The sequence below is a fragment of the Bos indicus x Bos taurus genome, chromosome 7 (assembly GCF_003369695.1).
Source record: "Bos indicus x Bos taurus breed Angus x Brahman F1 hybrid chromosome 7, Bos_hybrid_MaternalHap_v2.0, whole genome shotgun sequence".
NCBI lineage: Eukaryota > Metazoa > Chordata > Mammalia > Artiodactyla > Bovidae > Bos > Bos indicus x Bos taurus.
The window spans coordinates 51,068,669-51,140,757 of NC_040082.1; the positions used below are offsets into that span (position 1 = coordinate 51,068,669).

Consider the following 72,089-nt stretch of genomic DNA (forward strand, 5'->3'; position numbering starts at 1 on the left):
CCAAAGAATAGCAAGGAGAGAAAAGAAAGCCTTCCTCAGTGATCAATGCAAAGAAATAGAGGAAAACAATAGAATGGGAAACACTAGAGATCTCTTGAAGAAAATTAAAGATACCAAGGGAACATTTCATGCAAAGATGGGCACAATAAAGGACAGAAATGGTATGAACCTAAGAGAAGCAGAAGATATTAAGAAGAGGTGGCACAATACACAGAAAAACTATACAAAAAAGATCTTCATGACCCAGATGACCACAATGGTATGATCACTCACCTAGAGCCAGACATCCTGGAGTCCCAAAGTCAAATGGGCCTTAGGAAGCATCTCTATGAACAAAGCTAGTGGAGGCGATGGAATTCCAGCTGACTATTTCAAATCCTAAAAAATGATGCTCTGAAAGTGCTGCAGTCAATATGCCAGCAAATTTGGAAAACTTGGCAGTGGCCACAGGACTGGAAAAGGTCAATTTTCAGTTGCCTTTCAGAAAGGCAATGCCAAAGAGTGCTCAAACTACTGCACAATTGCACTCACCTCTCACGCTAGCAAAGTAATGCTCAAAATTCTCCTATTGAGGCTTCAACCAGTATGTGAACTGAGAATTTCCAGATGTTCAAACTGGATTTCGAAAAGGCAGAGGAATCAGAGATCAAACTGCCAGCATCTATTGGATCATCAAAAAAACAAGAGAGTTCCAGAAAAACATCTCAGTTCAGTCACTCAGGTGTGTCCGACTCTTTGTGACCCCATGAATTGCAGCACGCCAGGCCTCCCTGTCCATCACCAAATCCTGGAGTTCACACAAACTCATGTCCATTGAGTCGGTGATGCCATCCAACCATTTCATCCTCTGTCGTCCCCTTCTCCTCCTGCCCCCAATCCCTCCCAGCAAAAGAGTCTTTTCCAATGAGTCAACTCTTCGCACGAGGTGGCTAAAGTATTGGAGTTTCAGCATCTACTTCCGCTTTATTGACTATACCAAGGCCTTTGACTGTATGGATCACAACAAACTCTGAAAAATTTAAAGAGATGGGAATACCAGACCACCTTACCTGCCTCCTGAGAAATCTGTATGCAGGTCAAGAAACAACAGTTAGAACTGGACATGGAATAATGCACTGGTTCCAAATCAGGAAAAGAGTACATCAAGGCTGTATTTTGTCACCCTGTTTACTTAACTTCTGGCAACCCACTCCAGTATTCTTGCCTGAGAAATCCTGTGTATAGAGTAGCCTAGGGCTACATTCCATGAGGTCACAAAGAGTCAGACTGAGCGACTAACGAGTGAGCGGCTAACAGTACCCTGGTTTTCAAGTATGTTAACTCATAACTATATCTGCTTGTTTTAGCTTGATAGTCATATAGGTTCAGACACATTCTAAAAGATCTGCATTTTTTTCTCCCATCTTCACATTACGATTTTGATGTTCTATTTTACATGTTCTTGTTTATCCTTTTGCTATTGATTATAGTTTTATAATTTAAAATTGCTTTTATAAAATTTTTGATGGTTTCCTAATCTACTGGCTTATGTAATAATCTTCAATCCTTTCATATATTTGCCTCTCCTGTTGTATTTTTTCCTTTCCTATAATTTTTTGTTTCTTCTCCATTTAGAGAAGACCTTTAAATACTTGCTGTTAGGTTTAGTACTGTTGTATTCTTTTAGTTTTTGCTTCTCTAAGAAATTTTTTATCTCTCTTTTGTTATAAATGATAATTTTACTGAATAGAGTATTCTAGGTTACAGATTTTTCCCTTTCAGCACTTCAATTGGTCATACGTCTCCCTTCTGGCCTACATATTTTCTGCAGAGAAATCAGCTGATAACCTTATGAAGCTTCCCTTGTAACTTACTCTTTGTTTCCCTCTTGGTGCCTTTAGAATTATCTCTCTAAGTTTTCCCACTTCAATTATGTTTTGGTGTGGGTCTGTTCATCTTGTTTGGGACCCTCTGATTCTTGTACCTGGATATCTGTTTTCTTTTAGGTTTGGAAAGTTTTCAACCATAATTTCTCCAAATATATTTTTGATACTCTCTTCTCCTTCTTCTGGAATCTTAATTTTACATAGGTTCACACACCTTTATATTATCCCATACATCTCATATGTTGCTTTTATTTTCTTTTTATTTGTTTTTCTGTCTGGTGCTCTGATGAAGTATTTCCATTATTCTGTCTTCCAGATCACTTATTTATTCTTCTATGTTAGTCTGATATTCATTCCTTTTATTTTGGTTTTTATCTTTGCAACTGACTTGTGTAATTATGATTGGTTCCTTTATAGTTTCTAGTTCCTTGTTACACTGATCTGCATTGTTATTGATAATCTTTCTTATTTTTTCATCATTTTTACTACCTCCTTTTTGAACTTGGGGTCTGGTAGACTTGAGAGGTCTGTTTAACCATTTGTTCTTTCAAGGGATTTCTCTATTCTTTTAATTGGAAATAGTTTCTCTACTTTTTCATGTTATTTAACATTCGTTGTCTCCTTGAGTTTATGGGAAACAGTTATCTACTGTGGTCTTCAAGGGATGTTTTAATGTGGGACTATCCCTGTGTAGACTGTGTGAGTCTGGTGTTTTCAGTGCCAGGGCTGTTTTGGTATGGATGCCACCCCCTTCTTTCTTCAGCATGTGCTGGTTTTTATCTCCTTTATAAAAGGTGTGATGGTACAGTAACCAGAACCTGAACTGGATAATGGAAGGGGTCTCCTCTTTGCTCCATGGCTGTCACAGCCCTGTTGATGGTGATATCTCCTCCCCAGTTTTTAGATTAGAAGCCCTGAGGGTCAGGTTCACTAAGGATCTGTTGCCTTTGTGTGTTCTGTCGCCAAGGAGGTGAACACTGAAGCGAGTGAGGCCCACGTGGTCAAAGTGAACTTATGGACTGCATTTGTGGTTCTGTCCAGATGCAACCAAAGTTTGTGTCCCTTTCTCCATTGTGTTTGTCCCAGACTACTGCTCGGCATTGTAGCTCCAGGAATGAAGATGGTTTTGCTTCTTCTTCGGACCTGGCATGCCTTTGTTTAGAGCTCCCCCAGGATCTCTTCACCCTAGATCTGGCTCCAAAATGTGGTATTAGTTGGGTGGAACTTGAGTGCTCCTGCCTAGAAAGGGACCTCTGAGTACTCCTTCCCAGGTGCTGGACACTGGGACCCACCCCTGATGTGCACATACATGATGTTGATTTGCCTCATCACTAACAATGCTAACTTTAATCACTTGAGTAAGCTGGTAATAACTTCCAGGTTATCCACTACTAAGTTACTCTTTTTAGTTTAAAAATTAATAAATATTTTGTAGTGATATTCCTTGAGATTATGCAAATATCATTTTTATTGCGGTTTTGCTCATGCTATTGTTCTAAGTGAGGCCATGTTCAAATGGAGCAAACTATATAAGTAAATGTGTGCAATCTTACATGTTTAAACTACACATTCTCCTTTTCTCTTCCTAGTATCAATTTCTAATGAACAGAAATGTTACCATTTCTCAAACCAAGAAAAATACATGAGCATTTACTGGTCATGAGTATTTAACATGGCAAGCGTATTCCAAAAGAATGTAGTATATATTTTTATGCCTTTGTAAGTGATGGAGAAGAATGGGGATACACATTATAATCATCCATTTTCACTTCTATAAGACTTTATAATTTACAAAACACGTTCACATGCATATCTCATCTGATTCTCACAATATGTGTTAAACAGTAAAGGAAAAGATACTGCACACCTGGAGTACCTACTCACAGCTACACACCTGGTAAAAGTTCACGTTGGGGTAAACACACAGTCTTCTGTTTAAAGTTTCCTTGTGTTCTCCTGAGTTGCTTGGTGGAGTTTTATAATGAAGACAGTGATGATGAGGATGATAAAGACCTCAGTGATGCAAATGTTGACAAGTACAGAGAAGCGAGTAAAACTAAATAAAATCATGTCTTTGCCAAGGCCTAAACTTGGAAATTTTAAATTTTTTAAATAAATTTAAAATAGGAAAAGCAGTATGTCAAGGCTGTATATTGTCACCCTGCTTACTTAACTTATATGCAGACTACATCATGAGAAATGCTGGGCTGGAGGAAGCACAAGCTGGAATCAAGATTGCCGGGAGAAATATCAAGAACCTCAGATATGCAGATGACACCACCCTTATGGCAGAAAGTGAAGAAGAACTAAAGAGCCTCTTGATGAACGTGAAAGAGGAGAGTGAAAAAGTTGGTTTAAAGTTCAACATTCAGAAAGCTAAGATCATGGTATCTGGTCCCATCACTTCATGGCAAATAGATGGGGAAACAATGGAAACAGTGACAAAGTTTATTTTGGGGGGCTGCAAAATCACTGTAGATGTTGATTGCAGCCATGAAATTAAAAGACGCTTATTCCTTGGAAGGACAGTTATGACCAACCTAGACAGCATATTAAAAAGCAGAGACATTACTTTGTCCGCAAAGGTTCGTCTAGGCAAGGCTGTGGTTTTTCCACTGGTCATGTATGGATGTGAGAGTTGGACTATAAAGAAAGCTGAGCACTGAAGAATTGATCCTTTTGAACTGTGGTGTTGGAGAAGACTCTTGAGAGTCCCTTGGACTGCAAGGAGATCTAACCAGTTCATCCTAAAGTAGATCAATCCTGGGTGTTCATTGGAAGGACTGACGCTAAAGCTGAAACTGCAATAATTTGGCCACCTGATGCAAGAGCTGACTCATTTTAAAAGACCCTGATGCTGGGAGGGATTGAGGGCAGGAGGGGAAGGGGATGACAGAGGATGAGATGGTTGGATGGCATCACCAACTCAATGGACATGGGTTTGGGTAGACTCTGGCAGTTGGTGATGGACAGGGAGGCCTGGCGTGCTGCGGTTCATGGGGTCACAGAGTCGGGCACGACTGAGTGACTGAACTGAACTGATTTGACATTTACATTTATGATTGGATGTCTGGCTTTCCTGAACCAGAGATAATCCAGAGCCCCAAGTATGGGGGCAAGACTGATCCATTCTTCCACAAAGTTTCCAAAGAACAAAGAGGTCCAGGTCATTGGCTTAAGGAAGTCAAGTGCATCGTGTCTTCACTGGTACAGGCAGAATAACTGTGGAACATGAAGAACCCATTCGCTTACCCCACCTCTCAGGCAACTCTGTGAGACTGCTTGTAGACATGGTAGGAAACAAATAAGATTGTTAGAAAGGATACTACTGTCAGCTTTATAGCCACAAACTAATAACCAGAAGGAGATCCAGACTGAGACATGCAGTGAGTTGCTGCTGCTGCTAAGTTGCTTCAGTTGTGTCCAACTCTGTGCTGTCCCATAGACAGCAGCCCATCAGACTCCCCCATCCCTGGGATTCTTCAGGCAAGAACACTGGAGTGGGTTGCCATTTCCTTCTCCAGTGCATGAAAGTGAAAAGTGAAAGTGAAGTCACTCAGTCATGTCTGACTAGTAGTGACCCCTTGGACTACATCCCACGAAGCTCCTCTGTCTATGGGATTTTCCAGGCAAGAGTACTGGAGTGGGGTGCCATTGGGCAAACTCAATTAAGCCTCAATAGAAGCAGCTTGTCACAGAGGCACAGAACTGGTTTGAAATCATTTAACTCAAAGCAACTGGATCAAAACAACAGTTCAGGCTGAAAAATTATTTTGTTATAAATGATTATGACAAAACATTTATAACAAGTGTTATAAATTCCTTAGCCATGTTTTATTTTTTCTGTTAGTTTGTGGTTTAGCTTTTTACTTTAATTCAGTTTTAGCCTTTCATTACTTGGGGAAACCAACAACAGGAACTGATTTGTCATAGTGTAAATAGTCAACAATAAGATACTAAATGAAACAATCTACATGTTTATTAACTGAAAATGAGTTAACTCACTATATTTTTGTACATATTGACTTTCAAACACAGTTCTTAAGGTCAGGTTACTGGGGCCACCAGTCATGACCTGGTCATCTATAAAGAGAGTCACATGTGAACATACACCTATGTAGTTACTAGCATACAGTGAGATTGTAGTTTCCCATGACGTAATCACACATACGCAGAGTGCAACATGCATATAAACATAGGCATTTCAGTTCAATCAATGAATAGAAATAAGACCCAGAGACAGCAAAACATTAGGATTACAGTTTTTAAAGTTTAGGACTGAGTTCGGTGTTGGTTCTCAGATTCATTTATATGAAATGAATTGCATGAAGATTAATGTTAAAGATTTGTTTTGAATTTTGATTTAAATGATAGAATAAAGAGTTGGCCTTTGAAGGGAGTGGTTAAGCCTTATGCTATAGAGCAGTTGTGAAAGGTAAAAATTGGGATTTAGATGTAAGGTGAATTTTGGGTTTATATGAAATTAGAATTTATTTTTAAATGTTGAGGTGTAAGCTATCAATTAAGCTATAAGCCTAGATAAGGATTTGACTGTAGAATAATATACGTGGTAGACATTTTGGAAGTGAGTCCCCAGGTCTCTTCATTTTGAGACAAATGTCTAATAACTTAAAATTTCCCCAAGTGTTTATACGGGCATATGTGCTTATCTGACGATTGCTACAAAGGGATGTACAGTCAGACCTTGAGATATGGAGGCTGGAAGGCTTTGAATAAATAAAAGATGCTTATAGAAACTATAGAAAGTGAGGAAAAGGTAATGAATTTAAGGAAAAGTTAGGAAAAGTTTGCAATAAGAGATAACAGGGAAGGACTATATAGAAAAAGAAAAAAATAGTATAGAGAAAAGGAAAACTATTTGAGAGAGAGGAAAAGGGAAATGAAAAGAAAGGAGAAACGATGAGGTTTTGTTTTTATTCACTACTCAGCATTTCTGGACCAGGGTTTCTTCTCTTTTGTGCATTTAGACACTGGTTCTTCATGTTTACAATTTGGTTGAGAAGGTGTGTCACGAAGATCAAAGACTGAGAAATATTAGATTTGAATTAAGCACTATGAACTATCTAGGATTATGGATAAATTAGGCATTTAACATTAGAATTAGGGGATTGAGAATCTAAAATCATGGGTCAGGATTTATTCATATGGAATAGCTGATGTTTGTGGCACAATTAGATTGATAATTAAAATGATAAAGATGGTTCAGAGCTGTGTTAAATTTGAAGTAGGATTTGCAACTGTTCCTTCCTCCCTGAGTAGAATCACACAGCATCCTTGTTAAAACAGACTGGTATGTCAAGTAAAGAAGACTCAATTAGGAATTAGAGTTTCATTAGAACAATTAGGAAATTAATTGCCCAAATAGGGTCCCTATTGCAAATTAAAAATTTTTGTCAATTTATTTTAAACATATACTTTTTAAAAACCTTAGGAATAAGTTAGATTGTTTAAGCTATGTCAGAGAGTTCAGTGGTTTATTTTGATAATTTTTGCTATAAAATGTGTTTATGAAATAAATTTGTAGTTGTGAAGCCATGTCATTCCTGAAAATATTTATGACTGTGCTATAGGCATTACAAAGGGCTTCCTTGGTGGCTCAGTGGTAAAGAATCCACCTGCCAGTGCAAGAGATGTGAGGTTGATCCCTGGTCTGGGAAGATCTCCTGGAGAAGGAAATGGCAGCCCACTCCAGTATTCTCGCCTGGGGAACCCCATGGGCAGAGAAGACTGGTGGGGTGTAGTCCATGGGGACACAAAGATTCGGACTTGACTCAGTGACTGAACAACCACAGTAGGCATTGCACATATTTTGCTCCTTATGTTCCATTTAAAGTAGGTTTTTATCTTTTGATCTATTGAAGTTACTAGGTAGATAGTAGTTCTGCAAAGTTTTTAATAAGTGTAATTATTTTGATGCTTAGAACTCAACAATGAGCTGTTACAATTTCGTTGTACTTTTTAGTTTATTTTGACATGTATTTGTCAGTCAGTGAGACAGAAGTCTGAAGGAGAGCACAACTTTCCCCACCCAACAAAGATGACTCTGGGTCTGTCTCTGCCCCCTCCCTACCAGTTCCCCCCTCCTGGAACCAGGAATGATGATGATGGCAATGATGATATCCTTGCTCTGTATCCACGTCTGTAGGGAAGTTAACATACTCCTTCATGAAGAAACTGAACTTTTCCATAACTCTTCCTATGGGAAGACACAATTAAGAGGATCATTAACACAGGAGGAAAATTTACATTATCTTAGAGCTGAAAGGAACTACAGAGATTGCAGCCATAGCCTAATTTTACACATGAGGAAAATGAGTCCTTAAAAAGGAGTGTCCTTGCTACAGGCAGTTTCTGACAGAGCGAGTAGCAGAATGTCCCTAGTCCAGTGATATTTTCATCCCACCTGCTCCCTCTACCGATCCTAGAGCCCAGACTAATCACCCAGTGTCTTAAACCAGCAAAGAAGGAGAACCTCTGACAAGGGAAGTTGGGGTGGCCGGCCCCTCGGGCTTTCCTGGTCCGCAGGGCCCGTGGTGAGGCTGGGCCCTGCACTAGTAAGGGGAACGTCCACCACGCGTCCTCTTCAGTGTCCTTGGATGCAAGCTGTTTTCTAGGTTGAGGGCCCAGTGTCTGTGCACATTAGAGAATCTTCCCTTCTGTGAAATAAAAGCCCCTGAGTAGGAATCAGTGTGTAGACATATCATTCTGGGCTCAGACCCTAATGTGATATTTTAACTTGTTAAGATAATCACAAAGATGGGAAAAAAAAAAAAGAAAAACAGAAAAACACAAGAGCTAAGTGGCCAAAACCCAGGGGTCTAAAAGAGAGTTAACAGTGAGCAAAGGGAACTGGTTGTTACCACTCCTGAGTTGCCTATTTTGCATGAAAGAAGTGTCTTCTGCCTGATTATATTGCCTTCCAAAACATTGAGTAAGCCAAACAAAATAGTTAAAGCATGTCCATGAGGATTCTAGCCCAAGTCCTGACAGCTTGGACTTTATTGTATTCCTTATTTCAGATTGAAGAAAAAAAAATCTTTGTGGTAGCCTTATCCTCCCTACTGCCTCAGGCTACAGATATTTACAGCCACCAGGAAATTGAGGAGGATAAAGACCTTCTGGTCACAGTTTATCTAAGAATAATCTATTGGCCATTAAGTCTCTGAGAAGTAGGATAAGAGGCTTCTATTCTACATGATAGGATAGTAGTTTTGAATTATTTTTTAGTGTGGGATTCAGAAACATTTCTTCCAATAAGAAATTATGTGGAGCTCCACTACTTAAAAGAGTCCAAAGCTGGTTCGAACTGGAGACCTCCCCAAATGAACTCTGTAACCTCTTGGGTGACTCCTAACTTCCCTCTACAGAACCTCTGGGCTCTAGAGACAGTAATTTGAAGGCTTCTGGTCTTGTTAGACTTTCAGCTGACAGATGGGAATTAAAGGCTCTGTCATGGAGGGACCAGTCCAAGCTGGCAGAGCAGGTGGCTCATCCTTAATCCGACTGTGAGGCAGCAAGTTTTCTCTCTCCCAGACACTCTTGGTGCGTAAGTACAGTTTTTAGAGAGCTGAGCATTCTAGTGGAAAGAGGAGAAGATTGCAGTGAAGGACGGTGCCCTAGCTTTTTTTCCTTCCCATGAGATACTCACAAATTCTCAATACACAAGTGGCATTCATTCCCATAGGTGATGTAGTCAGAACCACAAACAGGCAGGTATGTGATGGGGCAGGGGATGGCCACCACTGGGTACTTCTTGTAAATGCTGCAGTTCACCTGCAACATACGCAAGAGAATGTCCTGCTTTTCTCCTCATCCTTAAGCTAGGCTACCCTGGCCTCTATCTGACAGGAAGCACAGTACCATCCGGAAGTTCCAGCTCTTATACTCTGAAACTGGTGTGCTACTTCTATTGATAATATTGTGACCACACTGACAAAAGCTAGTACCACCAGTATCACTTCTATTACTACTAGTACACACAGTTAACAGCTCCTGCGTATTTCCTTGCCAGGCATTAAACTTAAATCTTACATGGATTTTTTGTTTGTTTGTTTAATCTTCAGAAAACTGAAGTGGATAGGTTCTACTATTACCCCTATTTATAGATGAGAGAGATCTGGGCTTAAAAAAAGAGGGAATTTGTATAATATAAAAGCTAGCTAGTGGTAGGGCTGGGATTTGAATCCAGAATCTGTGCTGTTAACCAAGGTAACTGTCTTTTGCCTCTCACATGTTGCCTTTTCCATGGAGACATCACCAGCTTCTCAGCTAGAAGTACCCTCTCTCTTTTTTTAAATTCTGGAACATTTTCTTTACACTTAGATTATTTGCTTATATGTATATCACATTTCTACAGCTGCCTTCTGAAAAGTAGAGGCAACTTACCTACAGCTGCCTTGCCTTTCACCTGTCCACTCACCCCACCACAGGCATACTGAATTAACCTTTCATATGTATTTCTCAAGTGTTTGTTGAGTAAATACAGTAAATATAAAATTAAACTAAGTAGGAAATTAAACAAATTAAATTGTGGTTCAGTATACTCACTGTTTTCAAAGGCAGGCTAGCAGCTTCTGAAAGAGAGATTCAGTTGGAAATGTTAAAAATAAAGCAGAGTTGTGAGGTCTCATTAATTAATGTAAAGTCAGTCTGTCGAATAAGACTCTGTGGTTCCTCTGGTAATTAGTTTCAGCACCTACCCTGTCCCTTCACAAAACCCAACTGTATTCTGAAGAAGCCAGATGGCCACTGTGTTAGGTAATCCTTGGTTCAAGTAAGAGAATTATCCAAATTTCCTCCCTTTATATACCACAGGATGTTTTCTGGAGCTCATTGTGTCTCTGATAATGTTTTAAATCAGATAGCAATAAAAGTATTGCACTCACTGTTTCTAAGAGCCTGAAGCACCATCTTTGATAGTCTTCCCCTCCTAATTGATATGAAGAAAAGTAGTAGAATATCTCTAAGGTATTATAATTTTATTTAAGTAATTTTTCACTATATAAAAGTTTAATTGTTGACTCCTGGGTTTTGGATAATTTTTTTTCCTATTTTCCTGGATTAATTTGGAGAGAGATTCAAGTTTTTCTGCATCTTTGTGATGAGAAGTAGTATCTCATAACACCGGCAGTTTCCAGGTCCTAATAAAATGGGCTTCCCCAGTGGCTCACATGGTAAAGAATCTGCCTGCAATGCAGGAGACTCAGGTTCAATCCCTGGGTTGTGAAGATCCCCTGAAGAAGGGAATGGCAACCCACTCCAGTATTCTTGCCTGGAGAATTACATGGTCAGAGGAATGTGGTGGGATACAGTCCACAGGGTCACAAAGAGTCAGATATGACTAAGCGACTAACACACACAATAAGATGGTAGACTTATGAAAAAAGTAATGAGTGTGTGTTTTTGGTTTTGGTCCCATGAATGGAAATAAAAATCCTTGAAAGGGAATGTTCTAGATTCAAACCCTTCAACTCCAAGTGGGACTTAAGATTCTCCCTTTCCAGGCCAGGGCTGTTTCTATTACAAACTGCTGCTGCTGCTGCTGCTAAATCGCTTCAGTCATGTCCGACTCTGTGCGACCCCATAGACAGCAGCCCACCAGGCTCTGCCATCCTTGGGATTCTCCAGGCAAGAACACTGGAGTGGGTTGCCATTGCCTTCTCCATTGTGTGAAAGTGAAAAGTGAAAGTGAAGTCGCTCAGTCGCGACCGACTCGTAGCCACCCAATGGACTGCAGCCCACCAGGCTCCTCCATCCATGGGATTTTCTAGGCAAGAGTACTGGAGTGGCTTGCCATTGCCTTCTCCGCTATTACAAACTAGTATCCTTTAAATCCACATGACCAGACATTTCTCTGAGATGTTCATATCCTAGGAGGGGCTATGTCAGAGAACAAGCTTATGGCTATTAAGGGCACTATCTACCCTTAACTCACCTGAGCAAGAGCAGAGATGGGCCACTACACAGAGCAGAAGGAGACCCCCAGTAGTCTTCATGATGGAGACTGCTGTGATGCAGAGGTTACTCAGGATGGTCACAACAACTGCATCAGCCATACTCTAGGAAAGGGTCATGTTTATAAGGCAATGTTTGATTTCTCCGCCTTTCCTGTGAGGTCATGCAAAGTCAGGGTTGGCTCTGAGAGGCTCTCAAAGCACAATGTCACACCCTGGGTGGTGTTACAGTCCTTGCCACTTAATTGCTACTTCCTGTTTGATCAACAAATTGATTATTCAAGGTGAGAAGTATTTTTCTGCCTGCTCTAGGGGTGGGGAATGTTGTTCCTTTAAATTCTAAAATTCAGAGTAGAAGAGATTAAATATAGGCTACTTGACACAGTTATAGAATAAATGAAAATATCAAACTTTCTGTATTTCACCAAAATAGAGACTATTACCCTCAGATCAGTCAGATTACACTTTGTACTTGTGCTGTGTTGCTCAGTCATGTCCAACTCTTTGCAACCCCATGGGCTGTAGCACGCCAGGCTCCTCTGTCCATGGGGATTCACCAGGCAAGAATACTGGAGTGGGTTGCCATGCTCTTCTACAGGGGATCTTCCCAACCTGGGGATCAAACCCAGGTCTCCTGCATTGCAGGTGGAATCTTTACCATTTGAGCCACCAAGGAAGCCCAAGAATACTGGAGTGGGTAGCCTGTCCCTTCTGCAGGGGATCTTCCTGACCTAGTAATCAACAGGTTACACTTAGGTTTATATTTTGGCTCCTGGGAAAATGTTGTTTTACTTTCGAGGCAACAAGTCCATGAATCAAAGAAAAATAATAGTGAAAGGAATAGTGACCTTAGCCCTTTTGAGGCTTGGAGAAAGGCATTGACGTTTTCTGACAGAATGTGGTCCACTGGAGAAGGGAATGGCAAACCACTTCAGTTTTTTTGCCTTGAGAACCCCATGAACAGTATGCAAAGGCAAAATGATAGGATACTGAAAGAGGAACTCCCCAAGTCAGTAGGTGCCCAATATGCTACTGGAGATCACTGGAGAAGTAACTCCAGAAAGAATGAAGGGATGGAGCCAAAGCAAAAACAATACCCAGCTGTGGATGTGACTGGTGATAGAAGCAAGGTCTGATGCTGTAAAGAGCAATACTACATAGGAACCTGGAATGTCAGGTCCATGAATGAAGGCAAATTGGAAGTGGTCAAACAGGAGATGGCAAAAGTGAATGTCAACATTCTAGGAATCAGCGAACTCAAATGGACTGGAATGGGTGAAATTAACTCAGATGACCATTATATCTACTACTGCAGACAGGAATCCCTCAGAAGGAATGGAGTAGCCATCATAGTCAACAAAAGAGTCCATAATGCAGTACTTGGATGCAATCTCAAAAACGACAGAATGATCTTTGTTCATTTCCAACGCAAACCATTCAATATCACAGTAATCCAAGTCTATGCCCCAACCAGTAATGCTGAAGAAGCTGAAGTTGAATGGTTCTATGAAGACCTACAAGACCTTTTAGAACTAACACCCAAAAAAGATGTCCTTTTCATTTTAGGGGACTGGAATGCAAAAGTAGGAAGTCAAGAAACACCTGGAGTAACAGGCAGATTTGGCCTTGGAATATGAAATGAAGCAGTGCAAAGACTAATAGAGTTTTCCCAAGAAAATGCACTGGTCATAACAAACACCTCTTCCAACAACACAAGAGAAGACTCTACACATGGACATCACCAGGTGGTCAACACTGAAATCAGATTGATTATGTTCTTTGCAGCCAAAGATGGAGAAGCTCTATACAGTCAACAAAAACAAGACCAGGAGCTGAGTGTGGCTTAGATCATGAACTCCTTATTGCCAAATTCAGACTGAAATTGAAAAAGTAGGGAAAACCACTAGACCATTCAGGTATGACCTAAATCAAACCCCTTATGATTATACAGTGGAAGTGAAAAATAGATTTAAGAGCCTAGATCTGATAGATAGAGTACCTGATGACTATGGACTGAGGTTTGTGACATTGTACAGGAGACAGGGATCAAGACCATCCTCATGGAAAAGAAACACAAAAAAGCAAAATGGCTGTCTGGGGAGGCCTTACAAATAGCTGTGAAAAGAAGAGAAGCGAAAAGCAAAGGAGAAAAGGAAAGATATAAGCATCTGAATGCAGAGTTCCAAAGAATAGCAAGAAGAGATAAGAAAGCCTTCCTCAGTGATCAATGCAAAGAAACAGAGAAAACAACAGAATGGGAAAGACTAGAGATCTCTTCAAGAAAATTAGAGATACCAAGGGGACATTTCATGCAAAGATAGGCTTGATAAAGGACACAAATGGTATGGACCTAACAGAAGCAGAAGATATTAAGAAGAGATGGCAAGAATACACAGAAGAACTGTACAAAAAAGATCTTAATGACCAAGATAATCACGATGATGTGATCACTGACCTAGAGCCAGACATCCTGGAATGTGAAGTCAAGTGGGCCTTAGAAAGCATCACTATGAACAAAGCTAACGGAGGTGATGGAATTCCAGTTGAGCTATTTCAAATTCTGAAAGATGATGCTGTGAAAGTGTTGCACTCAACATGCCAGCAAATTTGGAAAACTCAGTCCACTCAGCAGTGGAAGAGGTCAGTTTTCATTCCAATCCCAAAGAAAGGCAATGCCAAAGAGTGCTCAAGCTACCGCACCATTGCACTCATCTCACACGCTAGTAAAGTAATACTCAAAATTCTCCAAGCCGGGCTTCAGCAATACGTGAACCGTGAACTTCCAGATGTTCAAGCTGGTTTTAGAAAAGGCAGAGGAACCAGAGACCAAATTGCTGGCATCTACTGGATCATCGAAAAAACAAGAGAGTTCCAGAAAAGCATCTATTTCTGCTTTATTGACTATGCTAAAGCCTTTGACTGTGTGGATCACAATAAACTGTGGAAAATTCTTCAAGAGATTGGAATACCAGAACACCTGACCTGCCTCTTGAGAAATTTGTATGCAGGTCAGGAAGCAACAGTTAGAACTGGACATGGAACAACAGACTTGTTCCAAATAGGAAAAGAGTATGTGAAGGCTGTATATTGTCACCCTGCTTATTTAACTTCTATGCAGAGTACATCATGAGAAACGCTGGACTGGAAGAAGCACCAGCTGGAATCAGGATTGCTGGGAGAAATATCAATACCCTCAGATATGCAAATGACACCACCCTTATGGCAGAAAGTGAAGAGGAACTCAAAAGCCTCTTGATGAAAGTGAAAGAGGAGAGTGAAAAAGTTGGCTTAACGCTCAACATTCAGAAAACGAAGATCATGGCATCCGGTCCCATCACTTCATGGGAAATAGATGGGGAAACAGTGGAAACAGTGTCAGACTTTATTTTTCTGGGCTCCAAAATCACTGCAGATGTTGACTGCAGCCATGAAATTAAAAGACGCTTACTCCTTGGAATAAAAGTTATGACCAACCTAGATAGCATATTCAAAAACAGAGACATTACTTTGCCAACAAAGGTCTGTCTAGTCAAGGCTATGGTTTTTCCAGTCGTCATGTATGGATGTGAGAGTTGGTTGAGCACCGAAGAATTGATGCTTTTGAACTGTGGTGTTGGAGAAGACTCTTGAGAGTCTCTTGGACTGCAAGGAGATCCAACCAGTCCATTCTGAAGGAGATCAGCCCTGGGATTTCTTTGGAAGGAATGATGCTAAAGCTGAAACTCCAGTACTTTGGCCACCTCATGCGAAGAGTTGACTCATTGGAAAAATTCTGATGCTGGGAGGGATTGGGGGCAGGAGGAGAAGGGATGACAGAGGATGAGATGGCTGGATGGCGTCACTGACTTGTTGGACGTGAGTCTGAGTGAACTCCGGGAGTTGGTGATGGACAGGGACGCCTGGCGTGCTGAGATTCATGGGGTCGCGAAGAGTCGGACACGACTGAGTGATTGAACTGACTAACTGACTGACTGAACATACAACCCCAACATTTCTGTGACTTAAAGCAATACATGTTTATTTTTATTAATACATACAAGCTATACATGAATGGTGGTCAGCTGATGGTGCACCATTGCTTCAGTGGGTTCTAAGTATACAGGATAGTCACCATTTGGAATGTTGTTAACTGTCAAGGTGAAGTGAAGTAAAGATGTATTGCTAAGGATTTGCATTTACAGCAATTGAATATTCCAGCTCAGAATTGGCACCTATGTCACTTTGCCTCGCCATCGTTTACCCGTGTGCAACCATAGGCCTGGCGTGCTGCGATTCATGGGTCGCAAAGTGTCGGACACGACTGAGCGACTGATCTGATCTGAACCATAGAGATTACGGAATACAGTGTTACCTTGTCTATTGAAAACCAGAATGGGGAGAACTAGAAATAATTGGCAAATGATGCAGACCCCCACCCTCCCCGAGCATTAGTTTCATGTCAAGTGGGACCTGTTACTAGCCCCAGTAGAGTTCACATAATTGAAGTCTTTTACATGAAAGTCTGTTCTAAAGTGCAGTGCATGTAATTGTTGCTATGAGTCTTATTATTATTGACAGGCCAAGAGAATCTGCTAGGGTTGCTGATGTTAGATTGTAAACCGTATTGTCCAAGTACAGTTGTCCAAATGACCATTGTTTTTGTCTTTTGGGCCTGGGGACATAGGTATGAAAACCCTGGGGGAAGGCAGTAGACTGTTCCACCAGTGCTTTGCTTTCAGATTTATTGTAGTCCATTCCAAAGCATAGCACTTACAAAAGATAATAATAAATGACATTGCATGCCTCTCCAAATATTGACTCATATTTGTTTGGGAAGCAATATAATCTTAGTTAAGAATATGTGCTTTGGGACTTCCCTGGTGGTCTAGTGGCTAAGGCTCCATACTCCCATTACATGGGACATGGGTTTGATCCCTGGTCAAGGGACTAAGATCCCACATACTGCACAGTGCAGCCTAAAAAAATTTTTCTTTAAATTTTAATACAGAACGTATGCATTGAGTCCCATGGATCTTTTGTTTCTAATAAATATTGGTTGTGTGACTTTGAGTGAGTAGATTAAGTTCTGGATATTTAGTTTCCTCATCTGTAACATAGAAACAATATTTACCTCAGAGTGGTTTTGAGTGTGAAATGCAATTATACATATATATATATATATATGCATACATATAGTATATATATATATATATATATATATATATATATATACATGTAAAATCTCTGGTGTGTGTGTGTGTGTGTGTATGTATCAGATATCAGTATCATAATTAGAACTTGATATATAGTAACTAATTATAGGGAATATGATATTAATCACAACTCATTGAGGGAGGAATTTTTATTACCCTAATTTTATCAGTGAGTAAGTCGAGGCTCAGAGGATTTAAATGATCTTCCCAAGATTATAATGCCAATTAATTTAGGAAACTATTAAGTTCAGTCATGGAAAAAAGGGGGAGTGAATGTTCTAATAGAGTTAATTATAAGCTTTATTGTTTGCTATGAAAGTTTGAAGAGAATGAATACTAAGAAAAAGCCATTATATTTCAAGAAAGTGTTTTGTTGCAGTTTAAAATGCAATATTAGCTAAAAGGATTGGGAATGGAATCAAAGAGTGATTAGGATGAAGTGGAAAGATAGGGTTATTTTTTTAGATGTTTGATGGTCAAAGGAGGAGAATGGAAGAAGCGAAGGCAGCAAAGTCTCAGATGGACTAAGCATGTTTTAAAGTGAAAAGGAAGATGAAGAAATTTAAGATTACCTGATGAAAAGGGGCTAATTAGAGGAGTCTAGAAAAATAAGAAATAAGACTAAGAGCACAGGTGTAACACCATTCCCTGTGACAGGAAGGCAGAGGAAAGCAGATGAGTGGAAAGACAGATGTTGTGAAAAGAGAGAAAAAAAGATGAAGGGGAACCTATTGTAAGGTTGACTCTGACTGTTATGTTCTGGGATTGCCTTTTGCAGTGGAAGAATCAAGTTTGTCTGAAAGCTGGAGTAGAATGAAGAAGGCTTGGCATAGAAATTGATGGGAGCAAGTCAGAGAATCAACAAAGGATATGAAATTGGTGGCCACTAGACAAAATTAGTACTATTTTTTAGCAGACCCAATCAGTACCATGCTTAATATTTCTCCCAAAATATGACACTGAATCACTGGAAAAAAATGATGTTATGGATAGGGAGTGTGTACATCAGAGACTTGAGGGTGGCCATAAAGACTATAGTAGATTTGCAAGGGAGTCAACTATTTCACAAGGTATTGATGAACTATGCAAGGTATGAGCAGTGTAGGTTTAGAGGTCAAGGTTCAGGCAAAGTTTGCACTCAGTAGGTGTGGCGAATAGGAACAATTGTTTATGGAAGCTGTAGCTGATAAGCAAAGTGTCCTATTTAATTGCTCAGGGCTGGGGCTGAGATAATGACCTTCAAGCTGTGTACAAAGATAAAGTAGATGAAGATCGGGTGGAGGTAAATGTCTGTAGATTCAAAAAGGTCAGGAAAAAGTAAGTTCAGGGGATCAGTGTAGGGTTGCTTTGACTTTTGGTAACTGTATACATGGAGAAGAAAATTTCAAGCTGCACAGTGAGCCACAGATTATGGAGACTTCTTTGGGGGTGAAAGATGAAGGCTCTGAAGGTTAAAAAAAAAAAAAAAAAAAGTAGTCAGTGCATTTTAGGCTGAAGGCAGTTTGCTTATTCATCCCCATAGTCCTGGGAGGAGTGGAAACTTGAAGTCTCACAGAGGATCATGATACCCATCCTTCCATTCTAGGGAAGGCAGGATAGAATTAGTGAAGAAAAATATAAAAATGAAATGAGAGAAAAGATTGAGTATCAGGATTCCTTCCCTAGTGGATTTTAGATGTCATAGGGAGGGGAAAGGCAACCTATTAGTAATTTAGAGAAGGGTGAGAGGATTAAATTGGAACTGGGCCTGAGTGAAGAGTTCCTGGGACAGTTGTTGCTGTCACTAGGTCGTCTGACTCTTCGTGACTCATGCACTATAGTGTGCCAGGCTCCTAGTCCTCCACTATCTCCTCGAGTTTGTTCAGATTCATGTCAACTGAATCGCTGATGCTATCTAACCATCTCATCCTCTGTCTCCTCTTTCTTCTTTTGCCTTCAATCTTGCCCAGCATCAGGGGCTTTTCCAATGAGTTGGCTCTTCGGATCACATGGCCAAAGTACTGGAGCTTCAGCTTCAGCATCAGTCCTTCCAATACATATTCAGGGTTGATTTCCTTTAGAACTGACCGGTTTGATCTCCTTGTAGTCCAAGGGACTCTCAAGAGTCTTCTCCAACACCACAGTTCAAAAACACTCAGCCTTCCTAATGGTCCAACTCTCACATCCATATATGACTACTGGAAAAACCGTAGCTTTGACTATATAGACCTTTGTCAGCACAATGATGTCTCGGCTTTTGAATATGCTGTCTAGGTTTGTCATAGCTTTTCTTCCAAGGAGCAAGTGTCTCTTAATTTAATGGCTGCAGTCACTGTCTGCAGTGATTTTGGAGCCCAAGAAAACAAAATCTGTCTCTGTTTCCAGTTTTTCTCCATCTATTTGCCATGAAGAGATGGGACTGGATGTCATGGTCTTAGTTTTTTGAATGTTGAGTTTTAAGCCAGCTTTTTCACTCTCCTCTTTCACCCTCATCAAGAGGTTCTTTGGTTCCTCTTTACTTTCTGCCATTAGCATGGTGTTATCTGCATATCTGAGGTTGTTGATATTTCTCCTGACAATCTTGATTCCAGCTTGTGATTCATATAGCCTGGCATTTTGCATGATGTACTCTGCCTAGAAGTTAATGAGCAGGGTGACAATATACAGCCTTGATGTACTCCTTTCCCAATTTTGAACCAATCATTTGTTCCATGTCTGATTCTAACTGTTGCTTCTTGTCCTGCATACAGGTTTCTCAGGCAACAGGTAAGCTGGTCTGGTACTCCCATCTCTTTAAGAATTTTCCATAGTTTGCTGTGATCCAGTCAAAGGCTTTAACATAGTCAATGAAGCAGAAGTAGAATTTTTTATGGAATTCATTTGCTTTTACTATGATCCAAGGGATGTTAGTAATTTGATCTCTTGTTCCTCTGCCTTTTTGAAATCCAGCTTGTACATTTGGAAGTTTTCAGTTCATATACTGTTGAAGCCTAGCTTGAAGGATTTGGAGGATAACCTTACTAGCATGTGAAATGAGTACAATTGCATGGTAGTTTGAACATTCTTTGGCATTGACTTTCTTTGGGATTGGAATGAAAACTGAACTTTTCCAGTCCTGTGGCCACTGCTGAGTTTTCCAAATTTGCTGGCATGTTGAGTGCAGCATTTTAATAGCATCATCTTTAAGGATTTGAAGCAGCTCAGCTGAAATTCCATCACCTCCACTAGCTTTGTCTGTAGTAATGCTTATTAAGGCCCACTTGACATCCCACTCCAGGATGTATGGCTCTAGGTGAGTGATCACACCATCATGGTTATCTGGGTCATTAAGACCTTTTGTATAGTTCTTTTGTGTATTTTTTTTTCCCCACCTCTTCTTAATCTCTTTTACTTCTATTAGGTCCTTGCCATTTTTTTTTTTTTTTCCATGCCCATCCTTCCATGAACTGTTCCCTTGGTATCTCTAATTTTCTTGAAGAGATTTCTAGTCTTTCCCATTCTGTTGTTTTCCTCTACTTCTTTGCATTGTTCGTTTAAGAAGGTCTTCCTACCTCTTCTTGCTATTTACGGGAATTCTGCATTCAGTTGGGTATATGTTTCCCTTTCTCCCTTGCCGTTTGCTTTTCTTCTTTCCTCAGCTATTTGTAAAGCCTCCTCAGACAACCATTTTGCCTTCTTGCATTTCTCTTTCTTTGGGATGGTTTTGTTCAGTTAGCTGGAGGGAAAGAGGGAAGCCAGTATCTCAGCTGGGCAGTAATTAGGTGTGGAAGATTGGCTGTAGGAAGGGAACCTTAAAATAAGAAAACCCACCAAACACTAAGCACTTACTTGTGCTGGAACTGTGCTATACCTTCTGTGTGCTTGAAATAGTTTAAGACCATCTCATGAGATGGGTGTTGCTATTTGCCCTGTTACTTAGCTGAGGCAACAGGGACTTAGAGAAGTGAGTTTATGGTTAAGGTTAAGAGTCCATGTTTTTAATCACTGGTATATTGCCTTTAAATCTAAGAGGTAGCCTTGAAGACATGTTGGAAATTGGAGTAATAGGAGTAAAACTGGCCAAATCAGACTAGTCAGGAGGGATAGCTGATGTCTCAAGTGAGCAGGCAGAGGGGGCTGAGCACCAGGTCATGGTGCATGGCATTTTCATGTGTGAGGATCATCTGGAAAGGAAGAGGATTCCAGTGGGAGAGGGGATGATTGAGAACCAGGGGACAAAGCCTCCTTCTCTGTCCCCCACCTTCATCTGTCAAACATGCAATGCTGTGACAGTCCTTTCACCATTTGGTACTTTCTGCTTCGGCCACAACTAGAGAGATTAGACTGGTGCTTCAAGTTTTCAGGTTAAAACCCCTCCAAGGAACCCTAATGTTTTCAAGTGATAAATAAGGCTGTGGATTGGGAGTGGCTGGGAAGAAGTCAGAAGTCTACTACTTGATTCTATTTTTCTCTCCTAATTACTTCACCAGCTCGCCCTCAACGCCCAGTGCCTTTCTTACTGGCATCCGTCACTTTCAAGGCCTTCTTGTGGAGTTTGCAATCAGTGACCTAGATCTGGCTGAACTAACTGTAACCTTTCATCTGTCCTCTTTTCCCTTCCCTATGTGGCCCCTGCATGCTTCAGCTTTTGTTGTTGTTGTTGTGGCATGTGGGATCCTAGCTCCCTGACTGGGGGATCAAACCTGCATCCCCTACATGGAAGCATGGAATCCTAACCACTGGACTGACTGGGTATTCTGCTCCAACTCTTTTTCCTTTCCCTTCCTTTTTTCCATTGTGATCATGCCTCCATGCACTGGGCACAGTGACCCAGAGATCTGAATATTTGCATTTTGATCTTGCCTCTGATGGGACCTTATACCCTACTTTTCATGGGAACAGGAAGTTAGTATATCTAGTAATTCTATACTTTGGTTCTATTCAGTTTAATTGCATCACCAAGGCTTAATAGTTTCAATCATGGGACAAGATGATGTTAATTAACAGTAAGGACTATTTTGTCTTGTTGGTTCATGTTTCTTCTAAGTAAGCTGACACTATCTGGATCTAGATTATATACACACACATGCACCTCCTGGCTCCTGTTAGTAAAATCACGTCTACTGTGCTCAGTGCTGAAGGGAATATCTGTAACCCCAGAATTAGCCAACATTAGAGAATGTGTTAGTCTGCTAGAGCTGCCATAACAAAATACCAAAGACTGGATGATTTAAACAACAGGAATTCATTTCTCACAGTTTCGGCGACTAGAACAATATCAATGAGCCAGCATGGCTGGTTTCTCCTGAGGCCTTTCTCTTTGGCTTGTAGACAGCCACCTTTGCACTGTGTCTTCACAGGGACTTCACTCCGGGTATATGAGCCCTGGTGACTCTTACTCTTCTAATAAAGGTACAAGTCCTATTAACTAGGGCCACACCTTTATTATACCAGTCATACCTCAATTACTTCTTTGAAAGCACTTTTCCAAATACAGTTACATTAGGGGTTGGGACTTTATCACATGGATTTTGGAAAGGACACCAATCAATCCATAACATTTACCCCTCTGTACCCCCAGCCCCACCAATTCATGCCCTTCTTCGGTAAAGAGAACCATAGACCTTTGATCTTTAAGACACTGGTATCCCATGAAATGTTATCTAGTATTTCTTGAAAAAGGAGCTCTCTGGTCACTTAGATTTGGGAAACCCGAGATACTATTTCATTTGGAGAGATGGAGAGAGTCATAATGCACTTTATTTTATTAAAGGCTCTATTAAATTTTATACAGTACAGATTTTTTTTTTTACTTTAACTTAATTTCCCCCCAAATTAATTTGCCACAGTCTAACTTATTATGTTATAGAATACTTAATAACATTGGAGAAGGCAATGGCAACCCACTCCAGTACTCTTGCCTGGAAAATCCCATGGATGGAGGGGCCTGGTGGGCTGCAGTCCATGGGGTTGCTAGGAGTCGGACACAACTGAGCGACTTCACTTTCACTTTTCACTTGCATGCATTGGAGAAGGAAACGGCAACCCACTCCAGTGTTCTTGCCTGGAGAATCCCAGGGACGGGGGAGCCTGGTGGGCTGCCGTCTATGGGGTCACACAGAGTTGGACATGACTGAAACGACTTAGCAGCAGCAGCAGCAGCAGTGAGATGTTGGTGTTTTCCTGGACATTAAGAAATAAGGATTTACTCCAATTTCACATAAAGTCATAATGATCAGTATCTGGACTAGTTACCAAGGAAGGTCACTGGATTTCTGGTCTGTTTGGACTGCTCAGAAGTTCTTTACCATATTCAATAGAACTGCACCTCTATCTGGCTTTCATACATTCTGGTTCTTTACAGTGGAGATCAAGAGAATGTGTCTGCTCTCTCATTCCAAATGTGCAAAGGCAGCTAGCTCTAAAGTGCCTAGTCAAGGTCTTTTTTCTCCAGATGATACAGATCAGCTTCTTTAATACTTATTGCAGCATATAATCCTGTAAGTCCTCCCTACCCTGACATATCAACATCACTTTACTATTAAAACACAGGTAATAATCAACCTCACCATTTCCTTTATCTGTCCCAGGTAGTGTTATTGTCACAGAGATAAATAAGACAGATGAGGGCTTTACTTCTTGGACTTTACTTTCTTGTAGAAAAAGAATTGATCAAAAATAACATAATATTGAGATGATTTCAGGTTCTGACAAGTATTTAAAAATATATATATCATGGTATTGGGATAGAGAATAACATGGATGTGGGGGCCAGATTTGACTGTTTGATCAAGTTTTATAATGGAGACTCTAAAGGAAGAAGATGAAAAGTGTTAGCATTGTAAAGAGACCCAATCTGGAAGAGCACTGAGGATGAGAGGAGGTTTAGCAGGGGCTAGGAGTGATCAGTAGCCAAAATTTGAGAAGCTATTGGTTTAGAAGGAAAGAGCTAGAAGATAAAAATTAGAAAGTATCAAGTTATGAAGAGGGAAAGTAGAAGGGATACCACTTATTTTTTCTAAGTGACAGTAACTTGAACAGTGAAAGAATTTAAAAGTTTTTTTTTAGTGTAACCCCTATCAAATTACCCATGGCATTTTTCACAGAATTAGAACAAATAATCCTAAAATTTTTAAGGAACCATAAAAGATTCAGAATTACCAAAGAAATCCTGAAGAAAAAGAACAAAGTAATCAAAACAGCATGGTATTGGCACAAAAACAGAAAATACATCAACAAAACTGAATAGAGGGTACAGAAATAAAACCACACACTTAGAGTTAATTAATCTTCAACAAAGGAGGCAAGAATATACAATGGAGAAAAGATGATCTCTTTGGCAAATGGTGTTGGGCAAGCTGGATAGCCACATGGAAATCAGTGAAGTTAGAACACTCCTTTAAACCACACAAAAATAAACTCAAAATGACTTAAAGACTTAAATATAAGATAGGACACCATAAAATTCCTAGAAGAGAACATGGGCAGAACGTTCTCTGACACAAATTGTAGCACTAGTTTCTTGGGCAGTCTCCCAAGGGAATAGAAATGAAAGCAAATATAAACAAATGGGATCTAATCAAACTTAAAAGCTTTTGCACAGCAAAGGAAACAAAAAGACAATGTGAGAACTGGGAGAAAATATTTGCAAATTATGAAACCCACAACAGGTTAATTTCCAAAATATTCAAACATTTCATCAGCTTAATATCAAAAAAAAAAAAAAAAACAACCCAATCAGAAAATGGACAGAACTAAATAGACATTTCTCCAAAGAAGACATACAGATGGCCAACAGGTGCACAAAAAGATGCTCCACATTGTCAATTATTAGATAAATGCAAGTCAAAACTACAGTGAAGTTATCACCTCATACCAGTCAGAGTGCCCATCATTAAAAAAAATCTACGAGAAATAAATACTGGAGAGAGCATGGAGAAAAGGAGCCCTTCTACACCATTGGTGGGACTGTAAATTGGTGCAGCCACTGTGGAGAACACTTAAGGAGGTTCCTTAAAAAACTGAAAATAGAGTTACCATATGATCCTGTAATCCTGCTCTTGGGCATATATCTGAAGGAAACCATAATTTGAAAGATACATGTACCCCAGTGTTCACTGCAGCACTATATACAATAGCCAAGACAGGGAAGCAACCTAAATGTCCATTGACAAATGAATGGATAAAGAAGATATATATATATATAATTATATATAATATATAAATATTAAGATATAAATATATAAAACATAGAATTGTATATATATCTTCCCTGGTGGCTCAAATGGTAAAAAATCTGCCCACAATGTGGGAAACCCAGGTTTGATCCCTGGGTCAGGACGATCCCCTGGAGAAGGAAATGGCAACCCACTCCAGTATTCTTGCCTGGAAAGTCCCATGAACAGAGGAGCCTGGAGGGCTACAGTCCATGGGGTCACAGAGAATTGGACACGACTGAGTAACTAGCACTTCCACTTTTCATACATATATATGTATATATACATATGTATATTCATATATATATGCATGAAATGGAATATTACTCATAAAAACAAATGAAATTATGCCATTTGCAGCAACATGGATAGACCTAGAGATTATCATGTAAGTGAAGTAAGTCAAAGAAAAACAGGTATCATATGATATCACTTACATGTGGAATCTATGGATCTATGATACAAATATACTTATTTACAAAATAGGAACATACATAAAAAAAGACCTGTGGTTATGAAAGGGGAAATGGTTGAGTGGAAGAATAGATTGGTAGCTTGGGATTAGCAAATACAAGCTACTATATATAAAAAAATAGACAAACAGCAAGATTTGACTGTATAGCATAGGCAGATATATTCAATATCTTATAATGACCTGTAGTGAATAAGAATATGAAAGAGTAATTCTAAAATATGAAAAATTCTGATCTACACAAAATTCTGAAACATTACATTGTCAACAGATGTGATCTTAAACTAAGGTTTTGCCTAGTTGTATTTTCTGATACTAAACCTCTAATGCAGAGAAGGCAATGGCACCCCACTCCAATGCTCCTACCTGGAAAATCCCATGGATGGAGGAGCCTGGTAGGCTGTAGTCCATGGAGTCGCTAAGAGTCGGACATGACTGAGCGACTTCACTTTCACTTTTCACTTTCATGCATTGGAGAAGGAAATGGCAACCCACTCCAGTGTTCTTGCCTGGAGAATCCCAGGGACGGGGGAACCTGGTGCGCTTCCATCTATGGGGTCGCACAGAGTCGGACACGACTGAAGTGACTTAGCAGCAGCAGCAGCAGCAGCAGCAGCAAACCTCTAATGACAAGAAAGCATGCTTAATGATTCTATAGATTAAAGAGGTTGAACTAGAATATAAATCGCTCTACCCTTTATGGAGAAAGTTTCACTATGAAAAATACTCTTAGTAGTTGAACTAAATATTCTTAATGACATCGTAAGAAATGTGAATTATATATGGCTAATGCACTACCACTTGGATATTATTGTCTTTTTTTATATGATAATACGGATGTTGATCTTAACCATGGTTGTTCTCTGTGGTTGTCAGAAAGAAATGATCTGTTGAATATTTTACCACAGAATATACTCCCACTGTTTCTGCAAGACCTGAAACCAGTTTGATCTCAAATTTTAAAGATATGAATAAGCCAGACTTATTTGTCTGATATGTTGAGTATTTTTAATGATTTTAATATATCAATTCAAAGAAGGAGTGTAAATTTTTTTTTTTTAATGAGCAAATGTGAAAAACAAAAGTTAGATGTTTGGATGAAAAGAGTATCTACAAATTATTATGACATATATGATGATTTAACAATTATCAATAGCTAGTAAGGTTGGAGAAAGCAATGGCACCCCACTCTGGTACTCTTGCCTGGAAAATCCCATGGATGGAGGAGCCTGGTGGGCTGCAGTCCATGGGGTCGCTAAGAGTCGGACACGACTGAGCGACTTCACTTTCACTTTTCACTTGCATACATTGGAGAAGGAAATGGCAACCCACTCCAGTGTTCTTGCCTGGAGAATCCCAGGGATGGGGGAGCCTGGTGGGCTGCCGTCTATGGGGTCACGAAGAGTCAGACACGACTGAAGTGACTTAGCAGCAGCAGCAGCAGTAAGGTAGGCTGCAGTCCATGGGGTTGCTAAGAGTCAGGCACGACAGAGCGACTTCACTTTCACTTTTCACTTTCATGCATTGGAGAAGGAAATGGCAACCCACTCCAGTGCTCTTGCCTGGAGAATCCCAGGGACAGGGGAGCCTGGTGGGCTGCCATCTATGGGATCGCACAGAGTCAGACATGACTGAAGCGACTTAGCAGCAGCAGCAGTGATAAATTTGGTGTTGAATGTCTGTGAAAAGTTAACACCAAAATCTTACATATTTGTATCTAATTTAACTTTTCCTTCAAAAGAATATTCATGCATAGGAAATTTTTAAATTAATTTATTTTAATTGGAGGCTAATTATTTTACAGTATTGTAGTGGGTTTTGCCATACATTGACATGAATCAGTCATAGGTGTATATGCGTCCCCCATCCTGAACCCCCATCACCCTCCCTTCCCATCTCATCCCTCAGGATTGTCCCAGTGCATCAGCTTTGAGTGCTCTGTTTCATGCATCAGACTTGGACTGGTGATCTATTTCACATATGGTAATATACATATTTCAATGCTATTCTCTCAAATCATCCTACCCTTGTCTTCTCCCACAGAGTCCAAAAGTCTGTTCTTTATATCTATGACTCTTTCACTGTCTTGCATAAAGGGTCATTATTACCATCTTTCTAAATTCCATATATATGTGCTAGTATACTGTATTGGTGTTTTTCTTTCTGACTTACTTCACTCTGTATAATAGGCTCCAGTTTCATCCACCTCATTAGAACTGATTCAAATGGGTTATTTTTAATAGCTGAGTAGTATTCCATTGTGTATATTTACCACAGCATTCTTATCCATTTATCTACTGATGGACATCTAGGTTGCTTCCATGTCCTAGCTATGGTAAACTGTGCTGTGATGAACACAGCACAGTACATGTGTCTCTTTAAATTCTGATTTCCTTGGTGTATATGCCCAGCACCAGTAATTGCCCAATTACTTCTTTTACCTTACATTTCTATTAACTCCTCTAATGATATACAGACAAATGAATTAGAAAATACAGATCAAAAACAATCCTTATGGACATCATTGGTATCTGAATATACCTGACCAAATATAAATATCAAAATTAATGGTAAAAGATTTTCTGGTCTCCTAGATACTGGATCTGATATCACTATTATTTCCAAACACTTGTGGCCCAAATCTTGGACTATACAAAAAATTTCTTGCCAAATTACAGGAGTTTCTCAAACCAAAATACAAGAAGCCTATCAAAGTATTCAAATTTATCCTTGTGAGAGACCAAAAGGCCAGCCTACAACATTAGAACCTTATGTGATAGATGTACCCCTTAATCTAATAGGAAGGGATTTACTTATGCAATGGTAAACTCAGATATACATTCCACATTTTTCTTAGAGGCCACTGCTCATTTAACAAACAATGCAATTATTAAAATAACTTGGAAAAATGACGAGCCTATTTGGACAGAGCAGTGGCCCCTTACAAAAGAAAAATTACAAACTGCTAAAGAACTTATAGATACACAATTGAAATGAAAACATATTGAGAAATCTTATTCCCTTTGGAACTCTCCCATTTTTGTTATAAAAAAGAAATCTGGCAAATGGCATCCTTCAGTTCAGTTCAGTCGCTCAGTCATGTCCGACTCTTTGCGACCCCATGAATCGCAGCACACCAGGCCTCCCTGTCCATCACCAACTCCCGGAGTTCACTCAAACTCACGTCCATTGAGTCGGTGATGCCATCCAGCCATCTCATCCTCTGTCGTCCCCTTCTCCTCCTGCCCCCAATCCCTCCCAGCATCAGAGTCTTTTCCAATGAGTCAGCTCTTCGCATGAGGTGGCCACAGTACTGGAGTTTCAGCTTTAGCATCATTGCTTCCAAAGAACACCCAGGACTAATCTCTTTTAGAAGGGACTGGTTGGATCTCCTTGCAGTCCAAGAGACTCTCAAGAGTCTTCTCCATCTCTTACCAGACCTTAAAAAAGTTAATGCATCTATAATACCTATGGGTACATTACAGCCAGAAATCCCATCACCTACCATTATTCCTCAAAACTGGCATATTATTATTATAGATTTACAAGATTGTTTTTTAAATATACCTTTGCACCCTCTAGACCGAGAGAGATTTGCTTTCTCTCTTCTTTATCCTAATCACACCGGGCCTCATAAACGGTACCAATAGACTGTACTACCTCAAAAAATGATAAATTCTCCCACCATGTGCCAATACTATATAGCCAAAGCCCTTAAACCTGTAAGAATACAATTTCTTGACTTTCTTGTTATTCATTACATGGATGATATATTGTTTTCAGCTCCATCTGTTTTAGAAACTCAATACATGTTTAATATAGCTCAACAATGCTTGAAAGACTGGATTAATCATTGCCCCTGAAAATATTCAAACCTCTACACCTTACCATTACTTAAGATTTGTTGTTAATAGACAACATATTACTAACACAGATTCGTACTGATAAATTATCAACCTTAAATGATTTTCAATTTTAGATGATATAAATTGGGTTAGATCTTCTTTAGACATTGCTAATTATCAACTGACTAATCTATTTAATACTTTGAAAGGAGATCTCAATTTAAATAGCTCTCGTTTACTTTCACAAGAAACACGAGAAAAACTCTATTTAATACAAAATAAATTGCAAAAGTGATTTCTTACACATATTAGACTTAATTTACCTCTAAAATTATTTATACTCCCCTCTCTTCATTCTCCCACAGGACTTCTTGTCCAACAAAAACACCCAATAAAATGGATCTATACCCATTTTAGAGGGATAAAATCACTTACATCCTATCTTAATTTAATCATTCTAATCATTATCAATAAAAGAAATAAAACTAAAACTTTAATTGGCTCCAATCCTTATAAAATTGTAATACCTATTAATAAATCTTGAGGACACATTACAAACTTCTACTGATTTCCAAATAACTTTTCTGGAATATTTTGGAGAAATTTCGTTTCATTATCCTTCTAACAAGCTCTGGAATTTCTTCAAAAATACTGAGTTTATTATCTCCCACATCGTCAACTCACAGCCTATACCTCAAGCTGATGTTTTCTATATAGATGAGAGTAAAAACGCCAAAGCATCATTCTGGTCTCTCAAAAAATATGAAGTCTTTTATACTAAATTTCATTCTGCTCAACAAAACAAATTATATGGTCTTATTCAAGTTATTCGCCTACATCCTTAATCTATTAATATAGTCTCTGACTCCTTATATTGTTTTTGTATTATAAAATATAGAAACTTCCACTATAAACTCCAATCAACCTATTATTCAATAACTTTTTTTCAAACTACAATCTATTATTAGAAACCACACTCTTTCCATTTATATTACCCATATTTGAACACATTCCTGCCTTCCTGGCCCTATGACTCATGGAATAAACAAGCTGATAAACTTTTTACTTTTTACTTTTGCTACTCCCAAGAAACAATATGCTTTATTACACAATAGTCCTGGGTCCTTACACCAAATTTGAAAAATTCCATACTGCCATACCAAAAAAAAAAAAAATCATTAAAAATTTCTCTACTTGTAGGCCCCTACATCTTTAACCCATTACACAAGGTATCAATCCTTGAGGACTACAACCCAATGAACTATGACAGATGAATGTAACTCACTGCCCTGAACTTTCTCCCTCTTCCTTCCTACATGTCTCAATTGATACAAATTCTTCTTTTATATGGGCCACACCTCTCCGAGGTGAAACTACACAACATATTATAACCCACCTGTTAACTTGCTTTACAGTAATGAAAACTCCTAGTTCTATAAAAACAGACAATGGCCCTGCCTGTATTTCTAGACACTTCAAACAATTTTTACACTCATTTTCTATTAAACATGTTACAGGTATTCCTTATAATCCACAGACACAAAACATAGTCAAACGGACACATCACACACTGAAACTAAAAATAATAATCAAAATTTAAAAAGGGGGAATACACAGGAACACTACTATCTTCCTTATCTAAAGCAGACTTTACTAGATTCCAACATAAGTTATTTTCTAAAGCTATAACTATTGTTAATACAGCTTTATTTGTTTTAAATTTTTTAAACTTACCACAAGGAGATATTTTGACAACAGCAGAAAAACATTTTGAGACATTGAAAGATACCTCCCTTCCTCTGCCCATTTGGTATCAAGATGGGTTGACTAAACAATGGAAATCTGAAAAATTAATATTACAGAGAAAAAGATATGCTTATATTTCTCCAGATGGATCCAACGAAGTCAGTTGGCTCCTTCTTCGAAAGATCTGCCCCCAGGGAACTACCGGCATTCAAGATAGGAAAAGGCAAAATCCCCAGAAAGAAGAGGTTCCAATACAAGCCATAGTGGCTTTAGAGATTTCCAAAAAACACCGCACTCAGCGTCATCTACCTCATGATCTCCCTGCTTGGAAACAGATTAAAAACCCTTGCTAATCAAGCTGAAAATCTGGTTTCTCAACAGGAAATGCCTCAGAATCCAGAAAATATTTTTGTCGCTATGCTTGCTTTGCTTGCTTTTGCTCCCCCTGCTCAAGCTGAATTAATTAATCATACTTATTGGGCTTATATACCCAACCCCTTTACTGCAGGTTGTAAAATGAAGACAGAAAGAAGGATGCAGGGGACCCAAGTCTCTAGTGGAACAAGGGTATTTCATTAGCAGAAATGCATGCTTATATATCTTCAGTAAAATAATTATTCAGCCATTACAAAGAATGAAATTCCACCAGTTGCAACAAAATCTAATAAACACAAGGTCGCTGAAGAGAGTCACTGAAGGGAGTGACTAAAAGGAATCCAAGCAGGTGCCCTTTCCCATGGTCTCAGTCCTGAGAACTGCATGCAGCTCTACTCGTTCCTGTATTCCAGGAACTGCTAAGGAACACAGAGTCCTTGAGAAATGGCACACAAAGGACAATGCAACATATTGGATCCCTTAAAGTTGAATGTCCCCTGACAGTATGGCAGTTCTATTTCCAGTTTTTAAAGGAATCTCCACACTGTTCTCCATAGTGGCTATACTAGTTTGCATTCTCACCAATGGTGTAAGAGGGTTCCCTTTTTTTCCACACTCTCTCCAGCATTTATTGTTAGTAGACTTTTTGATAGCAGCCATTCTGACTGGCATGAGATAGTACCTCATTGTGGTTTTGATTTTCATTTCTCTGATAATGAGTGATGTTGAGCATCTTTTCATGTGTTTGTTAGCCATTTATATGTCTTCTTTGGAGAAATGTCTGTTTGATTGGGTCACTTATTTTTCTGGTATTGAGCTGCATGGGCTGCTTGTATACTTTTGAGATAAATCTTTGTCAGTTGCTTTGTTTGCTGTTATTTTCTCCCATTCTGAACTCTGTCTTTTCACCTTGCTTATAGTTCCCTTCATTGTGCAAAAGCTTTTAAATTTAATTAGGTCTGTTTATTTTTGCTTTTATAACTACTCTGGGAGGTGGGTCATAGAGGATCCTGATATGATTTTTGTCAGAGAGTGTTTTTCCTATTTTTCCTCAAAGAGTTTTATAGTTTCTGGTCTTACATTTAGATCTTTAATCCGTTTTGAGTTTATTTTTGTGAATGGTGTTAGAAAGTGTTCTAGTTTCATTCTTTTACAGGTGGTTGACCAGTTATCTAAGCACCACTTGTTAAAGAGATTGTCTTTATTCCATTGTATATTCTTGCCTCCTTTGTCAAAGATAAGGTGTCCATAGGTGCATGGATTTATCTCTGGGCTTTCTATTTTGTTCCATTGATCTATATTTCTGTCTTTGTGCCGGTACCATACTGTCTCGATGACTGTAGCTTTGTTAGTAAAGTCTGAAGTCAGGCAGGTTGATTCCTCCAGTTCCACTCTACTTTCTCAAGATTGCTTTGGCTGTTTGAGGGTTTTTGTATTTCCATACAAATTGTGAAATTATTTTTTCTAGTTCTGTGAAAAATACTGTTGGAAGCTTGATAGGACTTGCATTGAATCTATAGATCGCTTTGGGTAGTATACTCATTTTCACTATATTGATTCTTCTGACCCACGAACAGAGTATATTTCTCCATCTATTTGTGCCATCTTTGATTTATTTCATCAATGTTTTCTAGTTTTCTATATATAGGTCTTTTGTTTCCTTAGGTAGATTTATTCCTAAGTATTTTATTCTTTTCCTTGCAATGGTGAATGAAATTGTTTCCTTAATTTCTCTTTCTGTTTTCTCATTGTTAGTGTATAGGAATGCAAGGGATTTCTGTGTGTTAATTTTATATCCTGCAACTTTACTATATTCATTGATTAACTCTAGTATTTTTCTAGTGGTACCTTTAGGGTTTTATATGCAGAGGATCATATCATCTGCAAACAGTGAGAGTTTTACTTCTTCTTTTCCAATCTGGATTTCTCTTATTTCTTTTTCTTCTCTTATTGCTGTGGCTAAAACTTCCAAAACTATGTTGAATAGTAGTGGTGAGAGTGGGCACCCTTGTCTTGTTCCTGAATTTAGGGGAAATGCTTTCAGTTTTTTTCCATTGAGAATAATGTTTGCTGTTTATCATATATGGCTTTTATTATATTGAGGTATGTTCCTTCTTTGCTTGCTTTCTGGAGGGTTTTTATTATAAATAGCTGTTGAATTTTGTCAAAGGCTTTCTCTGCATCTATTGAGATAATTGTATGGTTTTTAATCTTTCAATTTGTTAATGTGGTATATCACATTGATTGATTTGCAAATATTGAAGAATCCTTGCATCCCTGGGATAAAGCCCACTTGGTCATGATGTATGATGATGTATGATCTTTTTAATATGTTGTTGGATTCTGTTTCATGCATAGAATGGATCCAGATCTATTTCTTTCGTGCATAGGAAACTTATGCATGAAATGGATCCAGATCTGTTTCTTTCATCAGATCTAATTTCAATTTAACTGTAATTTTACACAACTCATTTTAGAACTGGTTACTGATGAAAAATTAAATGTCAGTTTTAAAAATACAACATCACTTTCTTTATATCCTATAAAAGTTAAGAGTGAATATCCTGAGCTTTGTTGAAATTGCTTTAAATAGCTTCTTAAGAAACTTAAGTAAATATTGTTTGGGTTGTTTTTTATTTAAATAAAACAACAGAAAAAGTTTTAAACATACATTATCCTCTGAGGCAGCTTTATCCTCTGGAGACAAGATTAGATGAGTTAACCAGCAAGGGGCATATTAAAACCTATAAAACTACAGGAACACAATTCTTTCAAAATAATCAGGTAGGTGTTTCTTACTGGGAATTGTTATTTTACTCAATTATAATTGCAAAAACAATACCTTGTGAGTGAAAAAATAACAATTAACTATATTAATCACCTATTTGCTCAATTTCAATAAACAAGTACAGTTTTCTAATTTTTTCTTTTTTATGTTGTATTTGCATTTACTTAATTTATTAAAATTAATTTTATGAGAAATTTTTATCATTTAATTTTCTAGTAATGCATTTTTCATTTTATAAAATTATTGATCTTTGAAGGGTTGAACATTAAAAAAATAATTGGTCTTTAGATAAAAGTGGTTAAAGAACTCCACTTGAGAGTTTGGTGACTTTATGGCTAAAGGTGGAGTCACTAGGGAGATAAAGGAAGAATAGCATTGTTGAGCCTCATAACAAAATAAATCTCCTTGGACTAAAACTGGGCCATCGGGAAGAGGAGTTGGCTTGTGTGGAGAGGTGCTTGGTTGAATTTGGACCTTTCGATTGTAAGATGATAGAAAATTCAGATACAGGGTCTAGCAGGAGATTGGAGAGAAGGGACTGAAGCTCAGGTCATGGAAAAGCACAAGAAATCATTTGCACAGATGTTGTAGTTGGGTCATGAAAATGACAAGACATTTAAAAGAACGAATATCCTATGAAAACTGAGCATGCAGATTTTATCACAGAGTGACTTTCAATAAAATTGGTTCACACTTTTCACAAATGTTGTTATTTTCCAAACTGATTTAAAGTTTTCTAAAGAGCTGGGCTTAGAAAAGAAAGGAACTAGAGGTCAAAATGCCAACATTCATTGGATCATAGAGAAAGTAAGGAAATTCCAGAAAAACATCTACTTCTGCTTCATTGACTATGCTAAAGTCTTTGACTATGTGGATCACAACAAACTGGAAAATTCTTAAAGATGGAAGTACCAGAATATCTTACTTGTCTCCTAAGAAACCTGTAGGCAGGTAAAGAAGCAACAGTTAGAATTGGACATGGAACAATGGACTGGTTCAAAATTGAGAAAGGAGTCTGACAAGGCTGTATATTGTCACCCTGCTTATTTAATTTCTATGAAGAGTACATCATGTGAAATGTGGGGCTAAATGAACCACAAGCTGGAATCAAGATTGCCAGGAAAAATATCAGCAACCTTAGATATGCAGATGATACTACTCTAATGGCAGAAAGTAGAGAGAAACTTAAGAGCCTCTTGCTGGAGCTGAAAGAAGAGAGTGAAAAACCTGGCTTGAAACTCAGCATGAAAAAAATGAAGATCATGGCATCCAGTCCCATCATTTCATGGCATATAGAAGGGGGAAAAGTTGAAGCAGTGATAGATTTCATTTTCTTAGTCTCCAAAATCACTATGAACAGTGAGTGCAGTCGTTAAAGTAAAAGACACTTGCTCCTTGGAAGGAAAACTATGAAAAACTTCGACAGTGTATTAAAAAGAAGAGACATCACTTTGCTGCCAAAGATCTGTATAGTCAAAGCTATGGTTTTTCCAGTAGTCACGTATGGATGTGAGAGTTGGACCATAAAGAAGTGCTAAGCACTAAAGAATTGATGTTTTTGGATGGTGGTTCTGAAGTCTCCTGAGAGTCCCTTGGACTGCAAGATCAAATCAGTTGATCCTAAGGAAAATAGCCCTGAATATTTATTGGAAGGACTGATGCTGAAGCTGAAGCTCCAATACTTTGGCCACCTGATGCAAAGAGCTGACTCATTGGAAAAGACCCTGATAATGGGAAAGATTGAAAGTGAAAGGAGGAGGGGGTGGCAGAGGATGAGATGGTTAGATAGCATCACCAGCTCATTGGACATGAATTTGCCCAAACTCCAGGAGATAGCGAAGGACAGGGAAGCCTGGCATGCTGCAGTTCATGGATTCACAAAGAGACATGACTGAGCAACTGAACGACTATTCTCCCTCCAGCTCTGTACTCCTGCACAAGGCCATCTGAATGTGAACTCCTTGAGAATAGAGGCTTTATCTGCCTAGTACCTGGAACGGTGTCTGGCATAGTATGCTGCTGCTATGTCGCTTCGTGTCCGACTCTGTGCGACCCCATAGACGGCAGCCAACCAGGCTTCCCATCCCTGGGATTCTCCAGGCAAGAACACCGGAGTGGGTTGCCATTTCCTTCTCCAATGCATGAAAGTGAAAAGTGAAAGTGAAGTCGCTCAGTCGTGTCCGACTCTAGCAACCCCATGGACTGCAGCCTATCAGGCTCCTCTGCCCATGGGATTTTCTAGGCAAAAGTACAGGAGTGGGGTGCCATTGCCTTCTCCTCTGGCATAGTATAGGCACCCAATAAATGTTTGTTATACAAATCAATAGGTTTTATTTGCCTGTGCTCTGAAAAAAAAAAATCTTACTGTTTTATAGACAATAAGTAGATCTGGAGATCAGAAAACAGAGGATTGCCAGATTATATCTAAAAGGTTGATACAAAGTGAGTATCAGCTAATTTAAACATCTGAAAAAATAAGCAGGAAAATTGGCTCCCATTTGAGGAATCGTTTTCTAATTTTGCAAATAAAATTTTATTTTGATACATTATTTGTCCATGAATGCTTCTAGGCTCTGTTATTTCTAGTCCCTTCTGGGTTTGTAGACAACATAAGGTTGTGGTTAGGAGCAGGGTCATTGAGTCTAAATTGCAACCCTCCTTTGTAAACTACAAGGTTGCATAGTTTACCTTGTCTAAGTTTAATTACCTCATTTGTAAAATGGTGATGACAATGGTAGCAGGCTCATAGGACTGTGGAGAGGATTCACTGAGACTAAATAAAACACAGTACTTGGCATGGAGCATGTCCTCACTGAACACGGGCTAGTTATTGTCAGTACTTACCTCTGCTTATAAGACTGGGCCAAGGTGTAAGTGTTCCCCTTCCTTTTCTGGAATACTTGTATTCTCATCTAAAGCTTCAGATGGGTATTTCCATTCTCAGTTTACTTTTCATATGAGCTTAGGTACCATGTGTTTTTCATGTCCTAGTCAGCCCAGCATTTTCATACTACAGAGAAGCTACTTATAAGTCAGAGATTTCTAACTATTCCTATTTATTTCCCTACTAAACTAGAATAATTGTGGACTCTCTCTTTTTTGAAGAGGGGGAAAATTAAAGAATTTTTCTGGTTCTCTCTTTTTTATTCTATAGCAGCACAAGTTGTACCTTTCACCTCCTTTTTGGGGAAAAGATTCTGCTTTTGTTATTTTTTGTGAGGTAGAGATGGAAAGATGAAATAATGCAGTAGTCTTCAACTATAAAAGATGATAAAAATTAATAAGAGAAGGTCAGTATTTTAAGAGCCTCTTTACTTTGAGGGGCCCAAGAGAGCTGAAACTTTATCACCCCAGCTCCAGAGAGCCACCCAGATGGACCCTACTGACCAGGGCACTGGAGACAGGAGGGAGAAGGGTATAAGAGGATAAAGGTCTCGCCTATTAGCAGAGACGGACTGTGTATATACTGAAACGGTGATGAAGAGACTTGTGTGCTCTTTTCTGAACTTTGCTGACTCAGTTCCTCAGAGTGAGTTAGAACAGTGAGGCTGGCATCTAGTGGAAGCAACAGGTACTAGGAACAGAGCACAAAAGTCTAAGAAGAGAGCTCCTCATTTTTCATTTCTCCAGATTCAATATAGTGATTTCATCTCTCTGTATTAGTTGAGATCTTTCAGCCATAAGTGAGAGATTATAGACCAGGTTAAGTAAAAAAAGAAAAGAGAATTTATTGACCAGTGTAATATGAATGATGGGATGGAGTGAGAATTAGGCATGCCTGAGTTGAGGGTCAAATGATAAGCACTCTTTCCCTTTCTCTCAAAAACATGCTTGTTCCCCAAAGCTCTTAACTCTTTTTCTTTCCTTCTATTAATATTCCCTTCTTTTCTACACTACTGAAGGTGGGCTTCATTCATGAATTTGAGGTAGAAATTCTTAAACAATTGTATTCAAGTGTAGGGGGAATATTTTCTGTTTTGTTCATGTCTTTAAGTGAGATTAGCAGGACAGGGACTGACCTTGCAGATAAACCAGCAATTTTGGATAAATTGACTCAAGGGAGTGTTCATAAACATATTTGATAACAGACCCAAGCAAAATGAAAGGTGACTTGAAACAATCAGTACCCAGAGTTGAATACCTCCCTTTTCAGTATTGTGTTTATTTGTAATAAATGTGATACTCAGTTCTCCATTAGTTTTCTTTTGTTTCCAATTTTGTTCCAAATTTGGATGAAGCATAGAGTTCTGTTACTTAATTAATATACATCTTCAAATTTCAAAAGAAATAATTTTCAGAAGTCATGAAAAGAATAAGCAAGTATAACATTCGGTTATCCATTAATCACATTTTCCATACTTTTCAAATTTAATATGAGGACCAAATTCCCTAAAGGAAAGAGAAAAAAATAGAGATTAGTATCATAAAGAAAGAGGGCTTTGCTTCACATTCCTTTCTCTTCCAAATGAAGTCCTGAGAAGGAAAGCTGCTTCTATAATTCCCTTTACCCCATCTCTTTTCCATTTCTGTTCATGATCACCACAGTTGGCACATTCCCCACCCATGTCTTAATTATTCAAAAAATGTTCTGAAGTTGACGGAGGAGTAGGTGGATGTGGAGTACATCTCTCCCCACAAATACATCAGCAATGCACCTTCAGACACAGAAGTGTATGCAGAACACAAGCTGAGAGTGGACAGGAGTACCTGACCAGTGGAAACAAATATATAGAACCACGCAAAACTCAAGATCAAGCCCTGAGCTTTTGGAATGAGACCACTGACTCAAAGACCCTAGACTACCAGAGAACTAACCCTAGGGAGGATCAAATAGTGAGAACTCACACAAAGGAAACCACTTGAATAAAAGACCCAGCATCACCCAACCACCAGTAGCACCCTGTGCATAATGCCTCATCTAAACAACAAACAAAACAAAAATACAAATCCAGTCATCAGCAGGCAGGATTACCACCTCCCTCAGCCTTGCCCATCAGAGGAAAAACAAACAAACAAACAAACAAAAACTAGTACAAATCTCACCCTATATGAAGCTTACACAAACCATTGGACCAACCTTAGGAGGGCAGAAACCAAAAGGAAGAAAGACTTCTACCTTGAATCCTGGGAAAAGGAGACCTCAAACACAATCACTTAAAAAAAGTGAAAAGGCAGAGAAATACTACACAAATGAAGGAACAAACTAGAAACACAGAAGTCCAAATAAACGAAGAGGAAATAGGTAAACTACCTGAAAAAGAATTCAGAATAATGATAGTAAAGATGATCAAAAACCTTGAAAACAGAATGGAGAAAATGAGAGAATTAATCAACAAAGACCTAGAAGAATTAAAGAATAAACATACAGAGACAAACAACACAATTACTGGAATTAAAAATACTCTGCTGCTGCTGCTGCTAAGTCGCTTCAGTCATGTCCAACGCTATGCGACCCCATAGATGGCAGCCCATCAGGCTCCCCCATCCCTGGGATTCTCCAGGCAAGAACACTGGAGTGGGTTGCCATTTCCTTCTCCAATGCATGAAAGTGAAAAGTGAAAGTGAAGTCGCTCAGTCGTGTCTGACTCTTAGCAACCCCATGGACTGCAGCCTACCAGGCTCCTCCATCCATGGGATTTTCCAGGCAAGAGTACTCTAGAAGGAGTCAAAAGCAGAATATCTGAAGCAGAAGAACAAATCAGTGAGCTGGAAGATAAAATGGTGGAAATAACTTCTGAAGAGCAGAATAAAGTAAAAAGAATGAAAAGAACTGAGGATAGTCTCAGAGACCTCTGGGACAATATCAAATGCACCAACATTCGAATTATAGGGGTTCCAGAAGAAGGGGAGAAAAAGAAAGGGTATGAGAAAAATTTTGAAGAGGTTATAATTGAAAATTTCCCCAACATGGAAAAAGGAATGGTCAATCAAGTCCAAGAGGTGCAGAGAGTCCCATACAGGGTAAACCAAAGGAGAAGCACACCAAGACACCTACTAATCAAAGTAACAATGACTAAACACAAATAAAGAATATTAAAAGCAGCAAGGGAAAAGCAACAAGTAACATACAAGGGAAACCCCATATGTTTAACAGCTGATCTTTCAGCAGAAACTCTGCAGGCCAGAAGGGAATGGCAGGATATATTTAAAATACTGAAAGGGAAAAATCTACAACCAAGATTACTGTACCTGGCAAGGATCTCATTCAAAATTGATGGAGGAATAGAAAGCTTTTCAGACAAGCAAAAGTTAAGAGAAGTCAGTACCACCAAACCAGCTTTACAGCAAATGTTAAAGGGACTTAAATATTCAAGAAATACAAGAGAAGAAAAAGATCTACAAAATCAACCCCAAACAATTAAGAAAATGACAATAGGAACATATATATCAATAATTACTCTAAATATAAGTGGATTAAATGCCCAACAGAAAGACATAGACTGGCTGAATGGATACAAAAAGAAGACCCATATATATGCTATCTACAGGAAACCCACTACAGACCTAAAGACACATATAGACTGAAAGTGAGAGGATGGAAAAATATATCCCATGCAAATGGGAAGCAAAAGAAAGCTGGAGTAACAATCCTCATATCAGACAAAATAGATCTTAAAGTAAAGATTACAAGAGATAAGGAAGAATACTACATAATGATCAAGGAATCAGTCCAAGAGGAAAACATAACAATTGTATATATCTATTCACCCAATATAGGAGCACCTTAATACATAAGGGAAACATTAACAGACATAAAAGGAGAAATTGACAATAACACAATAATAGTAGGAGATTTTAACACCCCACTCACACCAATGGACAGATCATCAAAACAGAATATTAATAAGGAAACACAAGTCTTAAATGATACATTAGATGAAACACAAGTCTTAAATGATACATTAGATGAGATGGATCTCATTGATATCTTCAAAACATTCCATCCAAATGCAGAAGAATACACCTTCTTCTCAAGTTCACATGGAACATTCTCCAGGATAGACCACATCTTGGGTCACAAATCAAACCTCAGTAAATTTAAGAAAATTGAAATCGTATCAAGCATCTTCTCTGAACACAATGCTATGAGATTAGATATCAATTACAAGGAAAAAAAAAAACTGTAAGAAACACAAACACATGGAGATTAAACCATATGTTTCTGAATAACCAACAGATTACTGAAGAAATCAAAAGGGAAATTTAAAAAATTTCTAGAAACAAATGACAATGAAAACATGACAACTTGAAACCTATGGGATGCAGCAAAAGCAGTCCCAGAGGGAAGTTAATAGCAATACAGTCCTACCTCAAGAAACAAGAAAAACATCAAATAGACAACCTAACTTTACACCTAAAACAACTGGAAAAAGAACAACAACAACAAAAACCCAAAAAATTAGTAGGAGGGAAGAATTCATAAAAATCAGAGCAGAAATAAATGAAAAAGAAATGAAAGAAACAATAGTAAAGATTAATAAAACTAAAAGCTGGTTCTTTGAGAAGATAAAATTGACAAACCTTTAACCAGACTCATCCAAAAAAAGAGAGAGAAGAATCAAATCAACAAAATTAGAAATTAAAAAGGAGAGGTTACAACAGACAATGCAGAGCTCTTGCCTATCCTTCTAAAACTCTTTCAAAAAATTGCAGAGGAAGGAATACTTCCAAACTCATCACCCTCATACCAAAACTAGACAAAAACAACACACAAAAAAGAAAAGTACAGGCCAACATCACTGATGAACATAGATACAAAAATCTTCAACAATATTTTAGCAAACGGTATTCAGCAACACGTCAAAAAGCTCATACATCATGATCAAGTTGGGTTTATTCCATGGATGCAAGGATTCTTCAATATATGCAAATCAATCAATGAGATACACCATATTAACAAATTGAAAGATAAATACCATATGATCATCTCAATAGATGCAGAAAAAGCCTTTGACAAAATTCAGCACCCATTTATGATTGAAACTCTTCCAAAAATGGGCATAGAAGGAACCTACCTCAACATAGTAAAGGCCATATAAGATAAGCCTACAGCAAACATTATTCTCAGTGGTGAAAAACTGAAAGCATTCCCCCTAAGATCAGGAACAAGACAAGGGTGTCCACTTTCACCACTGTTATTCAATGTAGTTCTGGAAGTTCTAGCTACAGCAATCAGAGAATAAAAAGAAATAAATGGAATCCAGATTGGAAAATAAGTAAAGCTCTCACTGTTTGCAGATGACATGATACTGTACATAGAAAACCCTAAAGATAGTATCAGAAAATTACTAGAGCTCATCAGTGAATTTAGCAAAGTTGCAGAATACAAAATCAATACAAAGAAATCACTTGCATTTCTATATAATAACAATGAAAAAGCAGAAAGAGAAATTAAGTAATCAACCCCATTCACCATTGCAACAAAAAGAATAAAATATCTAGGAATAAACTTAGCTCAGGAGACAAAAGAACTGTACACAGAAAATTATAAGACAATAATCAAAGAAATCAAAGATGACATAAACAGATGGAGAGATATTCCATGTTCCTGGGTAAGAAGAATCAATACTGTGAAAATGACTGTACTATCAAATGCCATCTACAGATTCAATGCAATCCCTATCAAATTAACATAGGCATTTTTCACAGAACTAGAACAAAAAATTTCACAATTCATATGGAAACACAAAATACCCTGAATAGCCAGAGCAGTCTTGAAAAAGACGAATGGAGCTGGAAGAATCAATCTTCCTGACTTCAAATTATACGGCAAAGCTACAGTCATCAAGACAGTACGGTCCTGGCACAAAAACAGAAATATAGACCTATGGAACAAGATATAAACAAGAAATAAACCCATGCACACATAGGTACCTTAATTTTGACAAAGGAGGCAAGAATATAAGTGGGGCAAAGATAGCCTCTTCAATAAATGGTGCTGGAAAAACTGGACAGCTACATGTAAAAGAATGAAATTAGAACATTCTCTAATAACTATATTCAAAAATGGGTTAAAGACCTAAATGTAAGCCCAGATACCATAAAACTACAAAGCTTCTAGAGCAAAATATAGGTAGGACAGTCAATGACATAAATCGTACCAGTATGTTTTTGGATCTGTCTTATAATGGAAAGAAAAACAAAAACAAACAAATGGGACCTAATTAAACTTAAAAGGTTTTACACAGCAAAAGAAACCATAATGAAAACAAAAAGGCAACCTAAAGGCTGGGAGAAAATATTTGCAAACGTTGAGACCAACAAGGGATTAATTTCCAAAATATAAAAACAGCTCATCAGCTTAATATAAAAACAAACAAGGAACCCAATCTGGGCAGAAAATCTAAATAGATATTTCTCCAAAGAAGACATGCAGATAGTCTATATACAGAAGAAAAAATACTCAACATTCCTAGTTAAAATAGAAATACAAATCAAAACTACGAATTATCACCTTACATCAGATAGAATGGCTATTATTAAAAATCTACAAATAATAAATGCTAGAGAGGCTGTGGAGAAAAAGAAACCATTCTACACCATTGGTGGGAAAGTAAATTGGTAGAGCCTCTATGGAGACTAATATAGAGGTTCCTTAAAAAACTAAAAAATAGAGTTACCATATGATCCTACAATCCCACTCCTGGGCATATATCTGGATATAACTAATTTGAAGAGACCCAAATACCCCAAGTTTCACTGCAGCACTATTTACAGTAGCCAAGACATGGAGGTAACCTAAATGTCTATCAACAGATAAGTGGATAAAGAAGATGTCGTGTGTGTATGTACACACGCACACACACACACACACACACACAACGGGACTATTACTCAACCATAGCAAATAATGAAATAATGCCATTTGTAGCAACATGGATGGACCTGGAGATGATCATATTAAGTAAATCGGAAAAAGACAAATATCATATGATATCACTTATATGTGGAATCTTAAAAATGATACAAATAAACTTATTTACAAAACAGAAATAGACTCATAGAAGAATAATTGATGCTTTTGAACTGTGGTGTTGGAGAAGACTCTTGAGAGTCCCTTGGACTGCAAGGAGATACAACCAGTCCATCCTAAAGGAGATCAGATCTGGGTTTTCATTGGAAGGACTGAGCTGACTCACTTTAAAAGACCCTGATGCTGGAAAAGATTGAGGGCAGGAGGAGAAGGGGATGACAGAAGATGAGATGGTTGGATGGCATCATTGACTCGATGGACATGGGTTTGGGTGAACTCTGGGAGTTGGTGATGGACAGGGAGGCCTGGTGTGCTGTGGTTCATGGGGTTGCAAAGAGTCGGACACGACTGAGCAACTGAACTGATATGTGGAATCTTAAAAATAATGCAAGTAAATTTATTTACAAAATAGAAATAGACTCACAGACATAGAAAAAGCTTAAGGTTACCAAAAGGGATAGGAGGTTTGGGGAATAAATTAGGAGTTTAGGATTAACATATACATACTAATATATATATAATTATTATTTTATAATACTTTTAATAATATTTATTATAGTATATAATATAATTATATAATAATAATTATTAATTTTGGATTGGTTCCAAATTGGGAAAGGAGTACATCAAGGCTGTATATGGTCACCCTACTTATTTAACTTATATGCTGAGTACATCATGTGAAATGCTGGGCTGATGAAGCACAAGCTGGAATCAAGATTACCGGGAGAAATACAATAACCTCAGATATGCAGATGACACCATCCTTATGGCAGAAAGTGAAGAGGAGCTAAAGAGCCTCTTGATGAAAGTGAAAGAGGAGAGTGAAAAAGCTGGCTTAAAACTCAAGATTCAAAAAAGTAAGATCATGGTATCCGGTTCCATCACTCCATGGCAAATAGATGGGGAAACAATAAAAACAGTGACAGACTATTTTCTTGATCTCCAAAATAACTGCAGATGATGACTACAGCCATGAAATTAAAAGATGCTTGCTCCTTGGAAGAAGAACTATGACCAATCTAGACAGCATATTGAAAAGCAGAGACGTTACTTTGCCAACAGTGGTTTGTCTAGTCAGAGCTATGGTTTTTCTAGTAGTCATGTATGGATGTGAATTGAACTATACAGAAAGCTGAGCAGTGAAGAATTGATTCTTTTGAACTGTGGTGTTGGAGAAGACTCTTGAGAGTCCCTTGGACTGCAAGGAGATCCAATCAGTCCATCCTAAAGGAAATCAGTCCTGAATATTAATTGGAAGAACTGGTGTTGAAGCTGAAACTCCAATACTTTGGGCACCTGATGTGGAGAACTGACTCACTAGAAAGACCCTGATGCTGGGAAAGATAGAAGGCAGGAGGAGAAGGGTACGGCAGAGGATGAGATGGTTGGATGACATCACCGACTCAATGGACATGATTTTGAACAAGCTCTGAGACTTGGTGATGGACAGGGAAGCCTGGTGTGCTGCAGTCCATGGGATCACAAAGAGTCACACACGACTGAGTGACTGAATTGAACTGATATAGAAAATAGATAAACAAGGACCTACTGTTTAGCACTGGTAACTAAACACAGTATCTGGCCTAGAGAATTCCATGGACTGGTATAGTCCATGGGGTCGCATAGAGTTGGACATGACTGAGTGGCTTTCACTTTCACATAATAGAAAGGAATCTGAAAACACACACACACATACACACACACATATGGGGAGTGGGAGGAAGCTGAGAAAGAAAGGAGGGGAGAAAAATATCTGTGGAAAAAAAAAAGAAATTCTATCCTGTAACTGCCTCTTCCATCAAATGACTCTCCATCCTAATCCCCATATTAGGCTTACATTTGATATATATTTGATTTTATCTCCTGGTTCAGGGGTTGCAAACAATTGTTTGTAGGAGCCAAGCTGGTAATATAAGTAAGTGAGTTGGGCCACCTTCCCACAATAGAGAGAGGTGGGACTGTGGCTTTCTGAAATGCCTGGACTCCATTTGGACGGAGAGTTGCTACTAGATAACTGTTGCTTTTCTTGCAAGTGAAGTCCTAGCTTCACTTTGTATTTTTTAAAATAAATTAGAAATCTGTATTTTTCAGTAAAATCTGATTTTAAAAATACTGTCAACCATAAAAATTTAGTGATACACTGTTCCAGTTAAACAGAAGCAATACTGTTTTCTATTGCCATGAATTTTCTTATGCAATATTTTCTTCTTGGCACATAAGACCACAAATTTATGAAGAGTTGGGGATGTGTTTCATACAATTGTGTTTTCTTGGTAGTTATTATTAGGGCCCTACACTGAGTAGGCTTGTATTCTCCAGTTTTCTTTTTTCTTTTCTTTTTCTGAGGGATTTACATTGTTCTTAAATGGTGGATATCTCTCAGGATTATGATTCCAATTTATCAGAATTTTTCTTCAAAACACTAGCTAAGGGCAAAGACAGCCTTAGTGTTTTGACCTCACTCAAAGAACATCAGGACTGTTCTTTTTGCCCTGAATACAGAAATGGCATAAAGGCCAAGTTTATACATGCAAGTCACAGTGAGAATTAAAACAAATACACAGTCTCCTGTACCATCCCTGCCATTGGCATCAATATTCTCTGGCACACTTATAAAATGGAAAAGAAAGAAAAATGAAAAAGAGAGGGGGAAGGAAAGAATGAAAGAAGGGAGGAAACAAAGAGAGAAAGAGCCAGAATAGATCGGAGGCATGATCTTAGAACTTCTAAAACTTTCTCAAGTCTCCTAGTTGAGGCTGAAGAAAATCTCAAAACCATCTTTGAGAAGTCATTAGGTTGTAGCCCACAACCTAATGTAATGTAGTCATTAGAATCAAGCCCACAATGTAATTCTGTGTCAACCTATTCTAATTTCCAAAAGCCCAGGCCATTCTGGGTAGGTCCTTCTTATGCTGGTCATTGTAGTGGTGTGTACCCAAATACCAGCCAGTATGAAAAAAGCTTATGTGTAAGAACTAAGAAGACACTTCCAAGTTTCTTGCCTAATTAGCCCTGCCTGAGAAAGTGACAACCACCACATTATGTAATTTAATCTTCTACATAGTCCGATAATATTCACGCACTCTCATTCTTCTTTCTTAGAAATCAGTGGTAGATACTTGTTTAATTCACATTTTTCAGTTTCCAATTCTTTCCTTTAAAGTCATCCTCTGAGGCTACTACTTGCTGTGAAGATGAGCCAGTATTACTGTTATTGGACTAATTTCTACACCTTGTTTCCTTCAGTGCTCAGAAATAATTCTCTTGGCATGGTAACATGATGCCAGAAATCCATGAAGTTTCTTCTCAAAGAAAGATAGGGATAAAGAAGTTAGCTCAGCAGACTCAAGATGCTCAAATCAAAGGAAAGTGAAGTCACTCAGTCATGTCCGACTCTTTGTGACCCCACAGACTGTAGCCCACTAGGCTTTTCCGTCCATGGGATTTTCCAAGCAAGAATACTGGAGTGGGTTGCCATTTCCTTCTCCAGAGGATCTTCCTGATACAGGGATTGAACCCAGGTCTCCCACACTATAGGCAGATGCTTTGCTGTCTGAGCCACCAGGAAGTCCTATAAACCCTTGGGATATTCTGCCTAAGAATGACTTTGTAACCTAGGGCCGTAGGCCATGCCAGATAGTTTACCCTCAGGTGAATGTTTTTATTTACCTGTGGTGCTAAGTCACTCTGTATCAGTTTAACTCCTGAGGGGAGGGGGCTGGAGACTAGTAGTTGTCAGTCAGGTAGGTGTTGCCTGTCCCCATTAAAAAGCCTAGACACCAAAGCTTTTGTGGGTTTCCTAGGTTGGCATTACTTTATACAAGTTATGACACATCATAGCTGGGAGAATTTAAGCACTACCTTTGTGACTCCCCTGGTAGAGGACAACTGGAAGATGGTGCTTGATCTCCCAGACTCTACCCAATGAGTTTTCTGCCTTTGCTGATTTTACTCCATATCCTTTCATTGTAATAAACTGTTACCATGCATATAATGGCTTTTCTGACTTCTATAAGTCCTACTAGGGAACCATCAAACTTGAGGGTAGTCTTGGAAACTCCCAACAGAGAGGATCTCGTAGGTTATGAAAGAGTTACTTACAAGACACAACAAGACTGATTTGTAAAAACAATTTCAAATAGAGCTAAAACATATTACAAGGAATATTATTTTTAATCTAAATTTCCCATTGAATTTATTTGAAAGGCAAAAAAAGTTTTAAAAGTTGACTGTCAATTTTTATCCATGTAAGACCACATAACCACTTTGTTACTCATGTGTATATCTACACCTGTGTTTTTGTCTATGTCTGTATCTATGTCTGTATCAGTACCTGTATTTATTTCTTCCAAGCTAAGGTATGGGTGCTATTCATAGGTATGTCACTGTAAGTTGTTAAAGAAAATTTGATTTTTTTTAAAATGAATTTCTATTTATGCAATCTATAGACTATCTACTAATATAATCTCTGTACAATTCTGCCAAAACATTGTGTAAGCTTTTTATCTTTTGTTTTTAAATGAGTCAACTTTGAATGCTAACTACATTTTTTTAAAAAGACTTTTCTCTTTACTATATGTGTAGTCTATCTCCAGTATTCCAGTCTTTTGTGAGCCAATGGAGGCTATTAAAGAAGAAAAAATCCATGAATCAGCAAATCCAGTTCCTTGCTAAAATTATTGGAAATTTCTGTGAAGAAATATAGAGAGAAAATAATGGTATCTTATTTTGAACTTACCACTGATCAACACAAAGGAAACACTCATTCTTGTAAGTGAGGCCATTTGTCCCACAAACATACGCTGTCACTTCAGGACAGTCTGCATCATAAAGAGGATCCAGTGGGTAATATATTTTACACGGGGGCTGCAAACATCATAAAATATCATATGAATAACTGATCGATTTTACCTCATCCATTTCTGGCCTGTCACTTCTGCCCCACATAAAAGTAATATCAGATGTTACTTGTTAATGGATCTTTTTCAAGATTTCATCTCCTTTGGGCTTTAGTTAGGCAAGTTCCTTTTCTGACTACAAAGTCCTCACCCATTCATCATCTGTTGAAGCCATAAACAGTGTAATAACTCAGTTTAAACCCCAAATGAAAAGTTTTTCTTTAAACTTGGAGTCCCCATGCCAATAACTCAGAAGTTTGTAAGTAGAGATAGGTATGTGAACTCCTAGAATACAGGGGTTTAAATGTAGTTCTTAAGAGTGAGGGTTCTGTATTGAGACTGGGATTAAATTCTGAACATGTGCTTAGCTTCTCAGTTGTATCCAACTCTTTGCGACCCTTTGTACTGTAGCCAGCCAGATTCTTTTGTCCATGGGATTTCCCAGACAAGAATATTGGAGAGGGTTACCATTTCATTCTCCCGGGGCTCTTCCCAATTCAAGGATCAAACCGCGTCTCCTTTGTCTCCTGCATTGCAGGTAGATTCTTGACCCCCTGAGCTATTGTACCACTGTTAAACTTTTTGGCCTTGGTTAAGTGACAGGGATTATTTCATTTAATATTCAGAGATGCATTTTATTATTATAATGCTTATGCTACATGGGGGTAAATTTAAGCCTGACGAAGTTAAGATACATGCCCAAAGTCACACAGAAAACTTCCATTCTACTTTACCACTATGCAGTTTGAGATCCCTCCAAGAGAGTGATCAGATTAAAATCAAAATTCAAAACTGATAGGAATTTAAATTTACCGCAGGCCATTCAGAGTAATCATGTGGTTTGAAGAATTCTGCAAATAAAGAACAGACACAATAGGTTAGTAGTTCTCCATGGAATTTGATTTCACTCACTGAAGTTACTGATTGAATAAAGAAATCTAATGTAATTACTTATTTGCACAAAGTGTAGAAAATAATTTATGGCAATAAAATTTGTAGGTGGTCTGCCTTTGTTAATTACTTCATCCATTTATTTATTCTCTAATTCTTTTTCACAGTCCTGACTTCATTTATAAATGTGCTATGTCATTGAAGAAAGAGTAAAAACTATTTGGGGTTATATGATCTGAACATTAAAAATAAATATTCAAAGATCAAAATATAACACAACTGAATTGCTCTTTAATCTTAACATAGGAAAGACTTTCTGGTAATGGTTCATTGATCTCTGTCCAATAACAGAAAGAACTGGTACACTTTATGACATTCAAATAAAAATAATTTTTTCATGACAACATATAAACTAAAAAATTCTGATAAACTGGAAAAATATTTGCAACACCTATCATAAAGGGATCGTATATACACAGAAACCCTGAAGATAGGGAAATGACACTTAAATTTGTAAAAGATATTCAAATGCAGTATGATAAGAAAAATGCTATAAAACTATATTGAAATACCATCTATTACTGGTGGGAATGCAGATTGGCACAACTTTTATGAAGTGAAATTTGGCAATGTTGAACAAAACTACTTTGCATTCATATCTGATCATGATTCAGGGAATTTACCCTGAAGATAACCTTCCAACAATAGAAAAATATATATGCATAAGATTATTTATTGCAGCATTGTTTTTATTGCAAAATATCGGACACACACTAATTCCCGTACACCTAAAGACTGACTGAATAAACCTTGGTATATTCATCCAATAAAGTTTTATGCAATTGCATAAAAGAATGAGGAAATCCCTGTAAACTGATATGCACTGGTTTTCAAGACATTCTTAAACTGGGAAAAGCAGGATGCAAGTAGGTACCTATACTATGCTATCTTTTATGTAAGAAAGTAGGAAGAATTATAAAATATACGTATGTATATTTGAGCAAGAAGAAACAGAAAAAATAAACTAGAGACTAATAAGTTTGGTTACATAAAGAATAAGGATGGAATTTCAGTAGAAGCTGAAGGGTTTGAAGGTAATGACACTCTTTGAATCTAAACTTTTGTTCATTTTGTTTCATTTTTCTCATGTTCAAAATAATTTTAAATTGCATTTCGATTTTTCTTGACCCATGGGTTATATATAGAAATGTGTTATTTATTTGATTTCAAAATAATGGAGGATTTTCCATAGTAACCCCTTTTCTAATGTGTGTGTGTGTGCTCAGTCACTCAGTCATGTCTGACTCTGTGACCACCATGGACTGTAGCCTGTCGGGCTCCTCTGTTCATGGGATCATCCAGGCAAGTTGCCATTTGCTACTTTAGAGGATCTTCCCAACACAGGGATTGAACCTGTGTCTCCTGCATCTCCTGCTTTGGCAGCAGATTCTTTTACTGCTGAGCTACCAGGGAAGCTCTCCCTTTCCATAGTGCTGTGCTAAGTCACTCAATCATGTCTGATTCTGTGTGGCCCCATGGACTTTAGCCTGCCAGGCTCCTCTGTCCATAAGGATTCTCCAAGCAAAAATATTGGAATGGGTTGCCATGCCCTTCTTCAGGGGATCTTCCCAACCTAGGAATCGAACCCAGGTCTCCCATATTGCAGGCGGAGTCTTTACCATCTGAGCCACCAGGGAAGCCCCCCTTTCCGATAGTGATACCCAATTGATACCCAATTTGTATTATCAAGCCTAAAGGCCTGTGTTTCAGCAAAACTTTCCCCATCCAGTCACAAATGACTTTTTCTTTTTTACAATGAAAAGAAAAAAACAGGTGTTTCTCTTCTAATTTTGCTTACCTGAAAAAACAATATGTGCCAAAGTAGAGGATTCCAGGAAAAATATGGTCATACAGGGAAAGGCAGTCATTTGATCTCACCTAATGCCCTGCTTGGAGAGGCCTGTGGAAATGCTCAAGACAGTTTATTCATCATTTCTTGCACAGCTGTCTTTCCAAACCTAAGATAACCCACTACTCTGAATTGAACTTGATCATGGTGGTCTCAAACTGGCCTAGTCTCTAAGGATTCAGACCTAAGAAGGCTCTTCTGCCCTGAAGAGGGAAAGAAAACCATTAAAATAACTTTTTCCCCCCAGCCAGCAAGCATTGTGTTATTATAATCTGTTTTGACTTGGAAGAGAAATTAGCCTCAAGGCTATCACCAGGACTGACCCCAGGCATGTTACATATAAATGAATTTATCCTACAACATAAAGTAAGGTTAATGAATATGGATACTTTAAGAATTCTGAGAAAAGAGGTATGATCTGAGGACTATCTTGTACAATCAGGACTATGTCACTTTATAATGCACATTGTTTAATTCCTTCCAGTTTTTCCCACACTGAAATGCTCCGTTTCCTAGCTAAGTTTCTTCATCCAGGCCATTTACATGTGCTCAAATACAAAGAATAGATTGAAAATGGAATTGTTGGTCTGGGGATCATAAAAATTGTGTATACCTTTCCTGATAGATGAATCAAGATAGTTGATATTATCATTTTTTTTGATTCATATATAGGTACACATGATTTTGATGACATCTGTCTATCAGTGAGATCCAAGTTCAAATTCTAGCTTCAGCAGTTTTTAGAAGTGTGAGCCTCAGAAAAAGTGTGAACATCATAGGATATTGAGAATATCAACTGATACTAGTATCAATATACATGGAGTTTCTTTTGTAAGAATGGACATATGTAGCCCAGAGAGAAGATAATTTCCAAGTTATTTACACTCAACTTCCTTATGCCCTACTCTATTCATTCTGTCTCTTCTCCAAATTGCAGTTAGTGGGCACATAGGGAAGTAAGGGAGGTCTATATTAGCCTTACAGAGGAAACAAAAGCGGATGCTGGAGGAAAACAAACATAATGACAGAGAAGAGAGAGAGATACCATCACTGACTTAGACTAGGAATCTGAAGAGCTGTTTACCTGAATGGGCTTGCTGCAAAAGTCTACTGTAGTTACCCTGAGGTTACAGCTAGCCTTGAGCAAAGTTACTGTTCTGTGAGTCCATGGCCAGGGGCATGTTGAGCAGAGGAGGCTGGCTCCCTGCTCAGTTGAGCGACCAATTGTTTGGCAAGAACCACCTCCTCTGATGTTTCAGGCTCCAGCAGGCAGGAACACACATGGATGTTCTGTACTTGTGGTTTTTGATTGTGGATCATGAGGACAAGATGACATTTGCAAAGCAGATTAATTACCTACCTCATTCCAGACAATCTGGTTTACATTTTACTAGATACAAGTCTGGTTCTTTTTCCTGGTGTCTGCCTCCAGAGGTCGCTTAGCCCATCCTGCTTCTCAGAAGGTTTATCTGTTTTGTTCTTTCTAGGACAAGATTTCTGACATCAGCCAGGGAAAGTCCAGTATCACAATTAATAATCTCTGCAAAACCTTAGTCTTCTGATGTTTTCATTTGTTTCCCTCCACTCCACCTTAATGTTGGCAAGCATGAAAGTTTGCCATTATGTGGAAAATTTCTCTCTCACACACTTTAAGCTCTCCTAGAGTAGTCAGTGTACCTTCTGCTGTTTGTCTTCCCTTCTCAGTCTGAGTCCCATAAACTGACATTTATATTAGCCCCTTGGCATGACCATATTTTCTTGACATCCTACTCTTGATATTTCCCTCCTTCTTCCAAGCTAGGATAAATTTAGCATCCTGTTTTCCTGTCCCAGACCTTGGCTGTGGAGCAAGTAGAAAAAATTCCATACAATGAACTCTACAATCCTGCCATCATTATTACTCATCCAGGCCCTCTAAACTCCTAAAGAGGCCTCTTATTTAATGTCAGATTGCTACCTATGCCACCCATATCCATACAATTTCCTTTTTTTATCTAATTTTTTTTCAGCAAAACACACCTCCACATTACTTTGAATAGTAAATTTCACCTCTTCTTTACAGAATAGGGAAAACGCAGGATGAACTAGCTCCACTTCCCCCTACCCCCACCCCCAGCCCCTGCCTTATAATTCTGGTAATTTATCATCTACATTTCTGTATTTATCCTTCTTCCCACATCAGCTTACCTAGGGACTTACACATTCATCCATTCCTTTCTTTTTGCCAGTACCTGGCTATGTGTTTTACATTTTCCATCATATTTATTCCTCACAGTAATCACATGAGGTTTACATAGTTCTGCAACTTATAAGGGAAAAGGAAACTGAGGCTGAAAGGACTAAATTCATGTGCTGAAACTAACTACTAACAGTTATGAATGGACAGAGATGGGATTCAAGCACAGGTACCTTTGACTCCAAAGTCCATGTTCCACTACTTTTAAGTTTTCTTTCATTTTAGAGAATGAATTTCCCCTTTAATTTACTGAGACCAGTACCATGAACATCTTGTGTGACACCCTGTGCCTTTCTTGGCAGTATCTTTGCTTCTAACTTCCTCTTTCCACAGTCAGTACTCTTAATCTCTCCACAATACTATCCGTCCCCAACACCACCCTCCCCAAGTAATTAGTTTGCATGCTCTGGGATGGAAAAATTCTATCTTTACCCAATTTTTACCTTGTAACTGCAGTATATTGCAGGGTTTTATTTTTTAAATCAATTAATAAATACACAGTAATATGTACAGAAGGAAGGAAGAAAGAAATCCATCCATTTTTTTAAACTGTGTTCTTAGATATTCTTGGGAATATCATCACAGATATATTTTAGACACACTGTATCTAGTCCACAAAGACATAATCTTACTGGAATTTTTATTAATCACTTAAATTTGGTAAAAGTAACATCTTTATAATAGTTTTTTTTACACTAATATGTTTTATTACAAAAGGTTCAAACAGACACAAAAATATAGAAAATAACATAATGAGCTCATATATACCTATCATATAGATTCAGTAATTATCAAGATCGGCACTTTTGTTTACCTATTCCATTTTTTAGAAAAATTCTAAAACATTATAAAGTGTTCCAGGCTTTGTCATTTCTTCCCTACAACTTCAACTGGCATCTCTCATACAGAGAATTATTTTCTCAAATAATCTTACTGAGATTCACACATTTAACAATTTTACATTGAGTAATTCTTTCATATCATCTGAAATAATGCCTTTTTGTAATCAAATTGCCCTATTACCTCAAACTTGTTTAGAGTTTGAGTAAAAATCCAAAGGAGGTCCACTTGACACTTGTCCCTTACAACTCTTAATGCAGAGCAGTTTCCTTCTCTTCTTGTTTCTCTGTGCCCTTGACTTGTTTGAACTGAGTCAGTTATTTTCATAGACACACATTTTGCATTTGCCACTTAGCTTCCCTGTGATATTTTTTAACTCTTCCTCTGTATCAAAATACACTTCTGAATTGTCAGTTTTCTACTTGTAAATGCCTTTCTTGAACAAGATGAATAAGTTAGGGAATTTCTTGGGGTGAACATAAGCTTTATTTTTCTCGGATGAGCAGAACTAAAATTTAAAAAACATTATTGGATTTTAGTTGATTTACAATGTTGTGCTAAGTTTCAGAGGCATAACAAAGTGATTCAGTTATACATATACATGTATTTATTCTTTTCCAAATTCTTTTCTTATATAGGCTTTTTACAGACTATTGAGTAGACTTCACTGTGCTATACAGTAAGTCCCTGTTGGTTATCCATCTTATATATAGTAGTCTGTATGTGTTAATCCCAACATCCTAATTTATCCCTGTCCATCCATGTTGCCCCTCTGGTAGATATAAGTCTGTTTTGAAATTTGTGAGTCTGTTTCTGGTTTGTAAAGAAGTTCATTTGTATGATTCTTTAAAAATTAGATTTCACATGTGAGTGATATGTCTTTCAGTTCAGCCACTCAGTTGTGTCCGACTCTTTGCGACACCATGAATCGCAGCATGCCAGGCCTCCCTGTCCATCACCATCTCCTGGAGTTCACTCAAACTCACGTCCATTGAGTTGGTAATACCATCCAGCCATCTCATCCTCTGTCGTCCCCTTCTCCTCCTGCCCCCAATCCTTCCCAGCATCAGAGTCTTTACCAATGAGTCAACTCTTCGCATGAGGTGGCCAGAGTATTGGAGTTTCAGCTTTAGCATCAGTCCTTCCAATGAACACCCAGGACTGATCTCCTTTAGAATGGACTGGTTGGATCTCCTTGCAGTCCAAGGGACTCTCAAGAGTCTTCTCCAACACCACAGTTCAAAAGCATCAATTCTTCAGCACTCAGCTTTCTTCACAGTCCAACTCTCACATCCATACATGATGACTGGAAAAACCATAGCCTTGACTAGACGGATCTTTGTTGGCAAAGTAATGTCTCTGCTTTTTAATATGCTATCTAGGTTGGTTTGGAGAAGGCAATGACACCCCACTCCAGTACTCTTGCCTGGAAAGTCCCATGGATGGAGAAGCCTGGTGGCTTGTGGTGCATGGAGTCACTAGGAGTCGGACATGACTGAGCAACTTCACTTTCACTTTTCAGCTTCATGCATTGGAGAAGGAAATGACAACCCACTCCAGTGTTCTTGCCTGGAGAATCCCAGGAACGGGGGAGCCTGGTGGGCTGCCGTCTATGGGGTTGCACAGAGTCAGACACGACTGAAGTGACTTAGCTAGGTTGGTTATAACTTTTCGTCCAAGGAGTAAGCGTCTTTTAATTTCATGGCTGCAATCACCATCTGCAGTGATTTTGGAGCCCAGAAAAATAAAGTCTGACACTGTTTCCACTGTTTCCACATCTATTTCCCATGAAGTGGTGGGACCAGATGCCATGATCTTAGTTTTCTGAATGTTGAGCTTTAAGCCAACTTTTTCACTCTCTTCTTTCACTTTCGTCAAGAGGCTTTTCAGTTCCTCTTCACTTTCTGCCATTCATTTAGCTAATAATATGTTGGTCCATCCATGTTGCTGCAAATGGCATTAGTTCATTCTTTTTTATGACTGAGTAATACTCCATAGTATATTTGTAATAGCTTAGCTTACAGTGAATGGTGCCAGTATCTGTAGTCTCTGAAGGAGAAAATTTCACTCCAGTATCCAAAATATGTGGTCTCAGTAACTCAGAGCTTTGTGTAATAAGCTTTTATTAGAGTGAAAAGTCGGAGAAGGCAGTGGCACCCCACTCCAGTACTCTTGCCTGGAAAATCCCATGGGCGGAGGAGCCTGGTAGGCTGCAGTCCATGGGGTCGATAAGAGTCGAACACGACTGAGCGACTTCATTTTCACTTTTCACTTTCATGCATTGGAGAAGGAAATGGCAGCCCACTCTAGGGTTCTTGCCTGGAGAGTCCCAGGGATGGCAGACCCTGGTGGGCTGCCATCTATGGGGTCACACAAAGTCAGACACGACTGAAGTGACTTAGCAGTAGCAGTAGTAGAGTGAAAAGTATAGAGGAAGCCTCCAGCAAAAGACACTGGCAGTGGGTAAGAGAGTACCTACCTCACTAGTTTAAACAGGGCATTATATGCTTTTCAACTGGCTGCTGAGGACAGATAAAAAGAATGCCTCAAGGTTGTTAAAGTTCCACTAGACCCTTTCCCACAGCATACATCCTGAGATAACTTTGACACATATTAGCCAGGGATAACAGGTTCCAGGCAACTTCTCTGGACAAGATGTACTGTTGCTGTGTAATTAGGGGTACAAGTCTTGAGAAACAGATTCCCAGGCAAGATTTGATACAATTATAATCATTAACATAGAGACATAGAGCCTAAAAAAAGCATTCCCACAAGCAAGATATATTATACTTAAAGAAAGGCCAGTTTTCAAATGAAATATATTGTTACAAAATTTACACAGAGCTTTTTTTTTTTTTCTTTTAAATAAGCATGTCCTTGAGCAAGAGAGTTCCAGAAAAACATCCATTTCTGTTTTATTGACTATGCCAAAGCCTTTGACTGTGTGGATCACAACAAACTGTGGAAAATTCTGAAAGAGATGGGAATACCAGACCACCTGACCTGCCTCTTAAGAAACCTGTATGCAGGTTAGGAAGCAACAGTTAGAACTGGACATGGAACAACATACTGGTTCCAAATAGAAAAAGAGTATGTTAAAGCTGTATATTGTCAGCCTGCTTATTTAACTTCTATGCAGAGTACATCATGAGAAACGCTGGACTGGAAGAAGCACAAGCTGGAATCATGATTGCCGGGAGAAATATCAATAACCTCAGATACGCAGATGATACCATGATTATGGCAGAAAGTGAAGAAGAACTAAAGAGCCTCTTGATGAAAATGAAAGAGGAGAGTGAAAATGTTGACTTAAAGCTCAACATTCAGAAAACTCAGATCATGGCATTTGGTCCTATCAAACAAAGGTAGTGGAGGTGATGGAATTCCATTTGAGCTTTTTCCAGTCCTGAAAGATGATGCTGTGTTGTGAAAGTGCTGCACTCAATATGCAAGCAAATTTGAAAAACTCAGCAGTGGCCACAGGACTGGAAAAGGTCAGTTTTCATTCCAATTCCAAATAAAGGCAATGCCAAAGAATGCTCAAACTATCGCACAATTGCACTCATCTCACATGCTAGCAAAGTAATGCTTAAAATTCTCCAGGCCAGGCTTCAGCAATACGTGAACCATGAACTTCCAGATGTTCAAGCTGGTTTTAGAAAAGGCAGAGGAACCAGAGATTAAATTGCCAACACTGAATCATCAAAAAAGCAAGAGAATTCCAGAAAAACATCTATTTCTGCTTTATTGACTATGCCAAAGCCTTTGACTGTGTGGATCACAATAAACTGTGGAAAATTCTTCAAGAGATGGGAGTACCAGACCACCTGATGTGCCTCTTGAGAAACTTGTATGCAGGTCAGGAAGCAACAGTTAGAACTGGACATGGAACAACAGAATGGTTCCAAATAGGAAAAGGAGCACATCAAGGCTTTATATTGTCACCCTGCTTATTTAACTTCTATGCAGAGTACATCATGAGAATTGCTGGGCTGGAAGAAGCACAAGCTGGAATCAAGATTGCCAGGAGAAATATCAATAACCTCAGATATGCAGATGACACCAAGCTTATGGCAGAAAGTGAAGAACTAAGAGCCTCTTGATGAAAGTGAAAGAGGATTGTGAAAAAGTTGGCTTAAAACTCAACATTCAGAAAACTAAGATCGTGGCATCTGGTCCCATCACTTCATGGCAAATAGATGGGAAAACAGTGAAAACAGTGGCTGTTTTATTTTTCTGGGCTCCAAATCACTGCAGATGGTGATGCAGCCATGAAATTAAAAGATGCTTACTCCTTGGAAGGAAAGTTATGACCAACCTAGACAGCATATTGAAAAGCAGAGACATTACTTTGCCAACAAAGGTCCATCTAGTCAAGGCTATGTTTTTCCAGTGGTCATGCATAGATGTGAGAGTTGGACTATAAAGAAAGCTGAGCGCAGAAGTATTGATGCTTTTGAACTGTGGTGTTGGAGAAGACTCTTGAGAGTCCCTTGGACTGCAAGGAGATCCAACCAGTGCATCCTAAAGGAGATCAGTCCTGGGTGTTCATTGGTAGGAGTGATGTTGAAGCTGAAACTCCCAATTCTTTGGCTACCTGATGCGAAGGGCTGACTCATTTGAAAAGATCCTGATGCTGCGTCAGATTGAGGGCAGGGGGAGAAGGGGATGACAGAGAGAGATGGTTGGATGGCATCACCAACTCAATGGACATGGGTTTGGGTGAACTCCTCAGTTGGTGATGGACAGGGAGGTCTGGCGTGCAGTGGTTCATGGGGTCACAAAGAGTCGGGCATGCCTGAGCGACTGAACTGAACTCCTTGGAAGGAAAGTTATGACTAACCTAGACAACATATTAAAAAGCAGAGGCATTACTTTGTCCACAAAGGTCCATCTAGTCAAGGCTATGGTTTTTCCAGTATTCATGTGTAGATGTGAGAGTTGGACTGTAAAGAAAGCTGAGCACAAAAGAATTGATGCTTCTGAACTGTGGTGTTGGAGAAGACTCTTGAGAATCCCTTGGACAGCAAGGAGATCCAACCAATCCATCCTAAAGGAGATCTCTCCTGGGTGTCATTGGAAGGACTGATGTTGAAGCTGAAACTCCAATATTTTGGCCACCTGATGAGAAGAGCTGACTCATATGAAAAGACCCTGATGTTGGGAAAGATTGAAGGCAGGAAGAGAGGGGAATGACAGAGGATGAAATGGTTGGATGGCATCACAGACTCAATGGACATGAGTTTGGATGATGATGGAGTTAATGATGGACAGGGAGGCCTGGCGTGCTGAGGTTCATGGGTTCGCAAGGATTTGGACACGACTGAGTGACTGAACTGAACTGAGCAATTACAGGGCCTAGGTGACTAAGACAAAAGAAATGAAGAAAAGTGTTTGCCTCCTCTTCCTTCTTGTGGGTCCCTGGACTCCCTACCAAACTGCCTAACTGTAACTTTCTCATATGTACTGGACTTTATTCATTACTCTGTTGATGGATATTTAGGTTGTTTCCATGTCTTGGCTATTGTAAATAGTGCTGCAATGAACATCTTGAACATCTCAGGGTACATTTATCTTTTCAAATTATGGTTTTCTCCAGATGTATGCCCAGGAGTAAGATTGCTGGAGAATTTGGAGTTCTATTTTTAGGTTTTTAAGCAGCCTCCGTTTGTTCTCCACAGTGATTGTACTGATTCACGTTCCCACCAACCGTGCATTTGTTGTTTTGTAGACTTTTTGATGATGGTCATTCTGATTGGTGTGAAGTGATACCTCATTCTAGTTTTGATTTGCATTTCTCTGATAATTAGTGATGTTGAGCTTTTTTTTTTTTATGTCCTATTTTGGCCATTTATATGTCTTCTTTGGAGAAATGTCTGTTTAGACCTTCTGCCCATTAAAAAAATTTTTTTGGAAGGGGAGATATTGAGCTACATAAGCTGTTTGTATATTTTGGACATTAATCCCTTGTTACTTGTTTCATTTGCAAATATTTTCTCCCATTCTGTGATTGTCTTTGCACTTCTGTATGGTTTCATTTGCTGTGCAGAAGCTTTTAGGTTTAATTTGACCCCCTTTGTTAATTTTTGTTTTTATTTTCATTAATCTAGGAGGTAGATCAAAAAAGATATTGCTAAGATTTATATCAAAGAATACCATATGTAAAATAAATAGCCAATGGGAATTTGCTGTATGGCTCAGGAAACTCAAACAGGGACCCTGTATCAACCTAGAAGGGTGGATAGGGAGGGAGATGGGAGGGAGGTTCAAAAGGGAGGGGATATACGTATACCTATGGCTGATTCATGTTGAGGTTTGTCAGAAAACAGCAAAATTCTGTAAAGCAATTATCCTTCAATAAAAAATAAATAAATTTAAAAATAAGAGTGTTCTGCCTATGTTTTTCTGTAAGAGTTTTATAGCATCTGATCTTACATTTTGGTCTTTCATTCTTTTTGAGTTTATTTTTGTGAATGGTGTTAGAAAATTTTCTAGTTTCATTCTTTTACATGTAGCTGTCCAGTTTTCCCAGCACCCCTTATTGAAGAGACTGTTTTTTATATATTGTATATTCTTGCCTCCTTTGTCATAGATTAATTGACCATAAGTGCATGGATTTGTTTCTGGGCTTCCTATCCTGTCCCACTGATCTATATTTCTGTTTGTGTGCCAGTACCATGCTGTTTTATTACTGTAGCTTTGTAGTATATTCTGAAGCCAGGAAGTCAGAGTCTTGTGTCTCCGTACAAATTATAGTTTTTTTGTCTTAGTTCACTGAAAAATGTCATTGGTAATTTGATGGAGATTGCACTGAATCTATAGATTGACTTAGGTAGTATAATCATTTTGACAATATTGATTCTTTTAATCCAGGAACATGGTATATCATTCCATCTGTTGAGTCATCTTAGATTTCTTTCATGAGCATTGTATTGTTTTCAGAGTACCAGTCTTTTGTCTCCTTAAGCAGGTCTATTCCTAGGTATTTTATTCTTTTTACTACAACAGTAAATGGACTTATTTCCTTAATTTCTCTTTCTAGTATTTTGATGGGATTATTTCATTAATTTCTTTTTCTAATATTTTGTTGTTAGTGTATAGGACTATGAAAGATTCTTGTACATTAATTTTGCATAGTGCAACTTGACTGAACTCATTGATGAGCTCTGGTAGTTTTCTGTAGCATCTTTAGGGTTTCCTATGTGTACTATCATGTCATCTACAAACAGGAACGTTTTTACTTCTTTTCCAGTTTGGATTCTTTTTATTTCTTTTCTTCTGTGATTGCCATGGTGAGGACTTCCAAAACTGTGTTGAGTAAAATTGATGACAGTGAATATACTTGCCTTTTTCCTGGTCTTAGAATGCTTTCGGCTTTCTTTTCACCTTTGAGAATGATAATAACTGTGGGTTTGTCATATATGGCCTTTATTGTGTTGAGGTAAATTCCCTCTGTTTCCACTTTCTGGAGGGTTTTTTTCATACGTGAATGTCAAATTTTATCAAAAGCTTTTTCTGTATTTATTGAGGTGATCATATGGTTTTTATTCTTCAATTTGTTAGTGTGTTATATCACACTGGTTGATCTGCAGGTATTAGAAAATTCTTGCACCCCTGGGATAAATTCTACTTGATCCTTTTAATGCATTGTGGCTGCAGTTTGTTAATTTTTTTGTTGAGAATTATTTTGCCTGTGTTCATCAGTGATGTGCTGTGCTTAGTTGCTCAGTCATGTCCAACTCTTTGCGACCCCATGGACTGTAGCCCGCCAGGCTCCTCTGTCCATGGAATTCTCCAGGCAAGAATACTGGAGTAGGTTGCCATGCCCTCCTCCAGGGGGATTTTCCCAACCCAGGGATTGAACCCAGATCTCCTACATTGCAGATGGATTCTTTACCATCTGAGCCACCAGGGAAGCCCATATCATTAGTGATATTGGCCTATAATTTTCATTTTTTGTGGTAGCTTTGTTTGATTTTCTTATCAGGGTTATGATGGCCTCATAGAATGAGCTTGGGAGTGTTCATTACTCTGTAATTTTTTGAAGGAGTTTCAGAAGAATATTATTAACTCTTCTCTATGTGTTTGATAGAATTTGCCCATAAAGCCATCTGGTCCTGGACTTTAATTTTTTGGAAGTTTTTAAACACTCTTTAAATTCCAGTACTTGTGATTGGTCTGTTCATATTTTCTATTTATTCATGGTTAAGTCTGGGAAGGTTGTATATTTCTAAGAATTTATCCATTTTTTTTCTAGGTTGTCCATTTCATTGACATATAATTGTAGTAGTCTTATGATTCTTTATATTTCTGTGGTGCCAGTTTAAACTTTTCCTTTTCTATTTCTAATTTTTTTAATCCTCTCTCTTTTTCTTCATGTTGAATCTGGCTAAGAGTTTATCAATTTTGTTTATCTTTTCAAAGAATCAGCTTTTACTTTCATTGATTTTTTTTCTGTTGTTTTCCTCATCTCTCATTTATTTCTGCCCTGGTTTTTCTGATTTTATTCCTTCTACTAACTTCAGGTTTTGTTTGTTCTTCTTTCTCTAGTTGCTTTAGATGTAAGGTTAGACTATTTATTGAGATTTTGTTTGTATCCTGAGGTAAGTTTGTATTGGTACAATCTTCTCTCTTAAAATTGCTTTTGCTACATCCCATAGGTTTTGGATCAATGTTTTTTGTTGTCATTTGGCCTAGATATTTATTTATTTCCTATTTGATTTCTTCAGTGATTCATTGTTTAGCAGCATAGTTTAGCCTCTGTGTGTTTGCATTTTTTTACAATTTTTTCCTGTAATTGATTTGTAATTTCATAACATTGTAGTTGGAAAAGATGTTTGATATGCTTTCCATTTTGTTAAGTTTACCAAGGCTTGATTTGTGGCCCAAGATGTGATCCATTCTGGAGAATGTTCCATGTGCACTTGAGAAAAAGTGATTTCTGCTCCTTTCAGATGGAAATATCAAATTCATTTGGTCTAATGTGTCATTTAAGGCCTGTTTTACATTACTGATCATCTGGATGATCTATCCACTGATTTAAGTGCCCTAGTATTATTGTACTAGTGTAGACTTCTCCTTTAATGGGTATTAGCATTTGCCTTATATATTGAGGTGTACCTGTGTTGCATGTGTATTTATAATTGTTATATCTTCTTGGATTAATTCCTTGATCATTGTGTAGTGCCCTTCTTTCACTCCTGTAACATTATTTTAAAGTCTATTTTGTCTTATATGAGTATTATCAATATGCATGTTTTATTGCCATTTGTCTAATTGTTTTGGACTTTTTGGAAGGTCTTCTATTTTCCCTTACTTTTGTGTTCTCTTGTTATCAATGTCTATTGTTAGTGTTGTGTATGGATTACTTTTCTTTTTTTGTGTATCTGCTGTAGATTTTTGGTTTGTGGTTTCTCATGTGGTTTTGATATAACAGTGTATATGTGTACAAGATTGTTTTAAGTTGCTGGTCTCTTAATTTCCAGTGCCTTTTCAATTATCATGTACTAGTACTGTCGTCTTCTTGTGATTGCTGGTTTTTGTATCATATTTGGGTGTAGATGATTTCCTACATTTACTTTATGTTTGCCTTTATCAGTGAGCTTTCCTATTCATAATTTTCTTGATTCTAGTTGTGGCCTTTTCTTTTTCTGCATAGAGAAGTTCCCTTAGGATTTGTTATAAGGCTGGTTTGATGGTGCTGAATTTTCTTAGTTTTTGCTTGTCTGCAAAACTTTTGATTTCACCTTTGAATCTGAATGAGAACCTTGCTGAGCAGAGTATTCTTGTTGCAGGGTTTCCCCTTTCATTACTGTAAATATATTGTGCCACTCTCTTCTGGCCTACAGAATTCTGCTGAAAAATCAGCTGATAACATTACAGGGATTCCTTTGCATGTTGTTTGTTGCTTTCCCTTGTTGCTTTTAATATTTTTATTTGTCTTTAATTCTTGTCACGTTGATTTATATGTGTCTCAGTGTGTTCCTCCTTAGGTTTATCTTGTGTAGGATTTTTGTGCTTCCTCTACTTGAGTGTTTCCTTTCTCATATTAGGGAATTTTTAGCTACGATCTGTTCAAATATTTTTTCAGGCTCTTCCTCTGTTTATTATCCTTTTGGGACCACTATCATGTGAATGTCCATGCATTGAATTATGCCCCAATGAATTGGACATGACTTAGCAACTGAACAACAGCAACAGAGGTCTCTGAGACCGTCCTCATTTCTTTTCATTCTTTTTTCTTTATTCTGTTCCACATTGGTGATTTCCATGATTTTGTCTTCCAGTTCACGTATTTGTTGTTCTACTTCAGTTATTTTGCTATCAGTTCCTTCTAGTGTATTTTTCATTCCATCTATTGTGTTGTTTATGTCTGCTCTTTTGTTCTTTAAACCTTCTAACTCTTCATTAAACATTTCTTGTAACTTCTTAGTCTGTGCCTCCATTCTTTTTATGAGATCTTGGATCATCTTTACAATCATTACTCTAAAGTCATTTTCAGATGGGTTCCCTATCTTCACTTTACTTAGTTGTTTTTGTGGGTTTTTACTTTTTCCTTCATCCAGAACATTTTTCTCTGCACTTTCATTTTGTCTGCCTTTCTGTGTTTGTGGTCTCTCTTCTGTTGGCTGGAGGATCATAGCTCCTGTTGCTTTTGGTTTTTGTCATCTGGTGGGTAAGTTTGGTCCTAAGCCTTATGCAGTTTTCCCAGTAAGAGGAAGTGATGCCTGCCCAATGGTGGGTAGTGCTGGGTCTTGTCCCACTGATGAGCAGGACCATGTCAAGGTATATGTTTAGGGGTAGCTGTGAGCTCAGTATGGCTTTAGGCACCCTGTCTGCTGATGGATGGGGCTGTAGAGCTGAGTTTTAATGTCAGTTTCCCCACTTAGTTGTATACATTCATATTTGTATACATTTTTAAATTTCTCCTAATTAGTTTCATTATCAATAATTTCATAGGTTTGCAGCCAGTCTTCCTATTTATTCTTCTTCTTAAGTGAAGGAATTTCCCATATCAAGTTCTGGCAAGTTTAAAATAACAGTTGAAAAGGTCGAGCAGAGCCTTTGTACATTGAGTAGCAAAAATTCCCAGAGCAGCTACAGGTTGGATATGCTGATGTACCCCTCTCTAATATAGTCCTTTCATAAATGAATGTGATATGCCTTATTTTTGACTTGCAGGGAAATTTATCTATCCTTTCAGATAGATTTCAAGAATACTGTTTCTAAAATACAAATCTATTCTTATTTCCTTACTGAAGTCTTCCATTGACTCTTCATTGTTTGTATTATGAGGTTATTATTTATAGTAAAACTTGAATATGAAGAAGTATAAGATTTTATTTTGTGAAACTGAAATAATCTTGTTCATGAATATCCATGAGCCAGTCTACCTGATAAGACAAAAAGTATGTTTGGACCTGTGGCTTCTGGGTCAGGAGATGGAGATTGAATTCAGGTATGGGTCACAAGAAAAAGAGAAAAAAGAAAGGTAGATAAGTTTGAAAGTCTTTAAATATGCTCAGCACTATTGTCCACCTTTTCAGTGTCATTAGAGGCACTTTAGAAATTAAATTTATATAAGAAAGAAAGCTGCCTGCACCTTCCAACTAAAAAGAGTTTTGTCTATTAAAGATTCAGAGGTCTTTCCCTTCTAATTGCCTGTTGCTTCTCTTGGGCTCCTTTTCCTTTGTTCTCAAGAACCTAAGTGATACTTTGTGTACTAGCATAGTTTTAGTTTTGCCAGGTGGAAAAAAGGCACTAATATTAAGATTAAGATGATTTCCTGATCCCTATTAGAAAGTGACACCTAGTTAAGTCAGATCTTCTCATCCATCTTTCCCCTACCCCCAAATACAGATTAATTTAGAGACCACATAAAATTGCACATGGCCTATGTATGTCTGGAGCATAACTGACAATATTATCCACTTTGCATTCCTAAATTGTGTCCTTCAATCATAATAAGAACCACAAGGGCCTGACCCATACAGCACTGGCTCGCTGGGAAAAATGGGGCTGCCACAGTACTTCAGGCCTCAGGTATTCCTAGTCATTCCTAGCAATAGTCATCTGCATCATTAGATTGAGACTGACATATTAAATACACTTAATATTCAAAGATACGCAGCTCCATACAAAAGGTTGGTTGAAGTTCACTGTATTTCTTAGGATATAGGCTAAACTAATATAACAGCCATAAAAGAGTTAGCATCCTCATTCATGACTGTTTTTCTTTCCATGTAATGGTTCCAAAGTTGATGGGTAGATCTGGACTGGAGGAGACCCTAACATACACAACCAAAGTCTTGCAATTTGGGGTAGATGATGGATGGTGATCCATTTTTATCCACCTCTGGACTGATAAGAGTTATGCATAACTGTAAGGCCACATGCTCATTTAAAATTTATGTTTTCTAATGAACCATAGAATTAATATTTGAAAACAATAATATACCATCAATATAATGTCAGGTTCATGGTAATGACTTTATAAATATTTTTGCAAATGAAAGGGTGATAGCATAATTACTTTTTACTTAACATCTCAAGTGTCTGTTCTTTATTTTATGTATTCATTAGAATGAAAATTTACTGAACAACATTAAGTGAGCCTCTAATAGACTTGCTTTTGTAGGGAAGCAGAATTTGCCACTTCTAAAGGGATCTCTTTGGCATAAGGATTATTTCAGCTTGATTGTATTTAACACACAAAAGACTCAGGAAGAACCTTTGACCTTCCCCCAGTTGCCTAAAAGAATCTAGATTCAGGACCTGTTCTAGGAAGGGAGTTTCACCAGAGATACCTAGAGTATATAATATAAACTTGGTGTGTTAGACAGCTCAGAACCTAGCAAATATCTCTCTGTGAATTGGTGTGTGTGTGTGTGTGTGTGTGTGTGTGTATGTGTGTATCATCTTGTCCATCTTTGGAATTTCTCATGTTTGGATTTCCCATGAGAAATTACATAGTTACATAATTAAATTTGATTTTCTCCTGTGAATGTCTCTTCAGTTCAGTTCATTCAGTCACTCAGTCATGTCCGACTCTTTGCAACCCCATGAATCGCAGCACACCAGGCCTCCCTGTCCATCACCAACTGCCGGAGTCCACTCAGACCCACGTCCATCGAGTCGGTGATGCCAACCAGCCATCTCATCCTCTGTCGTCCCCTTCTTCTCCTGCCCCCAATCCTTCCCAGCATCAGAGTCTTTTCCAACGAGTCAACTCTTCACATGAGGTGGCCAAAGTATTGGAGTTTCAGCTTTAGCATCAGTCCTTCCAATGAACACCCAGGACTGATGTCCTTCAGGATGCACTGGTTGGATCTCCTTGCAGTCCAAGGGACTCTCAAGAGTTCTCCAACACTACAGTTCAAAGGCATCAATTCTTCGGTGCTCAGCTTTCTTCACAGTCCAACTCTCACATCCATACATGACCACTGGAAAAACCATAGTCTTGACTAGATGGACCTTTGTTGGCAAAGTAACGTCTCTGCTTTTTAATATGCTGTCTAGATTGGTCATAACTTTCCTTCCAAGGAGTAAGCATCTTTTAATTTCATGGCTGCAATCACCATCTGCAGTGATTTTGCAGCCCCCCAAAATAAAGTCAGCCACTGTTTCCACTATTTCCCCCTCTACTTCCCATGAAGTGATGGGACCAGATGCCATGATCTTCGTTCTCTGAATGTTGAGCTTTAAGCCAACCTTTTCACTCTCCTCTTTCACTTTCATCAAGAGGCTTTTTAGCTTCTCTTCACTTTCTGCCATAAGGATGGTGTCATCTGCATATCTAAGATTATTGGTATTTCTCTTGGCAATCTTGATTCCACCTAGTGCTTCTTCCATCCCAGCGTTTCTCATGATGTACTCTGCATATAAGTTAAATAAGCAGGGTGACAATATGCAACCTTGACATACTCCTTTTCCTATTTGGAACCAGTCTGTTGTTCCATGTCCAGTTCTAACTGTTGCTTCCTGACCTGCATACAGGTTTCTCAAGAGGAAGGTCAGGTGGTCTGGTATTCCCATCTATTTCAGAATTTTCCACAGTTTGTTGTGATCTACACAGTCAAAGGCTTTGGCATAGTCAATAAAGCAGAAATAGATGTTTTTCTGGAACATCCTGTTTTTTCAATGCTCTAACAGATGTTGGCAACTTAATCTCTGATTCCTCTGCCATTTCTAAATCCATATTAAGCATATGGAAGTTCACAGTTCATGTAATGTCGAAGCCTGGCTTGGAGAATTTGGGGCATTACTTTACTAGCGTGTGAGATGAGTGCAATTGTGTGGTAGTTTAAACATTCTTTGGCATTGCCTTTCTTTGGGATTGGAATTAAAACTGATATTTCCAGTCCTGTGGCCACTGCTGAGTTTTCCAAATTTGCTAGCATATTGAGTGCAGCACTTTCACAGCATCATCTTTTAGGATTTGACATAGCTCAACTGGAATTTCTTCACCTCCACTAGCTTTGTTTGCAGTGATGCTTCCTAAGGCCCATGTGACTTTGCATTCCAGGATGCCTGGCTTTAGGTGAGTGATCATACCATTGTGATTATCTGGGTTGTGATGATCTATTTTATATAGTTATTCTGTGTATTCTTGCACCTGTTCTTAATATCTTGTGTTTCTGTTAGGTCCATACCATTTCTGTCCTTTATTGTACCCATTGCATGAAATGTTCCCTTGGTATCTCTAGTCTTTCCTATTCTGTCGTTTTCTACTATTTCTTTGCACTGATCACTGAGGAAGGCTTTCTTATCTCTCCTTGCTATTCTTTGGAACTCTGCATTCATATGGGTATATCTTCCCTTTTCTCCTTTGCCTTTCACTTGTCTTCTTTTCTCAGCTATTTGTAAGACCTCCTCAGACAACCATTTTGCCTTTTTGCATTTCTTTTTCTTGGGTATGGTCTTGATCCCTGCCTCCTGTACAATTTCACGAACCTCTATCCACAGTTCTACAGGCACTCTGTGTATCAGATCTAATCCTTTGAATCTATTTCTCACTTTCACTGTATAATTGTAAGGGATTTGATTTAGGTCATACCTGAATGGTCTAGTGATTTTCCCTACTTTCTCCAATTTAAGTCTGATTTTGTCAATAAGTTCATGATCTGAGCCACAGTCATCTCCCAGTCTTGTTCTTTGCTGACTCTATAGAGCTTGTCCATCTTTGGCTGCAAAGAATATAATTAATCTGATTTCTTTATTGACCATCTGGTGATGTCCATGTGTAGAGTCTTCTCTTGTGTTGTTGGAAGAGGGTGTTTGCTATGACCAGTGCGTTCTCTTGACAAAACTCTATTAGCCTTTGTCCTGCTCCATTCTGTACTCCAAGGGCAATCTTGCCTGTTACTTCAGGTATTTCTTGACTTCCTACTTTTACATTCCAGTGCCCTATAATGAAAAGGATATCTTTTTGGGGGGTTAGTTATAGAAGATCTTGTAGGTCTTCATAGAACCATTCAACCTCAACTCCTTCAGCATTACTGGTCAGAGCATAGATTTGGATTACTGTGATATTGAATGGTTTGCCTTGGAAATGAACAGAGATCATTCTGTCATTTTGAGATTGCATCCAAGTACTGCATTTTGGACTCTTTTGTTGACTATGATGGCTACTCCATTTCTTCTAAGGGATTCTTCCACACAATAGTAGGTATAATGGTCATCTGAGCTAAATTCACCCATTCCAGTCCATTTTAGTTCGCTGATTCCTAAAATGTCGACATTCACTCTTACCATCTCCTGTTTGACCACTTCTAATTTGCCTTGATTCATGGACCTAACATTCCAGGTTCCTATGCAATATTGCTCTTTACAGCATCAGACTTTGCTTCTATCACCAGTCACATCCACAACTGGGTGTTGTTTTTGCTTTGGCTCCATCTCTTCATTCTTTCTGGAGTTATTTCTCCACTGATCTCCAGTAGCATATTGGGTACCTACTGACCTGGGGAGTTCATCTTTCAGTGTCCTATCTTTTGGGCCTTTCATACTCTTCATGGGGTTCTCAGGGCACGAATACTGAAGTGGCTTACCATTCCCTTCTCCAGTGGACCACGTTTTGTCAGAACTCTCCAACATGACCCATCCGTCTTGGATGGCCCTACATGGCATGGCTCATAGTTTCATTGAATTAGACAAGGCTGTGGTCCATGTGATCAGATTGATCTTGGTTTTCTGTGAGATTAAGCAAATAGGAAGGATTAAAAAGTCCCATGGTAGGGACAGAACAGTGTAAGACAGGAGCAACAGGGGTCCTGCTCCTTATGGAAATAGAACACAGCCTTTCTGTCATGTCTCATAGTTCAAATCTCCTCATTTAGGAACATTTTATGTATTGCCAGAGAGTTTAATTTTCTGAGTTCTTTAATCATTTTCCCCCCTTCCTCTCTGATTCTTTTTATAAAAAAAGTTTTGGCAAATTTATGTTGCTCATTATGGTAAATGTTGAGGTTTTGCTGGAGCTACACATTCCTACATCTTTTACTGTGATTCCATTTTGCAGTGGATTCTACAGACATTTAGAGTTGCACACTCAGTGTCTTCCATTCTTAGATGATCAGGTGAACCCTGCAGAATTCAAGGTGGAATGTAGGATATTCCAAGTTCTTTCTAACTTTAAGATCCTTTGGTTTCAGCATTGTTACTGTGTTCAGTTCTTCAATGAGAGTTTGAAAAAGTAGTATCTTAGTCATATGTTTGATAATGTACAACCTCATGCAATTTAAAATATTAAATGTTTGCTCCATAAAATGTTGAATGGTGTTATATATATTTTTTAACATGCCCCTTGTTTATTTGGTTGGCTAATTAGTTAAGACAAACATATTTTTCACACCTATAGTTGGAAAGGTATTTTCCAAAGATGACCAAATATTAGATTGAAAGTGAAAG

General features: G+C 38.3%; 2 protein-coding genes across 2 annotated transcripts; both read right to left on the reverse strand.

The window, feature by feature from the left end:
- Positions 1–5,826: 5,826 nt before the first annotated feature.
- SPINK7 (serine peptidase inhibitor, Kazal type 7 (putative)) lies at positions 5,827–11,945 on the reverse strand. The gene is made up of 4 exons (XM_027546039.1): positions 11,821–11,945; positions 10,434–10,459; positions 9,535–9,659; positions 5,827–8,082 (listed from the first exon to the last, which is right to left on the reverse strand). The coding sequence occupies exons 1-4, from the start codon at positions 11,939–11,941 to the stop codon at positions 8,037–8,039; spliced, it is 318 nt and encodes a 105-aa protein (XP_027401840.1). The 5' UTR covers positions 11,942–11,945; the 3' UTR covers positions 5,827–8,036.
- A 26,632-nt stretch (positions 11,946–38,577) lies between these two features.
- Positions 38,578–53,343, reverse strand: LOC113895192 (serine protease inhibitor Kazal-type 13-like). The gene is made up of 5 exons (XM_027546040.1): positions 53,190–53,343; positions 52,055–52,156; positions 50,119–50,156; positions 49,146–49,273; positions 38,578–38,820 (listed from the first exon to the last, which is right to left on the reverse strand). The coding sequence occupies exons 2-5, from the start codon at positions 52,122–52,124 to the stop codon at positions 38,772–38,774; spliced, it is 285 nt and encodes a 94-aa protein (XP_027401841.1). The 5' UTR covers positions 52,125–52,156; positions 53,190–53,343; the 3' UTR covers positions 38,578–38,771.
- Positions 53,344–72,089: the final 18,746 nt, after the last annotated feature.

Excerpts from the sequence above, each read along its gene's own strand:
- LOC113895192 (XM_027546040.1), bottom strand. The coding sequence starts at position 52,124 with ATGACTGCCTTTCCCTGTATGACCATATTTTTCCTGGAATCCTCTACT. Across the intron at positions 50,157-52,054 it reads GGCACATATTGTTTTTTCAG|AATTCTTCAAACCACATGAT; the intron begins GTAAGCAAAATT and ends CTTTATTTGCAG. Across the intron at positions 49,274-50,118 it reads ATTACTCTGAATGGCCTGCG|CCCCCGTGTAAAATATATTA; the intron begins GTAAATTTAAAT and ends TGATGTTTGCAG.
- SPINK7 (XM_027546039.1), bottom strand. The coding sequence starts at position 11,941 with ATGGCTGATGCAGTTGTTGTGACCATCCTGAGTAACCTCTGCATCACA. Across the intron at positions 10,460-11,820 it reads CCATCTCTGCTCTTGCTCAG|AAGCTGCTAGCCTGCCTTTG; the intron begins GTGAGTTAAGGG and ends TCTCTCTTTCAG. Across the intron at positions 9,660-10,433 it reads CTAGCCTGCCTTTGAAAACA|GTGAACTGCAGCATTTACAA; the intron begins GTGAGTATACTG and ends CGTATGTTGCAG.